The sequence below is a fragment of the Quercus lobata genome, chromosome 1 (assembly GCF_001633185.2).
Source record: "Quercus lobata isolate SW786 chromosome 1, ValleyOak3.0 Primary Assembly, whole genome shotgun sequence".
NCBI classification, from domain to species: Eukaryota; Viridiplantae; Streptophyta; class Magnoliopsida; order Fagales; family Fagaceae; genus Quercus; species Quercus lobata.
Window position 1 is genome coordinate 46,791,205 of NC_044904.1, and position 72,089 is coordinate 46,863,293.

Consider the following 72,089-nt stretch of genomic DNA (forward strand, 5'->3'; position numbering starts at 1 on the left):
CCTATCAAAGAGGGAGGCTTTGGGTTCTAAAAACTAAAGTTCTGAGGTTCTGGAATGGGCCCTGCGTACACAAGCTCGTGCATGCATACGCATGCATCCCTAGAAACCCTAATTCTGATAGCTCTAATGGCCCAACGTCAAATGGTCATAACTCACTCAATTTAAATCCAAATTAGGAAACATTTGTGTTCAAATTGAAGCCCAGGATGTCTACTTTCCAATGAAATAAATTTTACTCAAAATATCTTTATGGATCAAAAGTTATAATCAAAACAATGAGCAAAGGTCATTTTTCAGCATTATTTCCAAAGCAATTTGAGCATTTTTGAGTTGCGATTACTTCCAAACTATCAAAATAACTTCAATTACCTTTTGTAGACATGTCAAACTCATCATTAGGACCAGAGACTAAAGTTTATTAATCGGATACAAAATGAGATGTCTACAACTACTGTTCCCATTTATACTGGGTTAAGCCCATGAGATTTCTCTATTTTGCCCCTATTGTTCACCAACCATTTTTGTCTGCCGTGAACACCTCTTCAAAGTTGCCCACTAACCTATTGGCCACTTGGCCTCTACTACACCTAGGCATGCCCAGAGCTTTCTCTCTCTTGCACTACTCATTCTACAAAAAAATCCTTATTTGATTGCTTCCACCTGAAGCCTTTCCCTCTCATTCTGATGGGTGAAGCATTGGGTCTCTCTCTACCTACCTCTCTAACATGCATCAAGTGGTCTCAACCATTTACTACCTATGTTGGGCAAAGATGCCTTCTCAGTAGAGCACCTCCCAAAAGAGGCCTTGGTTGGATACTGAAAATAGGTCATTTCCTCCCCCCCCCCCCCCCCCCCGGCATCCCCCTCCACCATACCACACCCTTGATTGTGGGCCCACCTCCCTTGCATTGGCTGGGTACAGGTTGGTGGTGCTCCAGCCATAATGTGGTTGTCTTATTGCTTCCTACTTTTGTTTTCTTTCTTTCCCATGCCATTTCTGTCATTGATATCTGGCTCTGTCTCATTCTGCTCTTGCATCCTATCTACTCATGCTCGTCTTTTATGGAGAATGGCATAAGCTTATTGGGCTTGCCCCACTTTTGCCTCTTCTTGGGCTTATGGGCCTGCCTGCTATTATTTTCTATTGGGCCTTATTGTTTTCTCTTCTTTCTTTTGGGCTTTTACAGCCCTTTGTTTCTGTTGTTACTTACTAATCTCTTCTTGCATTTCTTTTTGCTGTTGGGATCTTTTTATCAAAAATGGATATCAACACTATTTTATATCAAAAAATTAAACATGATAAATTTTGATCGGAACCTGGTTTAAGTGGTGGGTTAACCCAGCACACCCAAAAAAAAAACATTCCAAACATCAAACCCAGATATATTTTGGGTGTTTGAAGACTTTGGGTGAGTATGTGGTTCATGCTCAATTGCTGTGCAATTGTTTCATGTTTGCAATTCTTTTATCAATTTTCAGTTATGCTACCTGGTTTGTGAATTGTAATTCCAAATTTTGAGAAGTGGATTGGATATGTATAATATAAACAAACAAAAAAATGAAGGATAGATTTCTGAAATAGAGTTGGGAGATTTTATTTTTCTTTTTGATCTATCAAGATTTATGACCCACTATGCTATTGCTAATTGTTAACTGTTTCTTAAATAAATAAATAAAAGTGATGGAGTATTTAGAAAGGAAAGAGAGGGGTTCGGAACTTTGGAGCCGTTGTGCCATGCCATGCCATGGACTGACAAGGGGAAGAATATTTTATTGTTATGATTCTCATTGTCGGTAATGTATATGCATTTCTCCTTGTGCTTTTAGCATTCCTTGACATACGCATAGTGTTTTATCGGAGCTATCTCTTTCGAGCCGAGCTATGTTGCAGCGCCAGATGGAGGTGGAACCTAGAGAAGTGAAGAATATGAAGATTGAGGCTCAAATCATGTTCTATCTCTCTAATATCAGGTTTGGCGTGTTTGGATTTGAATGTGTTGGACTAGTCCATCACTTAAAACGGGTTCAATTAAAAGTTTACTAATGTATAAGTTTTTAATACAAAATAATGTGCCACCTCATTTTTTCCGTTAAATACATAGGTAAACAAACTAACAAAAGTTTATGAAATGACTACTAGAGCTTAGTTTTAAAACTTTTTAGGAATTATTGCTCTTTTTAAACTTCAAGGACTAATAGTACTAGGTAGGTAAACTTTAAAGACCAACAATATAATTTCGCTTATTTTTAATGTGTTATAGGGAAGAATAGAAGATCTTATTATGTAAAGTGTAACATTAAATGCTATGTTAAAATGACCAAAATGGTCATATACTACTATTTAGAAAAATATGTATGGATCTACCAATGTTTGCTAAATATTTAGCAATCTACTATCTTAAGTTCTTTGAAAAAATAGCCTTCCAATTTGCCATGCTATATTTTATAAAACTTTCAAAAAAAATTTATAAAAAAAAAAAAAATTCATGGATCTCGAGTACCATGGAAAACTCTTTTTTTCAATTAGTGGTAAATCCCTACATATTTTAATAGATTGATTTTCAAAAACAGTATTATTTGGCCATTTTCGCCATATTAAAGTAGATAAAATAAGTTTTGGTGAGTTAAAATAGCATTTGATTTAGCACAACTAATGCTAATACTCTTAGGTGTTCCCAAACACAATGATGTAATGCTTCCTCTTCTTATATTCATGGTGGCACAGATTTTCTCCATTCAATTCCTTTTACTTTCGAAATTCTTTGTACTTATTTCACAGAATACGCTAGAATCATAACCTTGATGGGGAGCTGCTTATCATTTCAAAACACAGCCAAAAACAAAAATTAATTCAACTGAGAGCACAAATGTCACACGGTATCAGGGAAAGGAAAATGTCCCATATGCTATTCACAAAATGGAGAGAATAAAATGCCAAGTTCGGTTCAAATAAATACAATTCCAATCATTCATAAAGACTCATGGTTACTATAAAGTTTATTGTTGCCAGAACTCAAATCCGACACCAGCTGAATGCAGCAAGAATAATTGCGCCCCCCATCTTTATAATATAAATGTTACAGACATCGAACAAGATATATATGTCGAACCCTAGTACAAAATCTGTGGAAATCAGACACAAACCCTATCCACTGAAAGTTAAAACTATGGAGAACTCTTAAAGCCCAAATAAATTGAAAAAGATAGGTAAAAAAATTATCAATCCAGAGCCTGATTGAGAAATATTTAGCATTTTTGTAAATACAAGACACCAAAAATGAACACACTATCTTGAAGCCTAGAAAGCTGCACCCACTGTACACCATCCATGTCCAAACCCACAAATTGCTTCTTTTTCTAAAATCAAATGCTGTCCGGACACAATCAATCCATTTGAAGTTTCGAAGAGGTGCAAATTAGCTCCAAGCTTCAAAGAATTAGGTCAACATAATGCTTTGCCCGAGAAAATGGGGCCGCACTTCATCTGTGGTTAACCATGACTTCAATTAAATATCAGACAGTGCACAGATGACTAACAGTATTGAGGCAGACACACCACTATGAAGAGGCACATATTGCAAACAAGTGCCAGCAGAGAAAAAACATCTGCTGTGAGAAACATATTACACTTGATACTTTGACAGCTTATCCTTCACTGGGGGCTCCAAAGCAGACATACATTGGTCCCATGCTCCATTTCTAAGCATCTGAAAAATTATATATTCATATGAGTAAATCAATATTATAGTCTTATCTATGCCCCCCATTTGTAACCACAGAAAATCTTTAAAAAAAATAATAAATGTATATATACTTTTGAGTCCCTAAAATTTGTCAAGTTCTATTTCAATATCTGAAATTTGAAAAGTTCTTTATTAGTCCTTAACAGATAGTAAACGTACCAGTTAATCTTCTGTAATCTTGCCATTATAACAAAATGCTACATGGCTTTGTCAAATTTTGCCACGTAAGCAAGAATTATAACGGCAAGACAACAGAACGACTAACAAGGTACATTAATTTTAGGGTCCAAACCTTTTTTGCCTAATAAAAACTTCATCCCTGCCTTGCTTAGTTAGTTAACACTACACAGTTTTTTTTCTTTAAAAAAAAGTAATTAGTGACAATCAAACAAGAATTTAACCTACAAACAAAACAAAAAAATAAAAATCTAAAACTAAACAAAAATCTAACAATGTCAAGGGATATATACACAAAACACCCAAAAATAGAACAATTAGGCACTCCAAGTTATTCAGCCAAGCCTATTGAAGAACCAATTGTTATAATACATCAATTTGAAGCTGGAGGCATATAGATAAATCAAATATTTCAATAAGGATGCTGCCAACAAAAGCAATGCGCTAACCTGTTTATAACCGCGCAACACCTCGCAAATATCATTATGTAGATCTTCACTCCTTATTTCCTATAGATGTACAAAATGTGACACCATTGAGTTTTTTTTTTTTTTTTTTTTTTATTAAGTGACACCATTTGGTTTTTTGTTAAAAATACAAAACATCAAAATATATCTTAAAAGGAAGGCCATCCTTACATGCCAACTTGCAATAGCTTTGCACATGAAAACAAGTGAGCTTAATGCCCCTGATGGATTTGCTTTAACCTGACAACATTTAAGGAAACCCATGCAACATTTTAATTACTGATACTTTCTAACTATAAATTCATTAAGAAATTATTGGCATACCATGGCACATAGACCTCGGAAAGCATCCTCCTTTTCAATATCGTCGCGTATCCTGCACAAATTAATTGACCATCAGAAGATGAAGGTACCCCATAGTCGCACTTTCGGGTCATTGTTCTGAGAGCAAAGTAGATAAGTTTGCACAAGCATCAGTCTTGTCTAAGGCTGTTCAACAATCCTAAAAACCAGATGAAACCAACTGACCCAACCAGCCTGATATTAACACAGTTGATTATTAAAAAAAAGGGGGGGCAGTTGATTTTAGGTTTCTGGAGTAAATCATTCAGGTTTTTGTTGGTTTCAGGTTTGAGTTTAAAATTTAGGTTTTCAATTGGTTGTTGAACTTTATGAAAATCCACCCAAGTAACCCAAACCAACTGAAAAAAATTATAAACGAGCCCTTTTTTTCCCCACATGGCTTCGTCTCATTAGTCCAAAGAACTCCCGGAATCCCTCCTCCACCCCCTTTTTCTCTTAACTTCTCCACATCTCAGACTCTCTCTCCAACCCTTGACCATTGATCCAGTTTTGGTAAAAGTGCAAGGCAAGCACTCCCCTTAGAGCCTAGACACAAAGTGCAAGTGCGAGTCCAATTGAAGAGTGAAGCGCACATTTTTAAAAAATATAATGTGATTATTTGAAAATAATTATTAATGAGCAACACAACAATCAAGTGATCAAATAATCATTTAAGCTGAAATATAACATTTTATATCATTCTCTTAATCACTTATTCAATTGATAAGTAATTATCAATATGAGTCTAAGACTCTAAGTACACATTTCATTATATATTCAACAGCAACCACTAAAGTAACTAAACAATTATCACAAATAAATTAAATCATACTTTCTTCTTTCATGTATGAACTTGAAGTTTCAGGAAATAGCAGTTTTGGTAGCAAGAAGAAAATTCAAAGGGACATGTGTAAAGGTGGAGGTGATGGGCTTTAGTGTATAGTAGTTTATATACCAAATCAATGGTTTATTTCAATAGTGTTAAAGATCAGATGGCTACAATTCATATTTGGTTCATTTAAAATATATATATATATATATATACATCCCATAAAATAGAACATTGAGCTGATCGAAAAACTCCAAAAGGCGCACTTCTTCAAATACGCTTCGCTTTAGCACTTTGCACTAAGCACACTTTTACCAACACTGCTTTGATTGCCTCACTTCCTCTAAATACTTAAGCAACTATGTGCTTCAATACAAAGTACCCAGGAGAAAATGGGTTCAAAAGTGAATCTGTCGTTATATCGATGAGGATCATGAGGTGCAGACAGCCAACATGGCCAGGTTACTTCCCCAAATGTTCTGACTGTTGTGAGTTTTGCATTCTTTAAATTTTTGAACCTGGGTTCTTGAAGTATTATTGATTTTTGGTTAAGTGATCTGATTGGTTTGGGTTTAGGTTTTTCTCAAGTTGGTTCGACATCCAAAATGGGCCAACTATCAAGCCCACCCCGATAACCCAACTGGACACAACAGTAAAAAATTGAGGTGCATTCGGTTTCATCTGATGGATCAATTAGCATCAGGTGGGAACTTTCCCAACATGAAAGCTTTTATTTAGATGGTGAGTTGATACTAAACCCGACCAAACCCAACCCATAAGCACTCCTAGTCGTGTCACAGGGTTTTGGTATGAATAAATAAGGCTGAAAGCTGGATTGGATTAACCAAATCTGACTTTTGAAAGATCATTGTCTTTCATAGAGTCTTCTTTCATTGTAAAAGCAGTTCACATAGTTCGTAGAATATGACATAACCCCTTCATTAGTACTTTCTCAACAAGCTAACTCTCCCAAATGTAACACTTACTGCTTATTCACTTGGTCAAGGAGAAGGTTATCTGTTACTGATATTTGGAGGCCTAAAGTAAGAGTTGTGTGTGATTTAAAAATGGCTAATTCACATTCCTTGGGGTCAATTCTGAAAGAGAGAAAAAAATTTTGAGTAAAACAATTTCATTGAAATGAGAAAATTACTCTGGCACACAGTAAAGTGTATTAGAGAAACTCCTAGAGAATTACAATCTAAAATTTAAAAGATTAACAAATTCTAAAAGAAAAGAAGAAATAATTAGGGTAAATAATTTAATATTCTCATCCAATCATGTAAAGTTAAGCAAAATCACCATGAGCTCTACACTCGTTCATTATTCTTTTCTGTCCAAATAATCCACATCATAATTTTACTCCTTGTAGCCATACCAAAGTAATCAATTTGGAATGGCTGGAAAATTCCAAACTAGTTAGTTGACTGGAATGAATTACCCCAACCCCCACCCTGCTTTCCATCTCGGCCTAAATTTTGGTCCATTCCCACCCGTTTTAGTCCATTCCAATAAATTTCAACCGGTATGATGATTACAGCCAGTACATGAACAAAACATTAACATGATTTTTCATAATTTTTTCTTGATTTTGATATTTGAAAGTTGGTGCTATTAGGCTACGTTATTGATTCATCCTATATTATTGGGATCCGTGTTATCTAATGAGATATTATAAACTTTATTGTTACGTAATGATGATGTCTATTATTTGGTTTGAATTGATAGTTTGATATGGTATAAAACTGACAAAAATCTAGGTATATTTATTTTGAATTAAATACATATATATATAATAAAAATAAAAATAAAAATAAAAAATAAAAATTAGCAATAACCCAAAAATGGTATGTCGGAATATACTAGTACCAAAATATTCCATTCCAATAGACAAAATGGAATGGTCATTGGAATGAAATTAACAAATTTGAGCTATACTAGTTCTTTTTCCAACAAACGAAAAGTTCTAACACCATCTTAGGCATCACCTGATTAATCCAAAACAAAAAAAAAAAAAAAAAGACAAATGCCCAATGCTCTCTTGCTACCAAACTACGAAGCAAAAGATTATCTACTATTTCCCCACTTTCCTTGGACAGGCAACAACTACAATAGTCCCTTAAGGAGATTCTCAACTATCAAAGCCTTCCCCAGTGTAGCTGTCCAAACAAAAAGTACTACCTTATGCAGAACTTTTGTCATCCATGAACTTTGCCATGGGAACCCAAGCTCCCAATTACCTCTCAAACTTCAAGAGGTGATCCAAACGAAAATGCCAGTGGAGAGACACAGTAGCCCTCAAAGCTGAGAAGGTGTGGGAGGACTTGAAAAGATATTTGGGTTTGCAATTTCATACTAAGGACTTGGGTTCTCTTTGTTATTTTCTAGGTATTGAAGTTGCTCGTTCCTCTCAAGGTTTTTTTTTTTTTTTTTGGGTCTCAACGGAAGTATGTTCATGATCTTTTGTCTGAAACTGGTCACTTGGGTGCTCATCCTGCTGATACTCCTATGGATTCTACTGTTAAACATGATGGCAAAGTGAACTATTTAGTGATGTTGGTCGATACCGCTGCTTGGTTGGGAAGTTAATTTTTCTTACTCTTAACTCGTGGACATTACTTATGCGGTCGGTGTGGTTAGTTGGTATATGCATGCTCCTCGACAACCTCACTTTAATGCTGTTTGTCATATCGTATGTTATCTGAAGAGGGCACCTGGATGAGGACTTTTGTACAAGCCCTCTCCTTCTGTGTCTATGACAGGTTTTAGTGATGCTGACTAGGCTGGTAGTCGTTCTGATTGGCAGTCCACATCTGGCTATTGCACTTTTGTTGGTGACAATCTTGTTACTCGGCACAGCAAAAAGCAGAATGTTGTTGCTCATTCTAGTGCTGAAGCCGAGTATAGGGCTATGGCTCATACTGCTTCTGAGATGTTATGGGTTCAATTTCTTCTTCGTGACTTGGGTGTTGGTGTTCCTACTCCTATGCAGATGCATTGTAACAATCAGGCTGCTATTTATATTGCTAGCAATCTTGTGTTCCATGAACGTAGCAAACACATTGAGGTCGATTGTCACTTCATTCAGGATTTATTGATGAAGAAACAGATTGTCACCACCCTTTTTTGTTCAGATGATTGGTTGGGTGGTATTTTCACCAAGCCTTTAGCTCATGCCTCCTTTCAACAACTATCTTTCAAGCTGGGCATGTTTAATTTGTATGCTCCAGCTTGAGGGGGAGTGTTAAGAGTTATTTTCTGGTTACTTGTTCTATTAGCAGATTAATAAGGGACTATCAAAAAAAAAATAGCATATTAATAAGGGTATTTGTGTAATTATGCTATAAACCCTAATATAAATATATTCTAAGGTGAAGGCTGACAGATGTTACCTAAACCTTATTTTCTTCACTGTTGCTCTCTCCCTTTTCCCCTTCTTAATTCTCTAACCTAATAAGCCAAAACCTTATTTTCTTCACTATTGCAGAGCCCTTTATTTTCCCCTTCTTCTTAACTCTCTAACCTAAATTTCTATAGTTTACAATTTAACTGGATCAAACATCAAATTTAACAATACATGATAACCTCCAACATATAAAGGGAAAGAATGATTTTTCTCTGGAAAACAAATCAATAAAAAGGAATTACACAGTGGTAATCTCTAATACTTAATTTTTACACACTGCTTTTAACCTATTGTTATCAACAGTCCTTCGACCAAATGCTCCCAAATTTCTGTGGCAGCTTCCCTCACTCCCATTCATGTGTATCAACCCTGATTTGTCAGCCAAGGGCTTGTTTGATTCAGATTACAAGATTGGCACATTTAGGGCTAGTTAGTTACAAGTTAGTTACTAGTTAATGGACTAATCTTAGTTAGAGTTCAAGCACATCTAAAACACTGATCACACATTAATTCTTGGGAGCACATGCTAAATTAGTAAGCCAATAAGATTTAACCATGTGCGGCCAATTGGAACAGGGCAAGTGATGTATAAATAGATGCTTGGAACTCATTTGGATCATTAAAAGAAGAATAGTCATTTTGATCCTTAGTCTTGTTTTCTCTCTTGTTCTCTTGGAATAGAGATTCCCTCGAAGTAATCACATATTGGAGAACTCTCTCAAAGAAGTCACAATCCTTTCCATCACTCATCATATTTATGCAATACACTCTTTATTAACCAACTTCATACTTGCAATCCAAAATCCTAGTTGCAAATTTCTTCCAGAAACCTCATCAATTATCCTCACTCCAATATTCCAATGCTATACCAAAAATTCCCGAGGCCCTAAACACTAACTCTAGTCTTCAATCTACCAAATCTCACATCAAACAACAATCTCATCTCATTTCCAATCTATAACCAAACCATTGAGGCTTCCCAATCCTAAAACCTAGCCTCCAAATCTCTAGAACCCTCTTGAATTCCCTCAAGGAACCAAAATCCCAAGTGTGTTCCTAACATCAAAGGGGTTTGGCCACAGATAGAGAAGAAAGGCAAGGCAAAAGAGTAAGGGGAAAAGGAGGGTGGAAGCAAGCCCCCAAAAGATTTAAGACTTGGTTTTGATTTACATTTGTTTCAACATAAAATAGTTTCCTAGAGAAAATACGCTCTGGTAAAGGAAAAAAAAAAAATAATAAATCTTATTGTTTGGTTGATAGTTGAGAACCTGAAAATAATTTTCTACACTTTGGTTGCACTGAAAATCTATATATTTAAACCAACACTCACAAAAAGACAGTAAGCAGCGGTGGTGGGATTTTTATCTTTCTTTTTTCTTTTATCTTTTTTTCCTTTTTCAAGGGGAGGTGGTGGTGGCAGCAATGCGAAGAGATGTAACGGTGGCAATGCTGCGGGGGGAGTGCGGGGGGGAGGGGAGATGATGGCGGCAACAAGTGAGTGGAGGGTTGGAGGTGATGGTCATGGCAATGCAGGAGGGAGATGGTGGCAATGCAGGAGTGGAGAGAGGTGGTGGCGGCAATCAGGTGCGCAAGGGGGAGGGGGTAATTGCAGGGAAGTAAGGGGGGAAGGGGCTGTGTCAACATGTAACGGAGGAGGGGAGGAAAGTGGTGGCAGCAGCACGAAAGAATGGAGTGGGATGAGGGAGGTGCGGAGAGGGCACAAGATTGGTCTAGAAAAATGGTTTACCCTTTTAAAAGGAATAAACCATTTCTACCATTATGGTATACTTCTCCTTGATAATGAAAATGATTTCCATGTACCTTGGCATAACCCTTTTTCTCTTTGAAATGAAATTACTTACCAAAAAGAAATTAGGTTTATTACTTATTTATTACCAACAAAAAAAAAAAAAAAAAAAAATTTTTACTTAACAATTTTCTGTTGAATCAAACAACAAAAGATATGGAAAACATTTTACATCAAAACAAAGGGAATCTAAGTTTCCCTTTGATTGTCCAGCAAAGGAACCATGTATAAGGTAGTCCAGGACTTGAACTGGAGACTTCATGGGGGTTCCCATGAGGCCAATCAATTGAGCTAACCTGTGCAGGCACCCTCAGACACAATTCACAGGTTGTCCAACAACTTTACAAAGAGCTAATTCAGTGTCAGGATTGGATCATCATTTTTGCCACCTAGAAAGTTACCTGTTACAAAGTAGCATATTTGTATGTGCATGCAGAGACCTACAAGGTTCAAAAAACTTATTGTGCTAGTGTTATGAGTAGAGAATGACTTGAAGAACAAGTCCAATTAATCATCCAGAATATAATTATACGCCCCTAAATTAATTTCAATATGCTTGTTTTACAACCCCTAAAGGAATTCAACTTCCATATAATTATTATGATTTTTGCATCAAGCATATGTAGTAGGAAATGAGCATCTAGAATATTTAGTAGGACGACATATTTGTGTTTGAATTATAAGTCATGTTGATGGTAGTTGAACTAAATTGTAATACCTCCATCAGTAGCTTCAAGAAACAACAGTGATTTGCACAAATAAGTTTCTTTAGTCGGTGCAGACAGAAATACTTACATAGACAAGGCACTGCACCATGCTTGCATAAAATGTTCCATATGTGGTGACACAAGCTCTGGACAAACCCAGGCAAGCCTCCCAAGTGTTATTGCACTATTTTCTATGAGTGACTTGTTGACCTCCTGCTCAGCATCAAGAAATGTGATTAAAGATGACACAATTTGTAGAATACACATGTTCCCAAACAATAATGAAAGAGGATCACCTCCACATGTTGTAGGATTGGAACTAAGCATGAAATAACAGTCATAACAACTGGAGCAATTTCTTGACGAACCTGAAATTAAAAACACATCAAAAGTCAATTACACATAGCAAATGAAGTGGCAGAGTGAATACATTCATGGGCGTTTTTCATCGTAAACAAACATAGAACCAAGAACAAGCACCTGTGTAGTTATAACTACATCTTAAGAACTAAATATATGGGCTACAGGATGCCAGGAAAGCATTACAAACACCAAAATTTGGTGTCGGCATGTACATATAAATGTTAGGATTCCAAACTCTTGCATCTCTGCAATATGGATGCATGTCCATGATCATGCAAACCATCAGAAATATGAAATGAAGGAATTCTAAATGGCACAAATTGCAAAGAACCCAAAGAGCCTAATCAAAGCATGAATACTGTTGATTATAGATGAAGTGTGCCCAACTCAGAAAGATGTGGATTAAATAACAAAGTAGAAATAATATAATCCTCCCAGACCTTACAGAGATGGTTGAAATGCTATTACCCCAGCCCCTTTCTCTTCCCTCACCAAGGCACCAACAGGGGAGGGAAGTGGAGCAGCATTTATCTAACACTAAAACCAGCAAAAGATAAAAATTTTAATGGAGCACAAAGATCTTAACTTACCTTAACTGCTAATTCCCCAATTGACCAACATGCATTATTTGCAACTGAAACAGTTTCCTTAAGCTTAGGACTGGTCTGTACAGAAAATATGTTACATAAATAAGGAGGCTGTCAAGAGTACCGATCAAAAGTCAATACCATTAAATAAGTTTCACTTACCAGTTGCTTTGCTGCAATATCGAGAAACTCAGACAAACGAGGGCGCAAATGAACAGGGCATACCTAATCAAAATCATCAAAGGGCAGTGTATACATTAAAGCTTGAGATAGATAAATTACTTTAAAAGAAAAAATTATAGCTTCAACTTAGCCACTAGCCCTGTTGCCTGTGCTACCTAGCTACTTCATGTTTTTTCAGGAATTCAGTATCTTAAAGTCCTCAGATCCCGCAAGCAGCTCAAGCCAAGGGTTGTGAACCCATCCCAAGGGATGTGCATAAACTTAGGTCATTTAACAGATAAAGATTTTCAACTTACTCTAGCAAGGTCCCCAAGAAGGGCAAAGGCACTCTGACGGACATCAGAAGCATCATCCATGCAACATTGCAGAAGCAGATCTCTTAAATTACTATGTGAAACCTGCAGAGAAGTAACATAAGCACGCATGATCAACCATGTCAATGTACAAGCCATATCATATTTAAGAACTCTAAATACATGAGAAATATCCACATTCCATTCAGATATGCCGTAATTGAAGTCTGCTACAGATGACGCAACTCGCAATCCAACCAAGACAAATATCTAGAGTATTTGGGAAAATTACCAAAAATTATGCCGCAAAATCATCTCTCTCTTCCCAGGAGACAATAAGTTGGCACTATCAAATTTAAAGCAAGAAAATAGGCCACAGTGTTCATACAGGTCCCTATTTGACTATTTTATCCAACAATTACTCATATTTGATGTAATTAGGTGTTTTCGATGCTCGCTCTTATTATATGACCTTACAACCTCCAATCACCTGTCCTTTTCCATGGAAACCTTTGTGGAAATCAAAAGTTCCTATAAAAGTCAGCTTCTTTATTTGGGCAGTGGCGTTAGGGAAAATTTTAACTGCTGATATTTGAGGCGAAAACTGGCAGTGGTGGATTGGTGTTGCATGTGTAAGAGGAGTGGGGAGACTATTGATCACTTACTTCTACATTGCCCAATTGCGCAAGAGCTATGGAATATGGTGTGTTCCCTTTTTGGAGTTCATTGGTTCATTGGGTCATCCCTCATTGTCTTATGTGGGTCATCTGGAGGGAGAGGAATACAAGTACTTTGAAGCTTTTCTTCCTTCAGACTTTGTTAGAATGGGCAAATTCTTCGGGTTTTGTTACCTTCAGGTCTCTACCTGACATGCTTGATTTTTGTACCTTCATTACTGTTTAGTTTTTTCTTTTTTGTCTCTTAGCACACTGCCTGTGTGCACTGTTTTTATCTTTTTTTTCCTTTTTCAATTTTAATGAAGTTTATTACTTATCAGAAAATAAAAATTACTCATATTCGATGGTAAAATCATTTTAAGAAAAATCTAAAAGCCTACGTCAGTATTATATAGAACACCACCAGATAACCCACTAATTAAGGCATAAGTTCTCGTATCATACGTGTTTAACACCCAAGAATCTGATCAATTACTATTTCTGCTTTATTAGACATTTTGGTTATGCATTATTTTCAGATGGAAAACAAAATAGAAAAAAAAAAAAATAACACAATAAAAATCAAAGAACAAAATCAATTAAAACAAGCAGACAGGATGAATTGCACTAAGCTTTATTTCCTATCTTTGCTTGATTAATAAATTTAGGAAAAAGGGGAGTACCAGACTCTCTATCCCACTGCCAAGACCCTCTGCAAGTCCAGAGAGTAGATCAAGACAGCATACAATAAACTCTTTATCATATTGAACCCCCGCCGAAACAGTATCAACCTGCAATAGAAGTTCCAAAAGTCTGGCAAAAATTACAAGACGGACCAGATTTTTGAGGGACTATATAATTCAAGAGAGAAAAAAAACAGATACTATATGGTTTATGTTATGCCATACAGTTTAAAAGTGATGTTAATGCCACAAAAACTTGGAATATTTGCAGTTTCAAAAACTACATGCGTATGATACCAGCATGAATGGTGTACACAGGATTCTGAATAATGAAGATACTGCTGGAATTTATCATACATTCTTTAAGAATTTCACATATTGATTTCTCTAAAGCTACTCTCACCAATTCAAAGGACGCAAATATCTTTGGAGACAAAAGGTATGAATTTTGAAGGTGAGATACACTCAATGTGCTATTTTGGAAGTGATGGTATAGAGTACCTATCTTCCAGTGAATTTTTATTGATAAGATAAACAATAATAGAGCCACCCCAACCAGAATTTTTGAAAATCCAAAATGAAACAAGTTAATGCTGGCTAGGTATCTCAAATTGAAAACAATCATATGCTATCCTTTCTTTCTTCTTTTTTCTTCTTTTTCCCAGTCTAATGTATATAAACCTTATTGATATGTCAATCTGATGTAAATAAACCTTTCTGTCAACATTAAATTCAGACCAAACAATAGGAGGAGGTGGCATTTCCACTAGATATAGTTGGCCAAAAGGTAACAAAGAAAACTAACATTCAACACACAGAGAACTTCAGAGAACTATAAAGTAACAGCAATGATCCAAACAAAAATAAATAAACAAATCAGAACCGCTGATTCATAAACAATCAAGATATCAAATTACTGAAACCTTTGCCAACTGTTGGGTCTGAATGATGTTTATGCACCTCTGAAATACAGGCTCAGCAAATTGAGAGAATCCGGTACCCAATGCCTGGAAAGAAAAAGAAACATATTATTCTTCTGCATTGACACAACTCATAGCTGTAATCCAGATATTTATTTTTGTAGCTCCTGGTTGTAATGTCAATTAAGATAAGATAATATTTTTCAATGAAACAGATATGACAAAGAAAAAGATGAAGTACATGCATGTAAAGCCTAATTTAATCAGATTAGAATGATAGAAGGTTAGGAAAGAGACAGACAGAAAGGAAGGGGAATGGATATTGGTCACTTAAGCAAGACTTTTTCCTAATGACTGGAGCCCACGTAACTGATTCACATTAGAGTTCCAATATTCTCTCTTTTTATTTTCCCTTTTGATTGATAAGTTACACACTCACCCAGTGAGTGTTGATCCCGAGACCTTACACTCCACTTTACTCTTATAAGGAAATGAAGCCCCATTTGAGCTAGAGCTCATTTGCCAATCTTCTCCTTATGTTTAAAAGACCAATAGCTTTATTTGCTGTTATTGATGCATGGAGGAATCGCAAGTGTTCACCCTTTATTTCCACCCAACTGACTGTTACCATGTGAAATTCATACATAAACAGATCAAGTGATTGACATTGATTTACTACAGAATGTTTTTTTTTTTTGGCTGGCCCTAATTTCTAATTAATCTTCAAAGGAGTTTTAGTTGACAGCTGATCCATTTTGAATTAACACTGCTCCATCACAATTTTACATATTTAAACTACTCATTAGCATTCATTCCAAAATGAAAAGAAGGATATCACACTGCAATTCTGCAATTATGATTACAGACAATACTCCAAAATACTGAAGTAGAACATCTAGAAGAATTTTGCATAGCACTGATTTTGTAACAATTCTGCAATCATATGAAATCTCAAAGTCCATTAATTTTGTCCACTAACTACCACAAACAGGTTTTGTAGCAATCAATATCATACGCCTTAAAGCAATCCTTACAGCGCTTAATGGTTTAAAGTAACTGTAGTAGTTAATGGCTACAACAGGGAAGATTAGTACCTTTAACACTCACTTTGCATGGTCACTATCTTTAGATACTTGAGTGATACATTAATGAGCCAATTAAGTAGAGCAAACTCAAAAGAAAATAAAAATACCTGTGCTATAGATGTAAAACACTCCAGAAGTGGAAAAATGTCCTTGTCTGAATTTGAAAGTTGCTGCCACTTTGCAATTAATGGCGGCATCAGAATGTCAAGGTAATTGGGCTGCAAACAACATGATAGTCAATTGGCATAAAACTTTCTTCTAAGGAAATACAGCAAGGAAATAAGCTATAAGTTCAAGTCCTCATTGCATCTATGACATGAAAAACAGAGTGGGGAGGAAAGGGATGGCAAGATTATCTAAACAAAATGATGATACCTGATTTAGCTCCCCTCCAACAGCATCTGCTAAGGTTCCAATAGCATCATATACAATTCTAAGGTTCCGTCTCTGGATATAATGACAAAGATATAATTTAATGCAGACAAAGATTGCACATGATATGATACTAAGCATAAAGCCTAGCGTGAAATTTAATTATGTCATCCTAGCATTACATCTCATCATCGTACCATTAAAACGAAATTGGTTATGGCAAAGGCCAGAAAACAACCTGATATTTTCCAAAAGCACACATAAGGTGCTGCAAAATAATTTCCAAGCGTGGTGCCAACTCCTCTGCAGCCTCCTGCAAATTAACAAACCACCATTGAGATTTAAAGATTTTTTTTATCAATACAATTTATAGATTTTTAAAAGCAATAAAAATATAATATTCAAACTGCATCTATAGAAAGAACTGAACATCATTTATAGCAAAAACCTCTTCCAGTGTTGCAAAAGCTGAACAAGCAGCCTCTTGCACCCGCTTGTTAGTATCCAATATTCTTCGCAATAAACCCATAAGAACCTTGTCAAATTGCTCATATCCTTTTTGATGTCCAATACCCTGAGATAGAAGAAAGACTAGTTGTCAACTTCAAAATCTTCTGCAGCCTTGCACAAAGAAACAGGATAGATTGTAATGGTTCAAACTCTGGGTAAGAGTAATAAGTCATAATCACTTTCACATTAGAAGTGAATCAGAACTCTGTCACATCTATTTTACATAAAAATTAGTGGGATCATACTTCAATGTATTATCAGGTACCAAATTAGCCAAATTGCCTAAGGGTGTGGATACTATGTTAGTTTGGTCAAAATCCCCTGCTTCAAAAGAACTCCATCTGAAGCCTTTACATTGGTCTAGGATATCTCATACAGCAAACCCTTGACAAGATATGATAGGATCCCTCCTTTTTTTAATTTCTAGTCATCAGTGAGAATTAGATTTATTACAGCTAGAACAATTGATGCAATGACATCTAGATCTCACGATTTCTAACCTCCCAATACCCCAATACTCTTACTTTTAGAGCCAATCAGCAACACCAGCAGAGAAGAAAACAATTCTATGGGGTCTGACCCCTATCATTACTCTAATAATTAATCTGAAGTGTCCTGAAAGTTCCGCTGTTTACTAGTCAAAGATTGACAAACAAAATTAAAAATGGTTACTTAAAACTTGATCGACTTCCAGTACATACTATTCTCTGCAGGATTGATATTTAATATCTCCAATAAGTACAGCATTAAAAACTTATTTCTCTGAGACTGAGAAATAAATCCTTCACCCAAATGGTGCCTCCTAAGGGGTGGAGAACAAGGCCTTGTATTCAGTTCAGTACAGTGAATGAGTTTATTTGCCTATCAAAAAGAAAAATCAGGCTCATAGGGATTGCTCAACCTTTCTTGAAAATATAATACTCAGGATGTGCTGTATTTCTAACAGAAAGATCTTTTAGAACATACAGATACTCTTTGCCAGAGGATATCAACTAGAAATAAATCCGTTCTGTTAATCAAGATTTAATTCAAATTTTCCTTGATTCTAAGAATCTTGAAAGCCTTCATACGTCACTCAGTTCAGCAAAAAGCTATTGTAGCCAAATGATGTTGCTGCCTAGCATGAAACACGGCTAACTTTCAGACAGCATATGAATCTTATTTGCAATCACATAGGAAATTGGTTGACAACACAACACCACAGGAGAACTTCACCCTAACTCTACTGGACACACCCTTCAACCATCCATGCAAAAATTGGACCAATTTAACTCATATTGTCAATACTGAGTTTCTCTAACTGACCAATCCCACCTCTGGACCCTAATTCAAAACAATTATATTCTATCATTATGTTCAATCATGCTTCTCTAACTCTTGGCTTCTTTATTCTCTAAAATGTTTTATTCCAAAAAAAAAAAAAAAAAACCCAAACAAACACACTTGAAAGCTTCAACTTGTTATGTATGCCAATCAGCCTACAACAATAACATTTGGAATGCATCAGAAAGAAGACAATAATTATCTCTGACAACAATCAGACAACATAATGGGAACATAATTATACCTCAACAATAAATTTGCTGAAACGAGAAATTGTCCAACATGAAATACTCCGTATCAGCGGAAACTTATCATCTAAAAGAGGGATAAGAAATGTGACAATCTGCAAATGAAAAACATCAATTTGACTTATAAACAAGAACAAAGAATAAGAATTTCTCATATATATCAAGATACACACAATCTTTAAATAGGCACTACACGCATACCAACTGTTGTGATGATCATGATCATGATCATGATATAAAAGTTAAAAAAAAAGACAATTTGACTAAATTCTGTATCACAATTATAGCAAGTCTGTGGTTCCCACGTAGTCGGGAACAAAACAAATAAGCAATTACACAACCAAATAATACCCATGCATAAAACAAAAAGGTTAGTGATGATATAAAAATGATCTCCAAGGAAAACAGGATAGAGAAGCCAGAGAACAGGGAGACCTTTAAATGTATATCACAGCAAAAAGGAACTTCAAAAGCAAGAATAGACAAGCCTAGTAATAAGCACTGAGTGTGTGTGTGTGTGTGCACATGCACACATACGTGCATGTGCACCATATTGGCACCCATCATTATTCTGTAAGTCATAAGCCATCTGCTTCAAACTCACCTAATCAAAATCAGGAAAAAAAAATATATATTACCTCAGACAAATGGGGATAAAGACCATTGATGCAACCTTCAGCGATGGCACCAAGAGCCAAAACAGCAGCTTCCCTTTCTTTCCAAGCTGCATCACCTGTGGTGGACAACTGGGTCTGTAGAAATTTGACAAGTGAAATCATGCATTTGAGGCAGGATTTACTAACTTGAAAGGAAAAACTCTTCTACCACAGGATACTTTTTTATTCAACTTGCACCCAAAACTCACAGATTACATGATTCCTACCTGATGTTACAAATAAAGTAATTTATTCAAGCAATGTTCATTAGTTTAATTGGTCGTATCGGCAGCAATTCAAGCATTTCTCATATTCTTGTATGTATGTGAATGACAATGTTTTCCATGGTACTAGCACATGTTCTGAATTTTATATAAAATTTGGGGGGGGGAGGGGACTTAATGAAGATGCGCAGTAAATCAGTTTCTTAATGACGAAAATAATCTATCAAAACCTAAGAGAATGAAATAGCAGTTTCTTCATTATGGAACCAGGTAATTTTACAATCAAGTACAAGAACCAACTGTACCAACAGTGGCTGAAAATGAATGTGGGATGAGATTAGCACCAAAAAAAAAAAATGAAGATGGGATGGAAGGGAGGGACCGGTGAGAAAAAATAGCTCCTTAGTTCACATCTCTAGTAACGGAGAGGGGGTACCAAAAGGTTGAAGGAAAAGAAAAACATTGCAAGGAAAAGAAGCAATTAAAGCAACATATTCTTTCACAATCAAATCTTTACATCTAATGCCTCACCTGAACTATCGGCATCAATGTTGGAAGAATCTCATCCCCAAACACATTTGAGAGGATATCAAGAGCAGCAGCACTGCATTTCCGTAAATTCCATACATTAACAATGTCATCATCCTGAAATGATTCGAAAGATGTGGTTCAGAAGAATTCACACAGTGATGTCATCTTTTAATCAAGAAAATTTTAGTGAGCTTTATTGAGTCAACTTCACTAGCCAAACAATTTCAATAAGCAAACAGAACAAAGGTGATGTTGCTGCATACATCGTCTTCCACGTCGGATCCATGAAATCGTGAAGAATGGAAACGAGGTTTGAGATCCTGCACAGAAAATTTAGAAGAAAATAAACAATGAATTCAAACTTGAAAATTTTGAGAAGGAAATACCAGTGAAGAAACATATAAACTATAGAAAACCTTAGAACTCAATAATGAAAACATGGTTCTAACCTGATCACGATCTGGGAGAGAACCATCCTCCTGCAACAATAAATTGACGGCGAGTGAATTATGAACTACAGCAACTACCAATTCAAATACACCAAAAACACAAATACCCAAAAAAGTTAACCTCGGCATCCACAAGTGATTCATCATCATCAGCATAAACCATGTTTGACAACAAAATCTGCGAGTGTGATAGATGTGTTAAAAAGATACAGAGAATTGCACCTGACTTCAAAGAAAAATCTCAACATAGCATTAACCATACCGGAATCAGACGTGGCAAGAACTCCCTTAAATTCTCTGGTGGTAACTGAGCATCACAATATGCAGACCTACCAATCACAATCAATATGGAAAAGAAGCTAGTCAATGAACCAAAAAAATAAAAAAATAAAAATTTTACAATGCAAAGGTTAAGGGTTCCAAACAACATAACCCAAAGGCTATAATCTTCCCACATAACAGCTAAGCACCCTTTTTAAGTAACTTAAGTGCTACATGAAAGATGAAACATACGCTTCTTAGCACCCTTTTTAAGTAACTTAAGAGCTACATGAAAGATGAAAAATACACTTCTTTTGCTTTTTACAAGGACACGCACTACAAAAAAACTTTTCAGTTGCTCCACATATATGATATTTACTTATTTAGTAAAGTCCATCAAAGCTGAATGTAGGAACATATAACAGTTAGTCTCTCAGATATAGTTTCCAGATTATTATTTTTTTTATTGCATTTCTGCACTAGGGGAAAAAAAAAAAAAAAAAGCCACAACTCTTACTCCAAACACAACCCTGAAAGTTGATATTGCATATGAATTCCTAGACAGACAACAATAACAATCTTGCACAGTAATTAAGTTCAATACAAGATCATAAGAACATTCTAAAAAACTTGATCCAGAAGAGAGCAATCTTGAACAGGGTTACCTAACTAATTTCAGTTTGAATAATAAGCTAAACTGACGCAGGACAAATAGATGAACTAGTAGTCAACAGCTAGGCTTGCTTGGAGCAGCACTCAGCGATAGAAAGCCACTAGGAGTCGGCACCTAGAGTTGGCTAGAGTCTGTACCAAACCATGGAGACAATTTCAATAGAAATTTTATTCATCAAAATAATCTCTCTAATAGGATAACAAGACTTTACTTTTATAGACTATTAAACCCTAATATCTAACTGAAGTAGGAAACCCTACTTACTGAATTACAAAAAAATAACCTTGCCTCTAGCTTCTAGGAAATAAATTATCAATAACCTAATAAACTACTAGGACCAAAAATAAAAATACAATCAACTTGCAAAATAAAATAGATTTCCCTTTAAGCCTTCCACATAATCCTCTCCTGATTGGAGAAAACTCGAACTCGTGTTTTAAAGTGTGGAAAGATAAGAATTCTGACACTAGATACTTACTTCAACTCAAGATCACTATTGAGAGCACCGAGAATAGAAAAGCCTTACATTCCACCACATCATTAAATTAATCTAGAATTACAAAATTGGTGTGCAGAATGAGCATTGCAAATGAGACCGTCTTTTTTGGAACCATAGGAAGGACCATTATATCAATCTTTGCCACTTCATCAAAAAATTTATCATCATGCACAATGGAGCACTGATCAGTAGCATGTTCATCAAACTTAAATTTCACATCATGCACGCCCTCTAGTGCTTTACTCCCTTGTGGAACCCTCTCTTCATCAAGTCTAATGGAACCATCCTTCTCAACGATAGGCAACATATCTGACTCTTCAAATGGCTGAATTAAATCTACTACACAACTCAAATATCTCACCTTGCAGTTTAGGTTCTACAGTAGGTTCTCACTACACGAACGTTGAAGCAACATTTTTTAGAACTTTCTATCTCAACACACAATTTTGGTGGCTCAATTATATTGTCTCTTGTGTGTAAAGTGTTGCCTTCAAGGTTGTTGGTCTTTCTTTGGAAGTACTTATCTACTTACATAAGTCATGTGTTCATTCATTTGAGCTCTGCAACCATGTCTTCAACGGTGTGTACTAGATTCTTTAGGGCTTGTTCTATAGTAGACTGCACTAGAGTGGGCTTAGGACTAGACATTACACAAACATTCATCTTGTTTCCTTCAAATTATAGAATTGGTTGCCTATCCCACTGCCTCATATTGTCTCTTCAATCTTGAAAAATACCATAAGAAGATTGAAATGGATAATTTTGTTGATAATACTGTGGTGTATATACCATCCTAAGGTCAGCTTTCATTTTTCCCAAGTAACTGGAGAACAATGCTTGTGAAGGTCCCAACAATAATTCTAGTGCTACAAAGCTCTACCAACAACTTGCATTCTGGCAAGAACAACTTTGTTGTGTTCATTTGACACACACAAATGTTCAAAGAAGAATCGGACCAAAACTGGTGTAACTAGACTTTGTTGCACATGTGGGCTAATGGATTGGGTGAGGAGCCTGACCCCTCTCTCTCTCTCTCTCTCTCTCTCTCCAATTATATTGGGTCAGTCTTTTGCCTTGTGGGTTGCGTCGAGATCTAGGTTTCCCTGTGATTCGAGTCTTTGAAAGACCAAGGGCATGTGAGTTGTGATCTCAAAGGATTATTACCCGGAACTTGAACACACCAAGCCAGAGCAACGACTCAGAGGTGACAACGGTGCCATGCAAAATGGTTTAACGTCGACAATTCAAGTGGAAAAAGGTCACAACGACTTGATGAGGTCTCACGCAGGATTGAAGAATTGAGCCACTGATGGTTGAGGCTTGCAACAAGGTGGTGGTTTGAGTCTAGAATGATGATCTTGTTTCAAGTCAAGTTGACGATGTGGTGTTGGGCCATTGAGGACTAGGTACAGATTTTTTTTTTTTGGTTGGGTTGAGATTTGTGGTATTCAGGTGGATGGGACTCAAAGACAGCTTGAATTTTGGTTGTAAATTTTTTGTCAATGGATGGGTTATAGTGGATTGACCACAATGGTTTTACAGATGAGTGACCACAACAGATATTTTTATTACTCTAGGTTGACTGGCAGTGATACTTCAAACGGATCAGAATTTGCTCTAATACCAAATTTGACATGGACAAACTAGAACATTACAACAAGAAAATTAAAGAACAAGAAAAATAAAGATAGATGACCCAAGAATCAACACCTAGACTTGCTTGGAGTCAGTAGCAAGCAATAGAAAACCACTAGAAGTAAACACCTAGGGTTGGCTAGAGTGGCAACTATGGTTGGCTAGAGTCGGCACCAAACCATGGAGACAATACTAATACTATTAACCTAATAATCTACTAGGACATAAAACAAAAATACAATTGACTTGCAAAATAAAATAAACTAAACTAAAATAGATATCCCTTTAAGCCTCCCCATCATAAAACTGACCATATTTACCTTCCAAAGCAAACAATTTTGACTTCACATCCAATAGCAATCTTATGCCCCGCTTGTTTTATTGTAAAATGTTTTCAACTAAAAACATTTTCATTTTCAGTGTTTAGAAGTGTTCTTGAAAATGCTCCGAAAATCATTTTTGTTGTTTGTTTTGTTATAAAAAAAATAAAAAAATCATGATCTCACATCCTACAACTTAGGCACAAACCCAACCAAATCCACACCATCAACCACCCAAAAACCTAGATCTGGAAGAAATAAAAAAAATATAAAAAAAAAGAACCAGATCCATCACAAACCCAGATCAGGGAGCACAAAAAACCAAGAACAAAAACCAGATTGACATCAGCATTATCACAATCCCAGATCGGCATCGAAGTTTGTGTCACGATGTGCGACAGACCAAAGGATCAGTGGTGAATTCACATTCACGGTGGTGGCAGATTGTACGAAGCTTCATCATGTGGAGCAGACTCTCAATCACAGCATGCCCATGAAACTTGATCATGGCCGGCACAGGCACCTGCAGTTCCTCTGCATACAGTGACTCAGCTCTCTCAAATTGAAAAGAGAGAAGGTTAGGGCGGTTGGATTTCAAGTGTGAGACAACCAAAGGGAGGTGTGCGAGCTTAATAATTTGGAAAATGTTTTACCAAAAAATTCCAATAAAACATTCCACAAATTTTTACAAAGGATTTTCTGATCAATGGAAATTTTTTACAATGAAACGAACACCTGAAAATGAGGAAAGTGTTTTCTGGTAAACAGCTTACAAGCAAACAAACGGAGCATTAATTATAAAAATATAAGCATATGGGTGGGTGGGTGTTTAGAGTGGCCATAATATGCTTTATGTGTGTGTTTGGAAGTATACAGTGTGTGGGACAAAGCTAATGGCAAAGTTATCTACCACAAACATTACCACCACTAGATGTTAGTACTCTTCAATAATCAAATCATTTAGGCTCAAGCATAACCTAGGACACTACTAATATAACAAAGAAATTTTTTGATAGGTACTAATATACCAAAGAAATTAAAATCTTAAACAATAAAAAAACTAAATTCAGCATGCATAAAAAATAAATAATAATAATAATAATAATAATTAAAAAAACTCGTGAATCCTATTCCCTAATTGATGGCCACCTTAACACAAATATGTGATGTTGCATAAAATCTATCAACCTAACATCTACTACCAATCTCTCTTACACAAGATCTACAAGCTACATAAATGACTATCTTGCTACTTGTCAAGACGTTCATGTGTAGTTCATAGTTCACGAAGTGTAGGAATACCAGAATTCACAAGCCTCAAGAGCCACTTCATCATCAGTGTCCTTGTTGACTTGCAACATGTATTCAATTACATTCCTCAGATGTGGCTGCATCATAATGAAAAAAAGATTCAGCAATATTAAAAAGAGGAGATGGCATTAAAATAGACAAAAGGCATAGCAAGATAAGACAGCATGACATTAATATGGACAACAGAATAAGTAGACATTTAAATCACCCTAGACACTCAAAGGAAACTAAAAGCAAGCAACATGCAACAAAAATTGATGCATAGAAAATGGTACATAATACAAGCAACGCAAAAAATAATAACCTCCAAGAAATGCTAACCTCCAAGAAAGATGGATGGACTTCAATTAGCTGAACAAATGCTGCACAAACCTATAGGCATACAAAATATAGATGAGATCAAAGACAAGCTTGTAATAAAATAATAGCATTCCAGTTCCAACCTCAGAAACAATACCAATAAGAAACCCAAAGCTGATAAATGTGGAGCCAAAAACATTAATTGGTGTAAGCGCTTTCCACACATCTTAGTACTAAATCAAATGCCAAAGCTCAACAATGTGAAAAATACAAATTAAAATATTCTCTACAAACCAATGGTAAGCATGTATGCCAATACAAATATGATATATTTGAAATTGATTTCATTAGTCATATGCATTATATCACAAACTCAACTACAATATGAATGGGAACAATAAGGCATAGCAAAAGACCTACTATAGACAATTGAAATCTAACAAACTATCGCAAAACCAACTTATTTAAATATAAAACAGGAGCTAAATTTTAAGAGGAAATATTTAGTGTTAAATTAGATGCTATTAGTGCATAACAAGACCAGGGACAATAAGACAGAACAAGTGGTTACCAATTTCCGCACTTCTGATGCAGGGTCATGAGCAAGAACAAACAAACCCTGAAGATATTGATCCATAGAGACATATAAAGCCTGCAAGCAAGTAGCTTAAAAGAGTTACTATCACCCCTGTGCAATTTTATTTCTGATCCTTGTCTGATTTCCTTAACTCTATTAGTCTTTCCTTATGATTTGAATGTATCTGTTTCAAGGGCAGTGTGTTTACAATCGTAAACACATTGTTCTTTTTCATCAATAAAACTCCTATTATCTATCAAAAAAAAAGATCCAGCAGAAACCAATAACGCAATTATTAGAATTATACTTACAGCAGGCAACAACATTATGTATTGATTAACAGAACCCAAGGAGAGCTTTCTTAATGAGGCATGTGGTGACTGGAAAAACTGTTATATAGACCAAAAAAAAAAAACAGGTCAAAAACCCACAAAGAAAGGAAAAAAAAAAAAAAAAAAAAGAGCATGAATAGTTAAAATGTCCCATTAGAAAATCATTAGAGGACAATGTTGAAATTAATTTCAACAGAAGATGTGAAATGAAGATAACTTAAGAATAGAAAATAATTAAGTTACCTTATACAATCTAGGAAGAAATATGTTAATTGGGCGTTCAGCTAAGCCAGGTACATCTGAATCAAGCACTTGCGGGATATCCTCACAAATCTGTCTTGCACCACGTCATCAATGAATCAAAAATTATAATTATACAAAATCAAAATTATAACACTTCTTGATGCAATGAGGAGAGCTTAGATTTGATATAAAAAGGTTAAAGAAATTTCTAGCAACAAAAAATGATTACTTTTTTGAAATTGGAACACTAGAACATCAATATACAGCAAAAGAAATATTCAAATCTGAAATTTCATAGATTAGAGGTCTATTTAGAATCCGCTTATTTTACTAAAACTGAAAACTTCTTGCTGAAAGTACTGTAGATAAAGGTAAAAGTTAGCTAAAATAGTATAGTGGAACCCATGAATAGTACCAAAAAGTGCAGTGAGACTTATGAATAGTAGCAAAAATAAGCTCAATAGTAAAATAAGTTGACAAAATTAATCATGCCAAACGGACACTAGATAAGAAAATGCTGCTACAACAACTCAAAATAGCCTATTTATAGTAGTCTTCAGTAACCCAAAATCCTAACCCTTCATCTTGTATATTACATATAACAATTAAATTTCAACCATCCAGCTTCATTAAAAAGTCGCATCATTAAAAGTCGCATGCTAGTCATATAACCTTGTAAAATATTAAAAACATAATAATGGATCAAACATATCATAGAGAAATAAAAGACAACATACTTTTTCTTTTTCTTTTTTTCCTTAAAGCTCAAATTCTCCAACATGGTTTTTTTCCTATGAAGAGCTAAAGTCAAAAGCCACTATATTGACACAGCATAAATGCTTATAGATGTTACAAACATGATGATGCTAAATAGACATAGAGGAATGATGTAAACAACTTGTCCGCAATGTCTGATGAATGAGAATTTACAACCAGGATAAAAAAACCAGAAGGTTACATGTTCTCTCTTTTTTTTGATAGATAAAGAGAAATTTATTAATAAAGAGAAAAAAGAAAAGAAAAGTACAAGTTGTTCATGATGATGAACAACAAGAAAAAAAAAATGGAAAAAAAAAGAAAAGAACAAACAGCACAACAAAACAAGAAATCAGGAAACTAAGCTAAGGGAAGACATAAACTCAGAGAGAGAAAAACAATCAGTAAAACCCCAACAACAAGACCACTCCCAAAGACTACGTTGGCATAAAACTTTTAACTCGTCCAAAGTCTTCTCATTGTCCTCAAAGGAACGACAAATTTGTTCCAACCACACAATCCACATTAAGCATCTTGGAACCAAATTCCAAATATCTGAATTATGTTTCCCAAGCCACTAATGCCAACAAGATAACAAACCCGCCACTAATCCTGGCATAACCCAATGAATACCAAAGGCCTGAAGCATAAAAGTCCAAAGGGAATGAGTAAAAGGGCAATGAAGAAGGAGATGGTCAACCGACTCCCCATCACAACAACACATACAACACCAAGTAGCCAACGGGCGACCCCTAAGCATTAGATTGTCCAAAGTGAGGATCCGACCATGAGCAGCTGTCCACAAAAAGAACGCCACTCGTCTAGGAATCTTTGGTTTCCAAACACCCTTCCAAGGAAATAAAAAATTCGAAGCACCCCGAATCGCATGGTAATAAGACCGAGTGCCAAAATTACCATCACCCTTTAACCGCCAACAAAGGGTATCTCTCCTATCACCCCGAGGAATACGAGTTTGGATAAGCTGGAGTAGGGAATAAGATCCAGCTAGCTCCCAATCTTCAAAAGCTCTATAGAACCTTAAATCCCATACTCTAACAGTACCCCCTTCTGGCATCCACAAAACCTCAGAGATACAAGCATCCTTGACCGCTGAACATACATAGAGATCAAGAAAGAGATTTTTTAGAGAATTATCACCAATCCACCTATCATGCCAAAAGCGTATACGAGTGCCTTCACCCACTACGAAACATTCATGGTAAGAATAAAGAAGAGAACTTGTGCAGCCAACCCTCACAAACATTCAGGATAAGTTTGGACAAATAATGAAAATGATGATAAAGAATATTGATGAACTAAGCACATGTGACTGGTTTCCTATGCCAATACATATCAAGCTAAAAAACTTTTCTGTCCATCCTCTTCAGCTGCATAGAGAGAATAGTAACCCCGTCTTTCTCCTCTTTAACACACAAGGCTGGAGAACCAAGAGTATTGGGCCAAAGAAAGTTTCAGCTTGGGAGCTTATTCCACCCACAGAGGATCGTTAATAAGACAGGACAGGAAATTTTGTTGAAGATGATAGTAATTAAGCCCTGGTAGCAAAGTTATCAATATTGTATTGGTCACTGTTCTGCTTTGTCTACAGAAACTAAATATTTCGGAACTTGTGTACCGTTTTGGAATAAATTTGATATATATTACATGTGTGTTCGTATTTTTATATATTAATAGTAGTTAGGCTAATGCATGAATATAAACAAATTATGAGGATAAAATATTAAAGATAGATAAGCTAAATTAAATCTTTATTACCCAATAGAAACTAGAAAGACAACCTATGTTTTTGTTTTCTATTAAAAGACTTTATATTTTATATTCTAGCTTATATGATGTGCAAAAACTGAAAAAGAGTTGAATGAAACAAATTAGAAACCTAGAAAAACATTAAGAGTAATTTTTAAATATATATATTAACATAATATTAAGCAACAAAATAACTATTTTTTTATAATTTCAACAAAATAACTATTGATAAGACTTGATTTCATAAAATTTAAATTAAAAAAAAGAAGAAAAATGGTGATTAGGACTTGAACAGTTTATTGGGAAGAGCAATAGATACTCTTGAATCAAAAACAATCAGTCACAACAAAAGGAAATATAGCCTTTGATTTGCCAATAAACTTATATCAATGGAGGTGGCTTCGGAAAGGATAGACCAGCTGCCAATGTCATCGATGCTCACATCCACCCATCGAGATGTTCAGGTATGCAATCTTCTCTCTCCCCTCTCACTCTTTCACTCTTTAAGTCTCTGTTCTCTGCTACCATGAACAGGTAGCTACTAATCAAAACCATTATTGCAAATCACTAAACCTCCTTGATAGACATGTTATCCTCCTCTGCCATTGAGGCCATGAATCCCCCAAGCCCAAAATATTGGTGTCAGCCAAAATGTACCAAATTTGCCAATACTCACCAAAACACCCCAAAATTTTAAGGGCATTTTGAGGGAGTTATATGTACCGGTTTGGTAATCAATATGATATATCTCGGCCATTTCAGCCAGTATGAAAGGGTATTAACAACTTTTCCTAGTTTTCCAAAAAATAAACAACACTTTTATAATATTTCAAGTTTGTTTACCAGGCTTGAAAAAATCAAGGTTTCCAATATATAACAACTAGAAACATATCACATGAGAGCCAAAAAGTAATGTTCCCATCACCTTATAAAGCCCCATAACAAATTCATGTTACACTAACTTCGACCATACTAGTTACTACTGAATCTTTTTTTGTTAGCCCTTACACTATTTTACAGCTGCATGAAAGCATCAAATCAATAGATCACTGAAAAGTTTCCACCCAACCATCCAATACATCTTAAACCCAAAATGCTAACAAGCATGTGTTAATAACGTATGCTATATCAAAGTAGCACAAATTAAACAAATTAACAAATAATATCAATAGTAGAGAAGCATTCAGCATATGTAATTAATTTAAAGCACTATTTTAGATAGAAAAATTAATGTTAATCCATTAACTCAGAATGTTGGATATACCTTGGATAAAGCATCCATAGCACCTTCCATGTGATTTACGTCATTACTGTCTAAGCAATTTACTAAAGCTTGCAACAACTCGGGCCATCCCAAAACACCCCCTAGCTGAACAACAACACTAATAATGGTCCCAACTGTTGATCTAATATGCCTATCTGCTGCTCCCAAGCAAGGCAACAATTCTGATTTAATATATTGCTGGTTTACAGGAGTCATGGACTTGTACACAGTTCTAAGGTTATTTTTTAGAAGAAGGCCCGCAGCTTGTCGAATTTCCACTGATTTACCCTGTTAAAAAGTTCCCAAGAAATCAACTGTTAATATAATCAGATCCAATAATAGAAATGTTATCAGTATGCAGAAAGCCACACATGTCTGTGGTATATCCAAGCAACAAACAGGGAAAAAATCAGTTTTCCTTATAATGGTAAATTAGTCACTGATCAATGGAATGCAAAATATCAGATTAACAGATAAATTTTCCTGATCCATATGCAGACAATACCATTAGGAAAACAAAAGAAAATTATTGATGTATATTATGCAATGAACATGTGAAAATAGGCTAAAACAAATTGTCGTACATCCATGGATAGTTTTAATCAATCTGAATTTTGTATTTTTCTTTTTTTGGATCATTGGCTCTTGCGGTACAAGTGAACTTCTAAGTCACTTTCTTGAATCATGAACTCTAGTTTGGTCATTTTGTTACGCTTGCGATATAATGAACACATCCATCATTGTGAAAAGGGGCAATATACAGAGTCTAGCAATCACTAAAATGATGAAGTACAAGCATTTTGAGGAAATACGCCACTAGCTATGATGATGACTCCAACTCTTTTGAATTGAATACTATTTAAAAATTGAAAGAAGCCAGTCATATTCCTTAGGACAACCAAACAGTCCCTAAACTACTGAACTAAAGCATGCTCCATGCTTCTCAATGAAGAATCAACACAAAGTTCAATAATAAAGTTTAATGAAACTTCAAACAAACCCTAAAATGTTTTTTTTTTTTTTTTGATAAGTAATAAAGATTTATTGAAATCAAAAGGAGAGAGACACCCAAGTACACAAGAAGTATACAAAGGTAAACATATCAAAAACGAATATTACATAAATAAAGTAAATCCAAAATAGAAGAAAAAGGTTGGTTTCTCCACACGGAGAACCAGTCCAATAAGGTTCTGAAGAATAGAAGCTTGAGAACAGGCATGGAACGCTCATTGTCTTCAAAACACCTACTATTTCTCTCCTTCCAAATACACCACGTCAAACAATGAGGAACAACCTTCCATATATCTCCATTACGATGGCGACCAAATCGACCTTGCCAGCAAGCAAATAGCCCAACAACAGACATTGGCATAACCCAACAAACTCCAAAAACCATATCCCACAACTCCAAAGCAACCGGGCAATGAAGGAATAGATGGTCAACAGTTTCACTATTACACTTGCACATATAACACCAATCCAAAATGCAAACCTTTCTTTTCCTTAAATTGTCAATTGTCAGACATTTCCCCAAGGCAGCAGTCCATACAAAGAAAGCCACTCTAGAGGGGATCTTCTGCTTCCAAATGTTTTTCCAAGGGAAAAACTGCTTACTATGACCAACAAGAAGATGGTAGTACGCACTAACCGTGAACCCCTTACTCTTACAAGGCAGCCAACATCTCTTATCCTCCCCAATCCCCCTTACAGGAGTGCTATAAATGGTATTTATGAAACTCCTGAAAGTTTCCAATTCCTGATTATGCACATCCCTAAAAAAAAAAAAAAACCCTAAAATGTACTATTCAAGTGTAGCAATAGCTTCACGAAATACCTCTTTTGGAACAAAAAGGGAATTTTGAAAAGTATATTAAAGCCAATTAAACATTCCACACCACCTCACTGCTCCTTTCTTTGAAGAGTCAATTAAAACCCCAACTTTTTTCCATGATAACGTAAAGAACCTTAAAGAAGAGCCCATTGGACTCGACTGTAGCCCCTTAAACCTACAAGCAATTGACCCACTCAACATTACTAATTGCCGGGTAATCCAGAAGCGTTCACCGTGACAGGCTAAGAAGCATATGCTCGTGCCCAGGAGCCTCAACCAAAATCGAAAAAATCCAACCAAGTCAAACGTGTGATCCACCACAAAACTATCCTTGTGTATAAAACCCAACAAACCCATTATTCACTAATAAGTCCTCTGCTTCCAAAACAACAAAACCACTTTCAATCAAATCCCAAAAAAAAAAAAAAAAAAAAAAAGCAAAACCCATTAAAATACCTTCATAGATACAATACAATCAAAACCCAGTTCCAATCGACACAATCACAACCCATTTTTTCTCGAGAATTCAACCATAAACACACAATCCGCACAATACCCATTTAGCAAAAAAACACAAAACACAATTGCTATAAACAAAAAATCCAGAGAAAACCCAGTAAGCCAAAACAAAAACAAAAAAAAAAAAAACAAAACAAAAAAACACATAGAAAGTAACCTCGGCACGAGCGAGAATGAAAGCGAGGTAATTGTTGAAATCTGGGAACTGAGAGTAGTGTTGGAGTTGATGCCAAATCTGAGACTTGTCCGAAGAATGAGAAATCTGTTGCTCAAGCAAGCCGCAGATCTCTCTGAACCCTTCTTCCTGTGGCTGCCACGAGGCACTATTCACCACCGCCGCCATTATTTTTTTCTGTTTTTGTGGGAATTTGAGAGAGAAAGATGGGTTCGGACTTGGGACAAGTTGTGAGGATTAGATGGGCAGAGAACAAAAAGTTCTAAAATCTTTGTCGAGAGATGAAAGAAATTATAGGAGGTTTTTCGGGTGAGAGATGATTGATAGATGGGAGGGTTTCCACACAGAGAGAGAGAGAGAGAGAAAGAGAGAGAGAGGTGTTATTTTGCGGGAAGAGAGAGAGACTTATTCACTATTATTATTAATTTTTTTTTTTTGATCGGACTATTAATTTTTTTAATATTTCCTTAACCAAAAAAAAATTCATTTAAATGTGTACTTGGATCAATAATCAATATCTATCTCTCTTTGTATATATCTATATATGTATATATATATATATATATCATATTAATTAATTAATTATTAATCTATATTCTATATATTATTATTATCAATATATATAAATATATATATATATATATAAAACCGAAGTCTTGACCTCTCCACAATTTTCCACATCAACATTTTTTTTTAAATTTTTAAATCTGATTTATTTCTTTTAATTAAATATATATACTCTCCTTTCTCAAACCAAATACTCTACCCGATAAAATTCTGAAACCAAACGCAGAATGGCAAAACCTGAAGCAACAGCACAAGGTCAAAACGGCAGAACCTCTCCTTTTGACAAAACCAAACACAGCATCTCTCCTTTCGAAATTACTCACCAAACGCAGAACATCTTCACTCTCTCAAACACAGATCCAAGCTATTTTGCAAAAAACTTGCAAGGGCACGACCATGGGAGCCAACGATTTCAATCTCCGACCCAACCTCCATATCAGAGCATTCTCTCTTGGTATCTCTCAATTAATCTATGAATAAACTCTTTTCCTATTGTCTTTAATTAAGTTTTTCTGTCAATTTAAGGATTTCGTCTTTAATTATTAATATATAATATTCTATATTATTGTTATTGTTATTATTATTATTATTATTATTATTATTATTATCAATATATATATATATAAAACCGAAGCCTCTGACCTCTCCACAATTTTTCACATCAACATTTTTTTTAAAATTTTTAAATCTGATTTATTTCTTTTAATTAAATATATATACTCTCCTTTCTCAAACCAAATACTCTACCCGATAAAATTCTGAAACCAAACGCAGAACGGCAAAACCTGAAGCAACAGCACAAGGTCAAAACGGCAGAACCTCTCCTTTTGACAAAACCAAACCCAGTACCTCTCCTTTCGAAATTACTCACCAAACGCAGAACATCTTCACTCTCTCAAACACAGATCCAAGCTATTTTGCAAAAAGCTTGCAAGGGCACGACCATGGGAGCCAACGATTTCAATCTCCGACCCAACCTCCATATCAGAGCATTCTCTCTTGGTATCTCTCAATTAATCTATGAATAAACTCTTTTCCTATTGTCTTTAATTAGGTTTTTCTGTCAATTTAAGGATTTCGTCTTTAATTATTAATCTATAATATTCTATTATTATTATTATTATTATTATTATTATTATTATCAATATATATATATATATATAAAACCGAAGCCTCTGACCTCTCCACAATTTTCCACATCAACATTTTTTTAAAAATTTTTAAATCTGATTTATTTCTTTTAATTAAATATATATACTCTCCTTTCTCAAACCAAATACTCTACCCGATAAAATTCTGAAACCAAACGCAGAACGGCAAAACCTAAAGCAACAGCACAAGGTCAAAACGGCAAAACCTCTCCTTTCTAAATTACTCACCAAATGCAGAACATCTTCACTCTCTCAAACACGGAACCAAGCTATTTTGCAAAAAGCTTGCAAGGGCACGACCATGGGAGCCAACGATTTCAATCTCCGACCCAACCTCCATATCAGAGCATTCTCTCTTGGTATCTTTCAATTAATCTATGAATAAACTCTTTTCCTATTGTCTTTAATTAGGTTTTTCTGTCAATTTAAGGATTTCGTCTTTAATTATTAATCTATAATATTCTATATTATTGTTATTATTATTATTATTATTATTATTATTATTATCAATATATATATATAAAACCGAAGCCTCTGACCTCTCCACAATTTTCCACATCAACATTTTTTTTAAAATTTTTAAATCTGATTTATTTCTTTTAATTAAATATATATACTCTCCTTTCTCAAACCAAATACTCTACCCGATAAAATTCTGAAACCAAACGCAGAACGGCAAAACTTGAAGCAACAGCACAAGGTCAAAACGGCAGAACCTCTCCTTTTGACAAAACCAAACCCAGCACCTCTCCTTTCGAAATTACTCACCAAACGCAGAACATCTTCACTCTCTCAAACACAGATCCAAGCTATTTTGCAAAAAGCTTGCAAGGGCACGACCATGGGAGCCAACGATTTCAATCTCCGACCCAACCTCCATATCAGAGCATTCTCTCTTGGTATCTCTCAATTAATCTATGAATAAACTCTTTTCCTATTGTCTTTAATTAGGTTTTTTTGTCAATTTAAGGATTTCGTCTTTAATTAGGTTTTTTTTTTTGTCAATTTAGGGATTTCAACTCCTATCCCCTTTTTCTCTATATTCTTTTTTGTTGAAGTTAGGGAAACACTCATAGAACATTAAATTCTACAGGTTTTGTTGGAGATAGTATTGAAGAGCCTCCCAACCTTCAAAATCTAACAACAATCCTACAGGTTTTGCTTCAAGTTTTGCTTTATTTTGCTATCTAGGTTTTTTAGCACATCTAATTTAACTTAGCTTAATCATTTGATTGATTGAATAATTATTTGTGCACCTAAAACGTCAGCCTTCTTTGTCTCCACTCAGTCCCCTATTTTTTTTTTTTTTCAAACCGTCTACCTCTTCTGTACAAGTTCATGTCTTTTTTATTTTGGTCTGTCTCTGATTCTAAAATGTAGGAAGAAATTTTATGTTCTCAGTTGGGTTGTAGCTGTTGTTTTGTTTTATAGTAGAATTGTAGTGAAACTCCAGCAATTATTCTTTTTAAGTTATTCTAGCAGATGTTAAGCTTATTCTTTCACATAGTTGATGTTAAGCTCTTTTGGAATGTAAAAAATCAAAATTTGATGATTTCTAATGCATTCATTCATCTTATGCATTTAATTGTTGGAAAAGGAAACTGAGTAGCTAATTATTTCAAGAAACAACAAAGGATCCTTGAAGGTTTTTTGGGTATCCTCTCTTCTAAACACATAGCAAATATATGGTTAGAAACATGAGAGAGTTTGAATGTTAATGTTTTGATTAGAAATCAGTGTTTTTTTTTTTTTTTTCATTTATTTTTGTAGATAAGTTTTGGTAATGAAATTTGTTTAGAAATCTGTAACTATAAACAAATTTAATTAGGACTCTATAACCATTATCTTATAAATAGTTTTTGTGATAATGTTTATTCTATTTTTTTAATATATATATTTTTTGTGTACCAAACCAATTCACGGCTGTTCAATTTATAATTCTTTGTACATTTGTGTTGTTCCTTCCCTGCAACAGATTTAAAACAGCAGATTTCAATGAATACCAAACAGCAACAGATTTAATTCTTTGTACATTCGTTTGCTGTTTTAAAGCAGGTTTCATTCTTAATTTTTGTTCTTCCATTCACTTTTATTTAGATTTAATATTCCTGATTAATTTCTACTTTTTTATTGCCTTTCTCTCCATTCGAATCAAGGTTAAAGGTATGGTATTCGTTTGCCTCTGTACTATTTCTGAATTTTTTTTTAGTATAGGGTTAACTATCGTAATTATCTATATATATATATATATATATATATATATAAAGATTTACATCAAAGTTAAAAACTTAAAAGAGGCAGCCTAATTCACTAGGGAAGCTACCTAAACAGTGTGTGCTAGGTTGGATAATTGATTGATTGGTGTTATTGTTGCTTTCATATGCCTCTTATATCTACGGCTGAATTCATAGATAGCTTACCTTCTTTTATATTTTTGTCTAATTTATTGGTCTCTGTGATGTTTCTAGCAAGATGGTTTTCCCTTTTTGGTGACTTTCATTGGCTTTACTTACACTAAGTGTTGTTTGTATTCATGTTAATCAAATAGTTCGATGAAAGCGATAGATATAAGTGCAATTTATGAAAGTTAGAATAACAGTTTCTTATCATTTTTCTTTATTAAATGAAGATAGAAGAAAATTTGTTATATATTTTTGAGTTTTCATAGATACATGTTGGAAATGAGTTTGTTTAATTTTATATTTCTGTCTAATTTATTGGTCTTTGTGATGTTTCCGGCAAAATGGTTTTCCTTTTTTGGTAATTTTTATTGGCTTTACTTACACTAAGTGATGTTTGTATGCCTGTTAATCAAATAGTTCGATGAAAGCGATAGACAATTTAAATAGAATTTCATAGTGGGTTTGTGTGTTTGTGTCTGAAATTGTAATTTTAAGATAGATTTGTTTGATTTTGATTGCTTGAATTTATTTGTCCTAAAGTAAATGTATCACAACAATACTTTTTAGGTTATTGATATTGTTGGGATCCTTAGAATAATGGTTAGAACTCTAAGCCATATGGTTGTGGTTGTAAGGAAATGTTTGCTCTACTCTCTGCCCTCTATAACACTCTAATATGTAACATTGGTTACACATTTTTGGATTGAATATTAGCTTTAGGATGTTGATTATAATGACAGAATTTTGTATAACCTTATACACATTCTTATGTAGTGACCACATGACACTTTTTAAAGCTTTTGAAGGATAGACGGATGCAAACTGTAATGAAAAGAGTCCTGTCACTTTGCAAATGACAAAGGATATGAGAATGCAATTTGTAGATCTATTTAGCATTGACTTTGTAAACAAATTGATGAGTGCTAATGTAAGTTCTTTAAGATTTTCAAATTTTAAAACATTGATTTGCTAAAATCTTATAGTTAATAAAAACTTTCCCGTGCATCGCACGGGTTAGCGACTAGTTATTATTATTATAAAACCGAAGCTTTTGAATCTTCCAACCGAAGCTGAGACGTTAAACATCTAAACTAGGTCAAATAAGAGAGTCCCTCTCTAATAAGGTTTTAGAAAATCTGTCTTAATTTCTAGCATGGTGGTGGTTATATCCAAATCTCAACTCACATAGGTTTATGATATATTCCATCTCTTGCACACTGGAGTAGAGGCTCAGCCATTGAACAAAGATTTTCTAAAACCTTATTAGAGAGGGACTCTCTTATTTGACCTGGTTTAGATGTTTAACGTCTCAGCTTGTATACATGGGGATGGAAAAGCCAAGAGATATTGCCAATACTTAGAGGTATATAAGATGGGATTTGAGTCATTTGACCTTTGAGAGGGCTAGCTAGGTTCCTCTTAAATAAGTGAAGGAAGGTTGGTAGAAGAAAGGGTGGTGAAAATGGATTATCTATGTCATTGATTTTTTAAAAAGTTTGTTTAATGATTTATATATGCATCATAATTGTTCATAAGTGATTGTTAAGAAAATTTTAGCTTCACTACTATGACATCTGGGTTTCATAATTAAATTTAGCCGAGCTTATTTTTCTTGAAATCTCATTTGGGTTGCTTTAAATGTTGTTTCTTTATGTGTCTGATATATTGATTTCTTATGCATGTGTCTATGAGGAAAGCTCCTTTAAAAATTGAGCTATGGTGGTCTTTATTTCTTCTTTAATTATTTTGAAGTTGATTCTCATATTGGTTGTCCTTAACTATCCTAAATTGTATTTGGGTAGAGCTTTGGATTATGGTCATTTTGCCTATGGTAGGGGAAAAGCAATTATTTTATTTATTTATTTTTTTCCCTTAAGAAAAGAGAGAAGAAGTTGACAGAATTGCCTGTTAATGATACTTTCTGAGTTTAAAGAACATGTTTTGTTTAGTAATGGTGTTTCCACATTTCGTTATCTGTTATATATGAAAATAACACCAATATGTTGTGGTTATTGCACTTTCTCAAATACTATAATTCTTCTTCTATTCTCAAAGCCCCCAACTTGGGTAAAGCAGCTGTTTTCTAGGAACTATTTCAAGGCAAAGCAAAAGGGTTTGACATGGAGAAGGCTTTATTGGCAAAGTCTATTCATGATTTTGGAAAAGCAATATCTATGGTATCTTTGCACAAGAGATGTGGTTGCGAATGTGAGCAAGCAAAGAAGATTTATAAAACTCAATGATTTATGTTGAATAAATATATGATGTACTCTTCTATATAATGCAGATTTGTTGTATTATGTTCTTTCTCTACTCTTTTTGAGTCATAGCAAAAGAATTTGACATTGGTAACTATATTCTATTTATTTATTATGATTGTGATCATTATTGCAATTTGTTTATTTGTTTATTCATAGTATGTATGTAACTATGAAAATAACTTCATTGCCAATGGACCTATGGTAGTGGTATTAATCTTTTTGGCATGTATGTATTTTTATGGAGATGATATACAGGATTTCATTCTGATTTAGTGCAGCAAATGATAATTGCAATTTTTTTTTTTTAAAGAATCTCGTGCATCGCACGGGTTAGCGACTAGTATATAATAAAAGTTGTGCTTAGAAGCTCTAGTTGTGCCACATGAACTCACAAAATTGTATAAATTTTGTTAGATTTTAAAAAATATATATAATTTTTTTTTTGTTCTTATCTTCTTCTCTTATAATTTCTAAGTTGATAAAAATTTCAATTTGAATACAATCTAAATTCTTCATCAAATCTTTTTATTATTAATTTATCTATAATTTCTAAGAGATTTATTTTATTAACAATAGGAGATCTACTTCATTTATGATTTATAAGTTCTAACATTTTAGGGGATTAGAACTTTGTTTTCACACTAATTGTTCATATCAACATTAATTAAAAAAAAAAAAAACAATCATAGTACACGTATACAACTACTAATATCAACCAACCTTCAATTCTATTTTTTATTTTTTTTAACACCTCATGGATAGACACAAAATTATAATTGTTCTTATTGATTTTTTTCTATACATCTCTATCAATTTTTAGATAAATATAAAAACTTAGTTGTTGTTATCTTTTGTTTAAGTTACATATAATTCTTAATTAAACCGTGCATCGCATGGGTATAAAACTAGTATATATATAATAACTAGTAGCAGAATATTTGACTTTTTGTTGATCGTTCCTCATTATGCCACGTGGCTACATAAATTACAGCCACATTTACATTTTAAAACACCGAACAGTTGTGCTTTTTCAATATATCTAGTGTTAGTTTGCATTGCGTTGAAATGAAATTTCAGCGCATTTGCGTCTTTATCAGTGGGTCCCATGCACTATTTACGAGACCCATATGGTGTCTAATTCAGCAAAATTTTCATTAAATTTGGATCCCATAGTACTATTCACATATTTAAAAATTATTTTGTTACAGTACTTTCAGTTTTCAGTTTTCAGTTTTCAGTTTTCAGCAATAAGCAGTATTCAAACAGACCCCTATTCACAATTACACCCTATTCCAAATCGGTGCCAGTGTGCATAAATAGGCATCCCTCATTTCATTTTTAAAAGTTAGTTTTTTCATTCATTTATAAGAGTCTTTAGAGAGAGAGAGAGAGAGTGAGAGAGACAGTTCTATTCATTGTGCACAGAGATTGTAGTGCTTCTTCTATGAATAGTTCATTACTTTATCTTTAGTTAATTTTATATCAACCATTCTGTATTCATTTGGTCTATAAGTTTTACTTTATTTCTCTTATACATTCACACACAAATTTATACATATATTGTTTATTAATCTTATTCACGAAATCACAAAAGTAATTATTTGTGAGTTTTATTTCTTTGCAATTAAGGCTGTGTTTGTTTCATGTAAGTGATTTTCCGAAAAATACTTATTTTCTGGAAATGCTATTTTTAAGTGTTTGGTTGCATTTTAGAAAATGTTGTGAAAAATATTTTCTGGTGTTTGGTTGTATGGTTGAAAATGCTATTTTCCTACAAATTTTTCACACGGCAATTCAACCCACGGTAGCAAACTCTGGCAATCAAAAGCCACAACCACCAAATCACCACCACCACACCACCACAACAACAACAAAAATCAAAATCACACAGAAATCAAAATCACATAGAGAGAGAGATCGATGGGTCGAAGGCGAGATCGCGCGGAGACGAGATCGAAGGTGCGATCGGTGCGGTGCGATCATTGGACTGGAGCTTGCGAGATCGAGCGGCGCGATGCGATCGTCGGACTGGAGCTCGCGAGATCGACTGGTGCGTGCGATCGGCGTGGATTGGAGCTCGGGGTTCACCGGCGATCTTTGGACTGGACTGGAGCTCGGGGGCCTCTTCTTCCTCTCTCTCTCTCTCTCTCTCTCTCTCTCTCTCTCTCTCTCTCTCTCGGTCTGGAATTCATTTGAAGTGAAAATAGGAACGAAAATTCATTTCCGTGGTCAAAGCCTATTTTTTTCGGTCAACTGAAATTGATTTCCGGAAAATTCTATTTTCCGGACCAACCAAACACCCGCATTTCCAGAAAAGCATTTCCGGAAGTGATTTTCACCCAAAACAAACACACCCTAAGAAGTTACTAGAAACTGATATTACTACATAGCCACTACTTACTCCTTAATAGTGTTGGTCGGCCTCAAGACTCGTTGGCAAACCGTAGTTTCACGTTGGTCAGCCCATTTGTTAGCAGACGGACAGGTGTTGTTTGGGTGGTCCCGCAATGGAGTTTCCTAAGAAGGTGGTCCCGATAGCAAGGATACCAGTGGTTAGTAATAGTTCCACCAATAATTATTAATTGCTTGGAAATAGAATAAATACGTTTATCGGCTCATCATTTGTTTGCTTGTTCACACTTAGACTAGGCACACACTAATTAGAAACATGGACTATGATGATATAGATTATGATAAAGGTTATAGTGTAAGAGATATAGATAATAATTGGTTAAATAGTAATATGGATTATGATGAAACAGATTCTGATTCTGATAGTGATATAGATTATTATAACTATAAAAATAGTACAAATAATTGGAGTACATTAACAATCAACCGACAGACTAATGGACACAATAATAGTTTGTTAGACATGATTAATTAAAAATTAGAATTTTTAGAAACTGTTGAAAGATCCATTACATACACCAAAGTAGAAAGAAAAAAATGATATTTTTTTGAAACTACTTGAAAGAATGAAAACTTTAAATTCAGAAAGAGAATTTGAATCTCATCATAGATCACCTTTAGCAAAAACTGTGATTAATAATTGTCATAATAGACAAAAAATTAACTTGGTAAGTACTGACATATCTATAAATATGACAGATATTAAAAATAGTAAAAAAGATAACCTAATAGAGACAATTGATAAAAGAAAGACACTAAAACAACTCTGGCAAATAGTAAAAAAGATAGTTACATAGTGCAAAAGAAGTCGGGAATGATAGAAGTAGAGAAAGAAAGAAGTCCTATAGAAATAATGCAAGAAGAAGATGACATAGAAATGCAAGAGAATAATAATAAGAAAGACTGCATAGTAATGGAAAGAACAACACGGATAGAAGCCAAAGGAAAGAGTCCTAGTGCTATAGAAATAATACAAAAGAAGAACCTAGACATAATTGATAAAGACAAAGAAAAATGAATGATAAGAAAAGGCATAGTAAAAGAGATGTTAGAGAAAATTGAAAGACAAAATGATGTAAAGATAGAAGCTACACGTAGGAAATTAGATATAAAAGAAGAGATAAAAAAAGAAAGATAAAATAGTACTTTATTAGAACTAGTCAACAAAGGATAGACAAATAATAGTCCTAGGAATAATAATAGTTTAAAAGAAAAAATTGATGAAAGACTAAAATTAATTGAAACATCCATAATATATACCTAAAATGATAGTTTGGTAGAATTAACTAAAAAGATAGAAATTTTAAATTCACCTTTAGATATAGCCAGAAAAAGAGACATAACAGTTTTAAATACTGCTGAATCATTAGATAATGAGAAAAATGACAAACACACTGGAAATACTATTTATCATAAATGTAAACAATATGGACATACTAAGAAACAATGTAATAAACATAATAAAATTGTTAAACAAAACAGTAAATTAGAGTTTGAGAAAGATGTAGTAAATGAATTAATGGAAATATTTTACCTTAAGCAAAAAGAGATAGACCAAGTAAAGAAAAAGGAAGAACTAAAATCAACCAACCCACTTAAAGTAAATAAAAGAAAAAATAAACAAAAAGACATAATAATAAAATTGATAGATAATATACCCAATCACCTAAAAGATTAAAAATAAAATAAAAAAGGCTATTTACTAAATTTGAAAGATTCTATAGATATACCTATTGCTTGTATTAAGTGTGGGAAATATGGACATCATGTTACGGATTGTGGAAAAGGGAAAAAAGATAAGAAAGAAAAAGATAAGAAAGAAAGGAAAAAAATGAAACAAGATGGAACAAACATAAAATTAGTAACCCTACAAGATTTAATGACAAAGCAAAAATAGTAAAACAAAAGATTAAAGAAATTAAAGAAGATAATTCGACAGATATAGATGAACAAAATATTCTAGAAATTATAAATTTGAAAGAATTGTCTAAACCCATGATAGATCCCCACTTCATTAGAAAAAGATGCTCCCAATAGACAGAATTTCTTGAGTTTAATTGATAGAGTAATTTTTCAAAAATGGCATATAGAAATCACTTTAGTGATTAATTAAGAGTTTTGTTTGATAGAAATTGCTTTAATAGACTTAGGTATTGACATGAATTGTATACAAAATACCTAATGTTCACATATGTAATGATGGAATATGTTTTGAAACTATTTTTGTTTTAGTTAAAGAGCTTTCTTCTAAAATTATTTAGGGAAATCCCTTTATGGCCTTACGTTATCCTTTTTTAACAACAGACAAAGGAATTAAAACTAATGTGTTAGGAAAAGGCATACTTTTTAATTTCATTTTACCACTAATCCTGAAAGAAATCTATTTACTAGATAATACTTCCATAATAAAAGAAATTGATAAAGAAAGAATTTACACGAAAAACAGACATTGTTATCTTTAAAGTCAGAAATAATATATGAAAGAATTGCTGATCAATTGACAGATCCCGTATTAAATCATAAAATAAAAGTATTCAAACAACAGACTGAGACAAAAATTTGTTCTAATCTCCCTACTGCTTTTTGGTGTAGGCACTGACATATAGTATAATTACCTTATGAAAATGACTTTAATGAAAAACAAATACCTATTAAAGCTAGACCAATACAAATGAACAATGAATTATTAGAACACTATAAAAAAGAAATTGAAGATCTTTTAATTAAAGGTTTAATCAGAAAAAGTAAGTCTCCTTGAAGCTGTGCTGCTTTTTATGTTAATAAACAGGCAGAATTGGAATGAGGAGTTCCAAGATTAGTTATAAATTATAAACCTTTAAATAAAGCATTACAATGGATAAGATATTTTATTCCCCATAAGAAAGATTTACTTGACAGACTTCATGAAGCAACCATATTTTCCAAATTTGATATGAAAAGTGGATTTTGGCAAATATAGATAGATGAGAAAGATAGATATAAAACTACCTTTACAGTTCCTTTTGGTCATTATGAGTGGAATGTCATGCCTTTTGGTTTAAAAAATGCACCTAGTGAATTTTAAAACACAATGAATGATATATTTACACTCTTTACATATTTTTCAATTGTTTATATAGATGATGTCTTAATTTTTTCTAAATCAATCGATGACCATTGGAAACATTTAGATATATTTGTCAAAGTAATTAAATATAACGGATTAGTTGTCTTAGCCACTAAGATAAATTTATTTCAAGATAAAATCCGATTTTTAGGTCATAATATTTATAAGGGAACCTTAAACCCCATTGATAGAGCCATTCAAATTGCAAATAAATTCCCAGATGAAATAAAAGATCAAAACTAGTTGCAAAGAATCCTCCTCCATGGACAGACAGACATACTATGATAATCAGACAGATAAAAAAATATGTTAAGCAACTCCCTTGTATTGTTATTCCTTCTCCCAATACTTTTAAAATTGTTGAGATAAATGCTTCTGACATAGGTTATGGTGGAATTCTAAAAGAGGTAACAAAAAATGATGCTAAAAAACAAATTGTTAGATTCCATTTTGGCTCCTAGTTAGCTACTCAGTAGAATTACAACACTATTAAGAAAGAAATTTTATCTATTATATTATGTGTTTCAAAATTTCAAAAACGATCTTTTTAATCAAAAGTTTTTATTTCGAGTTGATTGTAAAAGAGCTAAAAAAGTTTTACAGAAAGATGTTCAAAATCTTATTTCAAAACAGATTTTGCTAGATGACAAGCTATTTTAAGTGTTTTTGACTTTGATATCAAATATATTAAAGGAGAAACTAATTCAATTCCTGATTTCCTAACCCATGAATTCCTACAGGGAAGATGAATTCCCTTGTAGATAAGAGTAACTCCCTGAAACCCAGAACCAGACAGTCTTATGCTGCTCCTCCGATTCCCCCTAGCAGATTTCTCCCTTGTCCCTCTTTCACCTCACCTACTTTCTCTTCGAACAAACCCCAAGAAAGATCCCTATTAACATGTAGTCCAAACCCCTTTGAACCACTCTCCCTAAGCCCCACTCCAACAACCAAACAGACATATGCCTTGCCCTCAACTCCCTCAACTCCTCCCTTAAAAAAACCTTTTAACATAGTTGCATCCTCTTTTCCCCCTTTAGCCTTTCCTTCTAACCAACCAAAGTACAGATCCTCTACCTCTCAGGAAGCCCAAGCCTCAAAAGAAGACCATAGTATTGAACTCCCAAAAGATTCCTGGAATTTTATTCTATGGATTGAACTAGAATATCAATACATAACAGATACCCTCTCCCTAGTCAGACAGCTTATACCCCCAAGATGGGAACACCCTAAGACAGAAACTTTAAAGATCCAGAAATTTTATAAGTTTATTTTAGTTGATACAGACTCAATCTTGGTAACACATATGCCTTGCTCCTAAGACCCAAATAAAATTGGCTACTTTAAAGTAGTCATAAAGCATATCCTCACCCCCTACCAATGGAAAGCACAACCTTAGATCTCTAAGAACTTTTCCCAACTCTTTGACCTTTAGTTTTATAATTATTATGATTATATAGAAGCTTGGGATAGGTTTCTTCTACTCCAAAATAATATTTACAGACATACTTGATTTTTTCATTTTGATATGTATAGAAAGAAAGACATAATGATTCCAAGATGGTCTATGATTCTCCCTCCTGATCTCTTAAAAGCCTATGAGACTTTCAAGAAAGAACCAGACATACCGCATCTTAAGAATTTCCCACATCTTTTGCAGTTCTTTTACAAGTTTCTAGATCTCCCATGGATCATTAGATAGGAATACAGGATAAAGACATCCCCAGTATTCTTTCCCTATGCTTACCAGAAAATTAAAATTAAAATGGTGGAATAAGTTTAATTTTGATCATATTTGCTAAGAATTATAGAAAAAGACCTTTTCCTCCCAAACAGAAAGTTCTAATTTCCTTTTAGAAAAAAGTCAAGTCTAGTGCCAGCTTGCCTTCGTCTCAAACAGAAAACAGCTTAAGAAACAACTACTTTAAGTTGCATCACAAATTTCAGACGATGAAGATGACACAATAATGGAATCTTCCTCTCCAAACTACAGGACTCACCCAGAAGTATTTCAAGACTCTTAAGATCCTTTTGACATATGATGAACAAAACAGAATGACAGATCAATAGCTCACTCTCTTCAAAGATAATTATGACAGATAACTATTCACCAAGCATGTGTGAATAACTTTCAGACAGACCACCCAGACAGATATTTTTGACAAATCACTATTCATCTACACGCATGAATAATACTATGATATATTCCTAGACAGATTCATCAAAAGTCACTTTATGAAAAGACTATTGTTCATCAATAGTACTTTACAAGTTTCCACCGATAGATTAACTTGAGTTAACTTTACTAACTCAGGTTACTTTTGAAGACTTACCATGGTTCATTCCATCTATAAAAAGACAGACTCTGGAGACAGAAGATAAGGTCCAAAATTAAGATTCAAAATTAGAGGTTCAAGTTCTAGGTTCTAAGTCCAGAAATAAGATAGCCCTCTCCCTCCCTTAGAAAGACTATTGTAATCCTTCCTCTCTTGTAATCCTATAACCATTCCCTTCAGACAGAATCTTATAACCTTTCTGTTTCTGATAGGTCAAGAATGTATTGATCCCTTATGATGAATTAACCAATTAATTAGCCAAGTTAATTAATTAATTCAATTAGCATGCAATATGCGTGGTAGCACAAACAAATTACCAACTAAGTTAATATGTAGTGGAAAATAAAATTGATATGGTGATTTGTTTACGAATGGAGAAAACCTCCAAGTTAAAAACCCCACGGAGTGATTTTAAAGTCACCACTCTCGAGAATCCACTATTATCACAACAAACGATTACAAGTAAAGGAATCTTATTACCTTATACCTACTTACAGTTGAACCCTTACCTCAATACCCAATTAGACTTGTTCTGTAGTGACAATCTCTCATTTTCAATGCACGACTTCCAATACGTGACTAACTAATCGATGCACGGATCCAAGTATGTGACTAACCACCAACTTGAGAAGGATGTTGCCTGCAAAGTTCTTCAATTCATCAACACGATGAAGATCACGAAACTCCTTGGTTACAAAACCTTACGACATACAAACGTAGTAATTTTTTCAAAAGAAAGATGAACTAGGGCAAATTTGTCTATGGTCACAATTTGCTTGAACAAAACTTTTACATCAAGTTTCATCCATTTGCATCATCTATGACGGGCCTTAAAATAATCATTGTATATGTTTAGGGTTGTGAGAAAAGAAAACCTAAACAAGTATACACGGATATGTGTGAAATTAGATTTGGAAAACTGATTTTCGTAAATCTCAATAGATAGATTATGTATCGAGTAGTTGTCGAGCATTGGGCAAAAACTGCCTTTTAAACCTCAATAGATCCCATCTGTAGAGCTAGATGTCGAGCTTTAAAATATAATACTTTTTCACTTGATTCTTGAACAGATTTGCATGGCTTTAACACTTGGATTTGAACTCTTGTTTCTTGGAGTATTAAATACATCTTAGATCTACCCAATTACAAGTAAAGTGCATTTTGTCAAAGGATTAACTAATTCTAAATGACATATGTTCCTAACATAATTCACACATGTCCTAACAATCTCCCCATTTGGCAATCCGTGACAAAACCACAACAAACAAATGAACATATGAAAGAAGTTATAAATCACTCAACTTATACTTATTTATTGAATACAATAAAATCTAATCTTAACACAAACTCTTGAAAAACTTTGCAAAAAGAGAGTTCATGGCAAGAAAGACTTTAACAACCTATATTTCTGAAACACTTTAAACAAAACTCTTCATGGCATCTTAGTATGAAATAGAAATGTAAAAAATTGCATACAATAAATAAGAAGCATGTGCATAAAGAGAAAAAAGAAACAACACATGAAGAGATAGGTGAAAGAATGTAATAACATCCTTAAAATATATATTGATGGCGAACTAAAAATTGAATCAACTCCAATTCGTCCATGAGAGTGATCTAGGTTAGAAAGATAGGAATTGTCATCCCTTGTAGGACGGTCGTCCATAGGCAAAAGGGTCGTCCATCAGGAAAGCGCCTGGATGACCCCTAACACTTGGTAAATTTTGAGAAAGATTTACCTACAAAAGCTAGTGAATCGAATCACGTGTTACTATTTTGAAACATGAGCAAGATCTTAATTCATCGCTATAACTTCCTGCTAAGTTCTCAACTTTCAATGATAGTTATAAAAGATAAGATTGAACATTCTAACTTCTATAGCGATTGTGGAAGTTAAGTTTGAACCTTCTAATTTCCTCAAATATTGGTGGAGTTATGAGATAAGTAACCACTCCAAAGCATACTATATAAGCACTCATCCATATCAAATGGAAGTAAGTTCTCACTACTTTTAAAGTTTCTAACGTTCTAGAGAAAAAACTAACTTAAGCATCGGAGGGTTCTTAGTCAGTTCATCCCGATTACCTTTGATCTTGTGTCTTTTTCTTTTTAGGCCTCCTAAACAATCATTAATCCATTGAAGCCTAGAACATTCAGCCTACTGATTTTCTTTGCATCATCAGTTGGCGCCGTCTGTGAGAAAGATTAAATTTGCATTTTGCAATTTATCTTTCTTTGACAAAAGGCAGCATGATTCGAACAAGATCAATGGCCACTAGTCCAGGCCACCAAGAGAGTGGGAACGCTTCTAGTCATCCTAATTATGATCGCCAATCAGCACCTGTCATGCAACCGCCTTCCATACAACAAGTGCAATCCATGGCGGTTGCCATGGTCGAATTAACCCGTCAAAATCAAGAGTTGACTAGGGAGATTACTTTAAAGAGACAGCGTCATGAAAGATATGTGGAAGGACAAGCCTAGAGTTAAGAAGTTAGAGAAGGAGAAAACGCTGAGCTTAAGAACCAGTCAAGGGTACCACTTCATGAAGATTGCCACACTTGGAGAGGGAGATGGATCAAATGAGGAAGGTCATGGATGAGATGAGGGAGAACGTTAGAAGGGCAAATCCTGTAGATGATTTAGTTCGTCAAACTGATTCCCCTTTCGTGCCTTCCATCAACAGTTATCCCTTGCCTTCTAAGTTCCAGATGCCTTCCTTGGACTCGTATGATGGAACGCACAACTCGTGTGATCATATTGCAACCTTCAAGACTACAATGCACCTTTAACGGATTCCAGACAAGATTATGTGTAGGGCCATCCCTACCACCCTTAAGGGCTAGTACGAGTGTGGTTTAGTAAGATACCTCCAAACACTGTGAGTTCTTTCGAAGAATTGAGTAAGTTGTTTGTCAACAATTTTATCGAAGGACAAAGGCATAAGCACTCCTCATCTAGCCTGTTAACCATAGAGCAAGGGAAAAATGAAAGCTTGCGGTCCTTCATTACTTATTTTAATAGGGAAACCCTAACAGTAGATGAGATAGACGACAAGTTGTTATTGGAAACCTTCCACAATGGAGTTAATTTCGATTTATTCATCCATAAATTCTATGAGCAAGAGCCTTAAACCATGGTTGAACTTGTCCTTTCAGCCTAAAGTTTCATGAATGCAGAGGATGTAATCATAGACAAGAAGAGGAAGAAAGTTGAGCGAATAGAAGCAGATCTCCCGCATCATCCAGAACAAGGTCCTCGTCCAAAGAAGGCTCGGACAGGAGGGAAGAAGGATCGAGACAACAGGAAGGCAAGTTTGTCCTCAGGAAGGAGTCAGCACTACACGCCCTTGAATGCTCCACTTCATCAAGTACTTATGTAAATCAAGGATGACCCATCCTTGAAATGGCCAGAAAAGATGAAGGGAGATCCCAATAAGCGCAATAAGAACAAATATTGTTGCTTCCATAGAGACCATAGGCATGACACAAACGAGTGCTATGATTTAAAGCAGCAAATAGAGAATCTTATCAGACAAGGAAAGTTTAGGCATTTCATTGGAAGAGATCATAAAGACGAGAAGTTGAAAGGAAAGGTAAAAGAGTCATCACAGCTCCCACTTAGAGAAATAAGGGTTATTATAGGAGGTACTTCAACAAGGCAGTCTTCTAAGTCAAGAAAGACGTATCTCAAGATGGTATAATAAAATGTCCAGCTCTCTGGATGATCACCAAGGATGAAGGGGACAGACGAGCCAGCCATTACATTCACGGACGAGGATGCTAAAAGAATCCATTACCCACATGATGATGCAATGGTCATCACTTTACTCATCATAGATTATACAACTAGAAGGGTGTTGGTGGATAATGGAAGTTCAGCAGACATCTTGTATTACCCCGCCTTCCAACAAATGAGGCTCGGATGAGATCAATTTCGTTTGGTATGTTCACCCTTGGTGGGATTTGGAGGAATGAAAATGCAACATGTAGGCACCATTACATTAACTGTGGTGGTGGAATCATACCCACAGTAAATAACCAAGGAAGTAAATTTCGCCGGAAGGCGGAAACATTTACCTACCACCTATCAGTCAAATTCCTTACAGAGTACGGGATAGGACAAGTATAAGGAGATCAGTTAGCAGCAAGAGAGTGTTATTTAACCATGTTGGTTATGGACGAGCACATGCAGACAATGAGCATTGATGAGAGAAGAATTGTTGCAGACCCCACCGAAGTACTGGAAGATGTTCCTTTGGATGAGAATAAACCTAAAAATCTTACAACAATTGGAGTGAGCATGGAAAAGAAGACGAAGCAAGACCTTACCCAGTTCTTAAAGAAAAGCACTGATGTATTCACATAGAGTCAAGAAGACGTGCCAGGTATTGACCCAAGTGTCACTACCCACCGTCTAAATATGTATTCTTCCTCCAAGCCCGTATGTCAAAAGAAAAGAGTGTTTGCTCTTGAACGAGATAATGCCATTAAAGAAGAAGTTTAGAAGTTGACCACAACAAAATTTATCTAGGAGGTTTATTACCCGGACTATCCGTTGTCACGCATTGACCATCTGGTGGACTCAACTGCGGGTCATAAATTGCTAAGTTTCATGGATGCATTCTCAGGTTACAATCAAATAAAGATGGACGAGGTGGATCAAGAGAAGACATCCTTCATCACCAGTCAAGGCCTGTTTTGCTACAAAGTGATGTCCTTCGGTTTGAAAAATGTGGGGCCAACTTATCAAAGGCTGGTTAACCATATGTTTCGTCCATAGATTGGATGCAATGTGGAAGTTTATATAGATGATATGTTGGTAAAGAGTTTGGACAAGGAAAAGCACCTGGATGACCTTCAAGAAACCTTTAATATGCTTAGATGATACAACATGAAGTTAAATCTGAGCAAGTGTGCTTTTAGAGTTTCATCAGGAAAATTCCTTGGGTTTGTGGTTTCATATAGGGGAATTGAAGCAAATCCTGATAAGATTTAGACGATACTGGATATGGAGCCACCAAGGAATATCAAAGAAATCTAGTCTCTCGCTAGACGAGTTGTTGCCCTTAACATATTCGTCTTTAAAACTACTGACAAGTTTTTACCATTTTTTAAGGTTCTTAAGAAGGCATTTGAATGGATGGGTAAGTGTCAAAAGGCCTTCTAAGACCTCAAGGCCTACCTCACAATGGCTCCTCTGCTAAGCCCGTCAATACTAGTGAAGAATTATACTTGTATTTGGTAGTGTCTCCACATGCAGTAAGCTCAGCGTTAATTAGAGAAGAAAGGAAGATACATAAGTCAATTTATTATACAAGCCGAGCACTAATAGGAGTAGAAGGACGATATCCTATGATGGACAAGTTAGTCTTTGCTTTGGTCATAGCTTTTAGAAAGTTAAGACATTATTTTCAAGCTTATGTCATCAACGTCCTGACAGATCATCCACTCAAGAAAGCGATGAACAAGTTGGAAGCCGCAGGACGACTAATCCAATGGGTTATAGAACTTAGTGAGTTTAATGTCAGGTACCAACCAAGAAGCGCGATAAAAGCTCAAGTATTAGCAGATTTCATTGCAGAGTTCACTCCCAACCAAGGTGATTTAGACGAGGAAGATAAAGCTCAGAAGTGGGTCGTTTATGTGGATGGTTCATCTACATTATATGCAGGAGGAATTGGAGTTATGCTAAAATCCCCTGAAGGTTCAAGTTGAAATATGCATCTTGTCTACAATATCAAACAACCAACAATGAAGCTGAATATGAAGCACTTCTTAAAGGGTTGGAATTGGCTAAGTCCTTAGGGGCAGAGTCAATAGTCGTCCAAGGAGATTCTTAGTTGATCATAAACCAAGTGAATGGAATATGTGAAGCTAAGGAAGATTGTATGAAAAAGGTATCTTGATAAGGTGAAGTGGCTTGTCAAAAAGTTTAAAGAAGCCGACTTTGTTCAAGTTCCAATGGAGGAAAACATGAAAGCAGATGCTTTGGTGAAAGCAGCTTCAGCAGAGGGGGCTATGGTAAAGTATGACAGAGTCCAATATATACCAAGCATAGATCTTCCAAAAGTACAGCAAATTGAAGGAGAAGAAAATTGGATGACTCCAATAGTAGTTTACCTCAAAGATGAAAGGCTTCTGGAGGGCAAGGACAAGGCTAGAAAATTGAGAATCAAAGCTGTCAAGTATGTCCTCATAGACGAGAGGTATTATACAAAAGAGGCTTCTCTCAGCCTTACTTAAGATGCTTAGCTCTGGACGAGTCAAACTATGTGTTAAGGGAAGTTCATGAAGGAGCATGTGGAAACCACTCAAGAGTAAGAGCACTAGTCCATAAAGTCATTCGTGTAGGTTACTATTGGCCAACTATTCAAGTAGATGCTAAGGCTTATGTTAAGGTGTGTAACCAATGTCAGCGCTTCAGTAATGTCCCTAGACAACTATTCATCCATACAATAATATGTTCAATAGTAAATGAAAAATGATGGAAATAAACATTCATTTATAAAAGTTTAGAAAAAGGGTAGACGATCACCATCCAAAAACCCTTATAAAGTAAAGCCTAAAAGGCAAGTGTTTGGAAGCTCGTTACAAAGATTATAAACGAGAAAAATGTACTTAGATAAATTCAAATGGTCCAAAACAATGGACCTCATATATTAAAAAAAAGGAAAAAAGAAAAGGAAAATGACAAGATAATATTTCAAACGTTTTTCACTGAGGGTTATCTCTAGAAGTGGGATCGTCCTAAGCAGGCTAGGTAGTGGCATCATCCTCAATGTTGACATCTTCAGAGATCATTTGAAGGAGAGAGCTTACAGCACCAATATTGAGCTTGATGAAACTTGTAAGGTTGAATTTTATCAACCATCTTGTTGGCTTTATTCCGTGCCAAATTTGCTTATATTTTAGCAATTAATAACCCTGTATTTAGGTGGGAATCATGTAAGGGTAGTGTGTGAGAGAGTCTGAAGAAATGCTCAAGATTGTGCAAAGAAGTAGGGGCTCGCGACTGGATCTTGTGGGTAGCTCGCGGTTTGCAAGCCGCCAAAAAGGTGCACACGTGTCAAGCATGCCAGAAGTTGAAGAGTCACACCAGCTGTTGTACAATAGGATAAAAGTCCCAGGCTGGCCAGGTCGTTAGCTCGCGGCTTGAACTCGTGACTCAACCTAGTCGCGAGGTCAAGTCGCCAAAACACCCTGTTTGGGAAAAACTAACTTTTCACATTCCTTCTCACTGTACTATATATATACCCTTATACCCACGATATTGAGAGAGCTTCCAGAGAGAATTTTGAGAGAGAAACCCTAGAGAAAAATAAGATTGATTCATCCACAATCTTCACATAGAGACTCTTCAAATTCCTCTACTTTCTTCCTCTCCATTGTCAAATTCTTAAGAGGTACATTACTAAACATTTTCTCACCATACCCATATCTGTGAGGAGGCCATTTAGTATTTGAGAAGCAGTTAAGAAGGGACCAATTTCATATTGGTAGATGCTATGGTCTAGTAGTGGAATCGGGCAAGCTAAAGAAGAAATAGGTTTGGTGTAACCTCGTTGGAGAAGGAGCTTGGAGGGCTTAGGTACATTGGGTAGATTAAACTTGGAGGGTCTTCTGCTGTTCATGTATCCCAATTACATTTTTTAGTGGATTGTTTACACTTTGGAGGGTGGCGGAGAGGTTTTACGCGGGCTTCGGTTTCCTCTTCGATAACACATCGAGTGTTGTCCTTGTATTTGCATCTCTCTTCCCTTAATCTTTTCCATTTAATTTCTGCTGTGGATGTGAATTTAATTGGTTTAGATTCTTTATCAATTCTGTATTAAGCTTATGTTCATTTTCCGCACATTAATTGTTTGATATTAAGTTTGAATTGGTAATTTGTAAATTGGAGGTCTAAATGTTCAAGGTATTTTATACACTTATTGAACTTTTAATTGGTATCATAGCAGGTACACCTTTATTGGTTTCATTACCATAGTGTGATCCTTGACCCCATATTGAGATGGATCAATCTCAATCTTTAAATGCTCTACCATATTTTGATGGTAGCAACTATGCCTTTTGGAAGGTAAGGATGAGAGCATTTCTGTGTTCTATTGATGAGGCTATTTGGGATGCTGTTGAAATAGGTTGGACAAAGCCAGAGGCAGCCAAATCCACTTGGGATAAGGCAGCTCTCGCGGCGTGAAATGCTAATAGTAAAACACTTAATTCAATTTTTTTGTGGTGTGTCCCTAGATAAATTCCATCGGATTTCTCATATCACCGTTGCCCAGGAAGCATGGCAAATTTTGGAAACCACTTATGAGGGTACAAAGAAAGTGAAAAACATAAAGCTACAAATGCTGACTACCCGGTTTGAGGAGCTCAGGATGAGCGAGGATGAGTCCTTTGACTCTTTCTATAGTAAGCTAAATGAAGTGGTCATCGGCAAGTTTAACCTGGGAGAGAAAACGGAGGACTCGAAAATTGTAAGAAAAATTCTTCGTTCATTGCCGGAGAGCTTCCGTGCAAAGGTGACTGCAATAGAGGAGAGCAAAGACCTTGATGAAATCAAAGTCTAAAAGCTGATCGGTTCTCTCCAAACGTATGAACTTTCATTACCAAATCAAAGAAAGAGCAAATCACTGGCTCTTAAGACAATAAATGAAAAGGTAGAAGGTCATGGTTCATCGGATGAAGATGCAGTAGAAAAGGGTGTTGCCTACCTTGCAAAGAATTTCAGCAAATTTCTAAAATTCAAAAACAGTGAGAAATTTGGTGATAAAGGGAAATTTATGAGTTCCGGAAAAGAGAAGAAAGACTTCAAAAAGAGAGAAGGGAAGGAGTCTCAATCTACACAAGGAGTCACTTGCTTTGAGTGTAACAGACAGGGTCATTTAAAAAAGGAATGTCCTAATTATCTGAGATCGAAGGGCAAAGTGTATGCCACCACTCTCAGTGACTCAGATTCCTCCACCTCTGATTCGGAGGATAGTTGTGATGAAGAAGGGAATTTCTCAACATTCATGACTGTTGCTCATGTTGAGTCTTCGGAGGACTTGAATTTGCTTGTGGAAGAACTTGGGGAGCATAGTGATGAAGAATCATGGGAATTGTAGAAGAATCAAATGCTGAAGAAGATGAAGATACAGCTGGTTTGAAAGAGAACTACAATTCTCTACTTGAGAAGTCAGGAGAATATGCTAGGGTGGCCAAAGCAGCTGTGAAAAAGATGAAGAAAGTTGAAGAGGACTATAAAAGTCTTCTAGTGAGATATAAAGAGGCCAAGTGTGAGATAGAGATGCTAAATGGCGAGCTAACTGAGGCTTACACCAAGGTAAAATTCCTTGAGCTTGAGGTGATTCAAGCAAATGCCAAGGTGGAGCGAGTTTCTACAAAGAAGCTTGATGATGTCCTTTCTTCTCAAAAGACCTTCTTTGACAAAACTGGATTAGGATACACTGGTGAAAGTAGTTTAGTTGTGAACATCTCCAAAGAAGTGAAGTTTATGAAGGCCAAAGAGCCGGTTGTAGTTGTCTCTACTGTTGAAAAGACAAATATTGAGAAGGAGAAGAATGTAACTGACTAGCAAGTGTTGAACAAGCCTCGTAATCAATCTGTGATCAGGTTTGAAGGTAGATCAAAATCTCTTCCTCGATCACAAAGAGGTCCTAGAACGAATCATGTGTGCCATCACTGCGGACTTCAAGGGCACATTTGACCCAATTGTCATAAGCTAAGAGCATTGAGAAATGCTGGTGACCAAAGATCAAGAAGGCCAAGAAATGACAAGAGGACTTGGGCTGTTGAGTCATCAAGAGATCGAAATGTTGATCCCGGAATGATGGACGTGATGAAGATGATTGGTGCATTCACCAATTACTTGGAAAGCTTCACTAGAAGGTTTGAAAGTCCTAACTCTCGTACCCAATCCTATGTGGATATTACCCCAAACGCACGTGACGTGTGGGTGATGAAGGGTACTCATGCATAAGCATTACCACATGTCTATGCATTAATTCTTCTTATGTTGTATGACTATTGGTTTGCTTATTGATTATGAAATTTGAAAATTGTGTGTTTGTTTAATTTTTGTTGTTTGTGTTTACATTATTGCCTCTTATCAATCTTTTATTTCTTGTGTGTCAAAAATCCAAAAACCACATAAAAAGTAGAAAATCCAAAAAGATTGGTCGACATTGTTGAGTTTTGTCTCAAAATATGTTTTACTTTGTACCTTTGTGCAAATGGCTTTGTGCATCTACAAGCATAGCTTGTTCCCTCTGCACTTATATCATTGTGGGAGAAATTTTGAAATCTTTGTGACTGTTGTAAATAGATCTTCAACCTTGACATGAATGATTAGTGAATGGTTTTGTTGATCTTGAGACATGCATAGACTTGTGTCTATATATCTTTCCACATTTTATTTTATTGTTTTTGCTAAAAGAGCTCACAAAATGTAAATCTCCAAATGAAAAGAGATATTGAGCTATAAAAGCCTGTTGCACATACTAGTATTTGACTAGGAAAAAGGGAAAGCGACCAAAATATTAAAAGTTTATGATGCCCAAAAAGCCAAAAGGCTTACTCATCAAAATGAAATATTAAAAATTTCAGGCATCGATCTCAAAATGAGATGTGTTGATACAAATAGATCAAATATTATGTCAAACATGAAGCCAAATGAAAAGTTTCAAAGATATTGTACTCAAGCCTTTGTGGGAGGTCATATAAGCATATTTCTATAATTGAGATGGATCACATTATCTAGTGCTAGTTGTGTATGTCTTGATTGAATTGATCATTGAAACTTCACATTAGACTATGAACTATCTCATCTTTGATATTCACACACAACACACATGTCTATGTTTAATGAATGCCATATTCATTCGTGTGATTATACTTAATTAAATGTGTTTTCACATGCTCTATCAGTGTTGATCTATCACAAAAATATTTTTGAGTGTTTTAGTTGTTTTTAGAATGTACTTTGTTTTTGCAAAAATTGTCAAAAATTGTTTTGCCTTGTCCTGGCGACTTAGTCACGGGTAGAACCAGTCACATGCCCCAGTCGCAAGTCCATCACAGAGATTTTTCGCAACTCACTGGCGACTCATTGGCGGGTAAATGCTTCAGTCGCAAAAAAGACTTAAAATATTTTTCAAAATTTGGATTTTCATGCTTTTCGCGGCTCAGGTTAGCGACTTGTTCGTGAGTGGAAGGTCCAGTCGTGAGGGGTACATAGAGATTTTCGTAGCTCAGTTCGCAACTCTCTCACGAGTGGAACTTCCAGTTGCGAAAAACAGTTAGAAAATTTTCCAAATTTTTCTTCTTAGTGTTCTGGCGGCTGGTTCTGGCGACTTGCACGCGACTTGTCTCAGTCGCGAAAATCGTGTGTTTTAGGCAAACTTGGTCAGTTTTTAAACCTTTTCAGTTTTCCCTCGAACATTTCTGACTGTTCATCTTCTTCCTTTTCTGAAAAACTCTCAATCTCACTGTGTCTCTCTCAAACGAACTTGCATTTTGCTTCATTTCTCTTTCAAATCCCCAAGAAAAAAGGTATGGGTTTCTATTTCCTCACTCTATTCTACATATTTATCTGTGCATTTCCTCATTTTGAAAAATTTTATTTGAGTTTGTGTGTTTTGCAATGTTCGTTCATGGGTTTACTCTATTGGGTTAACTAAAGGGGTTTTGTTGTCTCTAGTGATTTGATGCTTGCTTCACTTGTATCTTGACTGTGTTGCTCTGTGCATATCATTCTCATGGTAGAATGTCACAATGACAGATATTTGTGACTTTGTGATTGACCATAGTTTACAGTGAACTGAACTGTGACTGCTTATTCATCATTGCTACACATCTGTTACTTGTTCTAGTTTACATTGCTTTAGTATTGCTCATTCTCACATACTACTGACAGGGTTCTTGTACTATGTTTAAGTGATATCTCGGTCTGTATTTCAATGAGTCTCCAATTTTTGACTATCTTGAATCTAATCAAGTTGCTATTCGTGTCTTATGTCTGTGCACTTGGATCTTTGCTGTGTGTTTGTTATTTTACAGATGTCTCACCGATCGTCCAAAGAAAAAGAGATTGTAACTGATGTTTCATCATCCCCTATTGCTAAACGAACTCGTCTTTCGTCTCAATCGTCTAAAGACTCGAACTGTGAGAGGTTCAAAACTCCTCTTGATTCTCAGACTCACTCAAGCATTTTTGAAGATGCTACTCTCATTGTGGAACGAGTGGTACAGTTTGACACTTTGGGGATAACTTTTATCCCCAGAATCTTTGTATCTAAAGATTGGGCCAATCTGTTCGGAAATTTCATAGACCCAATGGAAGAGTTGGTTAAGAAATTCTTCTCAAATGCAAGATACATTGGTGTTGAGTTAAAATGCTGGGTAAGAGGGAAAGAGTTTTCCATCAATCCAAACTACATAGCCAAGGTTCTTCGCATTACTAGGCCTGAGAATGTAGACCTCACCCCTTATGATGATCGAACTCCTAAGGTTCAAGACATTCTGCAAATTCTTGGGCCTGATCATGAAATCTTGAGTAAAGGCACATCTATAAACACTGCAAAGTTTGCTCCTGAATTGACCACACTGAAGCTGATCATGTTCTCCAATCTCTACCCGTTGTCCAATACTGCTTTCATCAATCTTGGAAAAGCTCAATTCCTATGTGATCTTATTACTGGGGCCCTAATTGATATTTGTGCCCATATCTTCCAAACCATTGGGAAGACCACGACTCGAATAGCAACATGAGCATGTATTCCATTTTGTAGTCTCATCATGAAGATCATACTCCTTGAAGGTGTCAATCCCCCATCAGATGGAAAAATAATCAACTGTCCTCGACCAGTATCCATGGTAACTCTTCAAGCTAGCAAGAGTCACTCCTCTCAGAAACTAAAGAGTGAACACATGTCTCCTGCTACAACATCTGCTCATGGGACAGATACACCTATGCATACCGCGACTATCTCTCCTATCACCCCTGAGTTACAGCCGACTAGTAATCAGCCAGACCAGTTTGGTCCTCAAGTTGACAGGTTCGGTCTTTTGTTTGAAAATCTTTAAATGGGCATTGCCGGAATTGAAAGACTTATCTATTCCACCAACAATCAAGTTCAATTGCGTCTCACGATCATGGAAGAATTAGTTAGATGCTATTCAGCAAAATTTAGAGGACAGCCTTTAACTATTCGTGCCAAAAAGGGGGGGAGAGCCTATTGAAAGGGGGAGAGCAACACAAAGGGAGGTGTGTATAAGAAAAGAGGGAGTTGTGTGTGCTCAAGAGGAGAAAGTTGTCATATACACTCACACATACCTTTGGACATATTACCTAACTTTAGCTAGCCTAGTTCATTAGTTATTTACTTATAATATTCTATTATAAACTCTTGGTTTTGTTTGGCTGTGTTTCTTAGGTTATTGTTTTGGCTTCAAAAACTCATGGTTCTGTTTGAAAACACCTTTGTTACTTTGGTTTGTTAATACTTAAAGTTGTTATTCAGTTTTTTTTTGGAGCTTGTTTATGATAGTGTGTGCCCATGTTGCTTCTGTAAGCTTTTAGGGTTTGTTTCCATGAACTTGTAGGCTTTTATGGTCTATACCTTACTTTGCAGCCTTTACGTTTTGTTGCCAATACTTCTAGCTAAATGTTATGCATTTTCTTTAAGTATTCTCACTCTTGTGCCTTTGTAGGATTTGTTCCTAGATGCATATACTTTTAGTATTGTGCATTGGTCGGGTGTTGGGCACACAAATGATTTGCATTGAGCTTATTAACTTGTATGTTCGGATGTTCATTCCAAGTGTGAATGAGCATTGTGGTCACTACTTTATAGTGATTGCCTGTTTGGTCAAGCCATGGTTTATTTCTCGTTCTATTTTGCTTGATCGTATTGTGCTTGCCTCATATGTCTTACAAGTTTTCTGCATACAATGATCAAATTGTGTTGTTGTGTTTCAGGAGTGACTTGTTTATATGATTCAAGAGCTTATCAGATTCTAGAGTTAGGTGTGAGTGAGTTTTGTTTAACTATTCCCAACTCACATTTTAAGTCTAGAGTTTGTTTTAGGGTTTTGTCACGGAATAGCCAAAGGGGGAGATTGTAAGGTTGAATTTTATCAACCATCTTGTTGGCTTTATTCTGTGCCAAATTTGCTTGTATTTTAGCAATTAGTAACCCTGTATTTAGGTAGAAATCATGTAAGGGTAGTGTGTGAGAGAGTGTGAAGAAATGCTCAAGATTGTGCAAAGAAGTAGGGGCTCGCGACTAGATCTCGCAGGTGGCTCACGGCTTGCAAGCCGCCAAAAAAGTGCACACGTGTCAAGCATGCCAGAAGCTGAAGAGTCACGCCAGCTGTTGCACTACAGGACAAAAATCCTAGGCTGGCCAAGCCGTTAGCTCGTGGCTTGAACTCGCGACTCAACCCTGTCGCGAGGTCAAGTCGCCAAAACACCCTGTTTGGGAAAAACTGACTTTTCACATTCCTTCTCACCCTACTATATATATACCCTTATACCCATGATATTGAGAGAGCTTCCAGAGAGAATTTTGAGAGAGAAACCTTAGAGAAAAATAAGATTGATTCATTCACAATCTTCACATAGAGACTCTTCAAATTTCTCTACTCTCTTCCTCTTTATTATCAAATCCTTGAGAGGTACATTACCAAACCTTTTCTCACCATACCCATATCTATGGGGAGGCCATTTGGTGTTTGAGAAGCAGTTAAGAAGGGACCAATTTCATATTGGTAGACTATGGTCTAGTAGAGGAATCTGGCAAGTTAAAGAAGAAATAGGTTCGGCGTAACCTCGTTGGAGAAGGAGCTTGGAGGGCTTAGGTACATTAGGTAGATTAGGCTTAGAGGGTCTTCTACTGTTCATGGATCCCAACTACATTCTTTAGTGGATTGTTTACCGCTTGGAGGGCGGCGAAGAGGTTTTACGCAGAAGGCTTCGGTGTCATCTTCGATAACACATCGAATGTTGTCCTTGTGTTTACATCTCTCTTCCCTTAAGCTTATGTTCATTTTTCGCACATTAATTGTTTGATATTAAGCTTGAATTGGTAATTTGTAAATTAGGGGTCTAAACGTTCAAGGTGTTTTATACACTTATTGAACTTTCAGAACTAAATTCAACTTTTGGGAAGCATTCTTTAGCATCCATACGAAAATCTTCGAAACCAGCAGCATAGTTTGCATCCAAAAGGTCAGTAAATTGTTTGGAAGCTTTGAACTCCACAACAACATCCTTTTTGGCTTTCTTAAGAAGGGTGCTCAGCTCGTCATTCTTTTTCTGAAGATAGTCAAGACGGGTGTCCTTTTTGATGATGACAGCCTTGAGCTCTTCGACGAGGTTTTGCAGTTCTTTAGCCTCGTCTGTAGCCTTGGCTGCCACTTCAGCCTAGCCCTTGCAGTCATCTTTAACCTCCTGAATCCTCGTCTCAAGTTGTATCCTCGTCTTGTCCATCTCTGTGGCCTACTTGGACGTTGTGATGAACTTTGACATTGCCTAAAGTTAAAAAAAAAAAAAAACTTTGTTAGATGAGAAAAATGTAAAGTGACAAAACGAGGCAAAAGTGAAATCACATACCTTGAAGAGATCATGAACAGCAGAATGTTCAAATTCCTTCAAGGACATGTTATAGCATGCAGCCACATCCTCACCAGTCATAGCCTTTTGAAACCGTTCCCAAGCCAAATCTTTATTTTCAACAAGATTCATAGGAACCAATTGAGAAGGTTGAGACGAGGTAGGCGTAGTAGGCTTGGACGGGGTGACTTCAATGGCATAGACGTCTTCATCATGGACTTGGATGGACGGCTGAGATGTAGGAGTAGGAAGGCCAGGCTTAACAAACCCAAGCTTGGACGACCCATGCTTCGCCTTCTTATTTCCTAGACGATTGGGAAGATTTCCCAAATCAAGTGTCTTAGATAAACTTTTCCTTTTATCTTCAACAGAAGGATGAGGCTGAGATTGAGCTTCTGGCCTAGGTTACATCGTCTACTACCTCATTCCCCTTGTTTTCTTTAATGGTTGCTACACCTGAAAAGAAAAATATTAAAATTTAGCTAAGGGTAAAAATCAAATAAACTCTTTAAGTAAAAACTCATGTCTACGAGTTGTAAGTTCGTGGGCTAAAGCTTCAAGAGATGGCTCAGGACCAAGTCTCAGAGTCATAAGATGATGAAGGGTGAGCAATGAATGAAAACTCCTGTCAGCGTATAGACGAGCTCTCTAGATGTGTTCAATAGAGAATCTACTTAAAGATGGTCATCTAACAGCTATAAAAGAAAAAGAGAAAAGGGTTAGATGATTATAAACAAATATATATATATATATATATTTTAAAAACATACCTTTAGGACAAAGGTTCCCTAACTCTCTAGTGTAAGGGGCAAATGGATCCCTGCCAACCTCAACAGGGTGTCCAGCCCAAAAACCAGAAATGAAGAAAAACTCCATCTTCTAGTTTCTATCAGATGTTACAAGTGATTTTATTAGTCTACAATCTTTGCCCCTGGCTGTGAATTGATAAAAACCAAGGGACTAGTTAATCTCTAAGGGTTTGTAGCAGTAGAGGAACTCGTCCACAGTGAGAGGACGATCCCCTTCAAACACTTCCCTCCACAAAACTTGCATAGAGATGACTAGCCTCCATGCGTTAGGGTTAAATTGACATACTCCTAAACCTAACCTGGTAAGTAACTCCCTAGCAAAGGCATTAAGGGGTAGCCTAAGTCCCCTTAAGAGGTAAGCTTCATAAACACCTACGCCAAAACGAGGTTGACAACACCATTCCCCACTAACGGCTAACCTAAGGTTAAGGTTGTCTGGAATTTGGTTCCAACTCCTAAAGGAAGTAAGTCTCTTTTCATCCATCTTGGAATGGACTCCTACAGCACAAATGTAGACCGTCTCAACCTCATCTAAAGGAATGGACGGAGGAACACTTGTCAAGGTACCAGCTTGAGACCTAGAAGTTGCCCTTATCCTAAATTATTCCTAAAAAACTTCTAAAGGAATCCTAGGAACACCAGACATGTATTGCTTGTCAGTGGTGTTCCCCCCACTACTACCGTTACTACTACTACCACTGCTGGAACCATAGTTCTCAGAATCGGATCGGATCGGATCGGGAGGTCGGACTGTGAAAACCGGGAACCGGGATGAAAACCAATTTTTTAAGCATAAAGAACCGGGCATATGTGGCAATTCCGTGAACCCCTAAAACCGGGGTTGGACCACTCGAACCGGTGGCAAGAACCGTGCGGTCCAACCCTTTATCAATTTTTTATTTTTTTTAATAAAAACAACTTAACACAATTTTATTCTACTTAATTAAATTATCCATCTCTTATAAGGAATTAAAAAAAAATATAATTAAAATCCTTCAAAGATATTCAACTTTACTTCAAAAATTAATCATAAATTTTAAAGTTTTCATGGTTATTATTTTATTTTATTAACTTTCTTATTTAATTATTAAATATATGCTTGAAAATAATTAAATTTCCCTCACATATATAGATATATTAGTCAATTTTGCTAGTTTTATAAATTTAATAACTAAATTCAGGCTTTAATTAATTATTAAATTAATTATGATGTCATCACGGTTCGACTTCGGTTCGACCTCGGTTCGATCTCAAAAACCTTGAACCTCTCCCTTTTACGGTTCAATGAACGGTCCGGGTCTGAAAACCTTGGCTGGAACCACTATAAGTAGTAGTGTCATGGTACTCGTCTATCGCCTTATCAACACTATTACTAGACGAAGAAACAACAATCTCAGACATCTTGAAAAAATTTGAGGGAAAACCTAAGAATGAGGATGAAGAGAAGACCTGGCTCTAGATGAAGGAAGACTAAAGACGTGGAAATACTTCTAGATGAGGGACTGGGCGACGAATGTCAAGGGAGAAAATTTAGGAAATGTGAAGGGTAGGAGAGGAATTCTACTATATATAGACAGTGAAATTTGGCATCTGAAACGGCGTGACCAACCGGAGAATGCCACATGGCATATTCCTTGAAAAGTTAAATCGATGCAACCAATCACCAATGAGGTCATGACACGTGGCATATCATCTAACCACTGACATAAAGACACACGTCCAAAGAACAGCACTAAATTCTACAGTGCTCTAGACGACCCTTGGACAAGGGGGCAACTGATGGTGAACTAAAAATTGAATCAACTCCAATTCATCCATGAGAGTTATCCAGGTCAGAAAGTTAGGAATTGTCATCCCTAGTAGGATAGTCATCCATGGGCATAAGGGTCGTCCATCAGGAAAACGCCTAGACGACCCCCAACACTTGGTAAATTTCTAGAAAGATTTACCTACAAAAGCTAGTGAATCGAACCACGTGTTACTATTTTGAAACATAAACAAGATCCTGATTCATTGCAATAACTTCCTACTAAGTACTTAACTTCCAATGACAATTGTAGAAGATAAGATTGAATATTCTAACTCCTATAGCGGTTGTAGAAGTTCAGTATGAACCTTCTAATTTCCTCAAATATTGGGGAAGTTACGAGACAAGTAAACACTCCAAAGCATACTATATAAGCACTCATCCACATCAAATAGAAGTAAGTTCTCACCACTCTTAAAGTTGGAATTGTAACGTTCCAGAGAAAAAAATAACTTAAGCATCGGAGGGTTCTTGGCCGATTCATCTCAGTCACATTTGATCTTGTATCTTTTTCTTTTCAGGCCTTCCAAACAATCATTAGTCCATAGCAGCCTGGAACATTCAGCCTACTGATTTTCTTTACATCATCATATATCAATAAGAGTATAAGGTTTGCTATCACAATGTAAGAGCAATGTATCTAAAAAGAAAATAAAAGATACAAAAAGTCCTCACTATATCCCTCATAAACAAAAACACTATCCCTAACAAAAATATCTCCTATAATAACTTTCCCCCTAAGTACATGACTACTCTTATACCTAAAACTACTCCTCATTTTTTGTCACAAATGACAAAGGGTAAGTCATTGAGAAGCAGTCATCTCCTCGTCACTAGAAAAGTGAGCGCCATCATCCTCATCAGCATCATCACCACCAGAGCCAACATCATTACTCTCATCCTCTGAAGCCTGTGAAGATGGAGATGAAGATGCAATGAAACCACCCATAACAGCTTGTGTCATGCGATTCGGCCAACACGGGTGTTCACCTGACATAACTTATCACTGAGAGTGTCAAGGCGAGCATCCATGCGCAGCTGTGCCATGATAGCCTCGAGAGTCACTCCACCCATAAAAGAACAAGGAGCGGAGGTGGATGGAGCAGAAGAAGCTAGAGGAGTCGTCGTCTCGGTTCGTGGCCGTTTCGGTCGAAGCTGGGCCTCGCTCCATCTAACAGTTGCTGCGTCTATGACACATATAATAGAGAAGTGTGGAGACTTAGGATAGGAGATGGATGCATGGCGAAGAATCCACGTGATAGCAGAAGGGAAAATGAGCTTATCACAGCTCGCTATATTCTTATAGACATCTATAAGGGAGAGTATGAAGTGAGAGGGAAAGTCAATAGTAAGTCCCTCAAGTAGGGATTGTAAAAATCAAACACGAGGGTCAGTAATCGAATTATAGTGAGACAATGGATGCAAAACAAATATCATCACCATATTCAGGAATTTCGGACCTTTTGTAAAGCCCGACCAATGGGTGTTTTGACGATCACCCTAAGATGAGGGTGTCTCACAGAATGGAGACATGAGTTCGTCTTTGGACATAGTCCTAAGACGATCACAACTGGGGTAGTCAACAAACTCTACCCTCAGAACGTGTAGCACCTTGGATATAAGATCCGGAGTGATTACAATGCGCATACCTTGAACACGAGTGATGAAATGAGGTACAGAGTAATCAAATCCGTGCATATTGGAGTAAAAATCCTATATGATCAAGGAGGGACAAGTGACCAGGATGCCACAAAGGGACTCCTAACCCCTACTGCAGATGACAGTGGGAAGGTCAGTGTCAGAAAAATCTGATAAGATGACTTGGCGTTCTAAATGAATGCCTCATCGAGAAAAGTTCTTTGAGAAGTCTTGACGCGCTTTCTCATCACGGAATCGAATGTGAGAAGGCGTAGAATCAGAAGTAGATGCCCCGAAACGAAAAGGGTTTCGGGACAGAGTAGACTTGCTCTTTTTAGGTGCCATAGAGCAAACTAACCGAATAGAAAGAGAGAGAGAGAGGGACAAGTAGAAAAGTACCAAGCAATCAATATCAATAAGATAGGGAAAAAAAAGTACGTATGCATGAAAAATGCATGAGCATGTGACATGTAATAATGAAAACACCATAGGCTCAACCCAATCCAATCCTACCAACACACATGATTTCAACATAGTAAACACACATCTAAAATGCATGAATTATTGTTAAAATGCAAATGCGATGCAATGCATAAACATTGAAGATCATTTAAACAAAACCCAACCCAAAAATTTTGCAAAAACCTCATTAATTTTGAAAAACCCCAAAAACTTTTCAAAAACCTAAAACTTAGGTAAAAAATGAATGACATGCATGATTAATGTGAGAAGGAAGATCATACCAGAGGAAGAAAACATGATTGAGGCAAAAGATTGAGTGGGAGAGAAGTTTAGAGAGAGAGAAGAAATTTTTGGGGAGGTGAAGAGTCAGAAACTGTTGAGAGAGATCGGGGAAAAATTGCGTTGAGGCTTTATATAGGAAACCACGATTCTCGATGGATCAAAACGTGTTGAAAGGTGTCGAACACTAAATCTTGACAGATGCAGTTATCGAGGTGCTATCGAGAGGTGTCCATAGCAAAGTGACCTTGATGGATGGAGAAGATATCAAGCATCTATTGAGCATACATAAACTTTCTCGATGGATTGAGAAGCTGTCGAGAAGCTATCAAGACAAATTCTCAAAAACTTCGATTGATCGAAATTGCGATAACAGCTGTCGAGAAAGGAAGATCAAGAGGCTCGATAGATAGCCTATCTGTCAAGAGGTATTGAGAAGCTGTCAAGATTGCTCAAAAACAGTTTTTCAAAGAAGAGAAAAGCATAGATATGAATGCAATTAAGCATGCTATTCATCCAAAGATCCAAACAACATTTTAAGCTCTCAAGAACATCTCTGAACAAAAAAAATGTCAAGTATTTAGATCCAAAACACACATATATACTAAACAATTCTAACCAATTTTATATTTCAAAGACAAGTCAAGACAGTTTAATGAGCATACATTAACACATGTATTCCTTATGATGACCAAATCTCATTATACCTACTACACATGTGTCAAGAGTAGCAAAGAATACTGCGTGTTGTGTGCGAAAAATATCGCAAGATAGTATAAGTGTCTATATGTTATGACGATTTGAGATATAAGAAAATCACTTTAATTCGCACACAATCATAACTGCTTGATGGAGACTATCACCTTCGAGGTATATCTATAACTTCCACATCTCCTAGAAGACACGCTTGCAATCATATATAAAGTATTTTGATTCTTTTTACTTTTATTTTTCTTTGCATATTTTCTTTTGTAAAGCATATTATGCAAGGGCATATAAGAGAGAGAAAAGAAATACCCAATGATGTTAAGCTTTTGACATTGCACTTTTGCTATGCCGAAACATGCAGATGTCATTTCATGATTGGCGGGTAACAGTGGTGGGATGATTATTTATGCCTTTCTCTTAGGATTTTCTAGTCCTTCCTGTCAAAAAGAGTTTTCCCATCAAAAAGAGTTTTCCCGTCAAAAAGAGTGATATGAGTGTTAAGTATAAGAGATCACTTAATTTTACTCATTACAAACACGAGCCACAAAACTCACTTGCTTAGTTGTGCATAGAGATGCTCATTTAAGCTACAAAGGATATAAAATTTAGAGAACTTTGTTTCAATGGTCATCCAAGGTACATAAGTACCAATGTACACAAAACACATGTTGTTTTTGTATTTTTCTGATTTTTCAATTTTTATTTTTTATTTTTATGAAAAAAAATAAAGCAAAACTGAAAACAAACAAACAAAAACATGTTAACCAAAGCAAAGCATAAAACTAGACTGACTCAAATCTAGAAAGCAAAACACACAAGTAATGCAAGCAAACAATAAAGGGAGAGAGAGAAAAGTGACAAAATTTCACCAGAATATGTCCAGTTAAGCAAAATTTCACCACTAAAAACACATCACTTTTATTCCATGATTCTTATTGAGGGCAATGTAACTAGATGTGTGTTGGCCACTATGGGCAGTACTGACCTGTCATTAAGGTTCCTTATTGATAGATAAAAGATGAAGCCAATACCAATTATTTGAAGGTTTCCAAGGATTTAGTCTTTTCACGTGTAAAGCATCTTTGCCTTGTTGTCTCTGTGGTGTTGGATGGCATTGAGATTTGAGATCCAAGGATCTAAGTGACAAACTTGTTTGGAGTAAATTCTTTATTTAGTTTGCTAAAAGGTTTACATTGGATTGGTCTTGGGAAACTGCAAGGATTTTTGAATAGGCTTTAGATTAAGGTAAGTAACCTTATATTTTAACTACTGAAAATTGTTTATAGTTGTTACAATTTTATTTCTATTGTATTACTGATTTCAAGTAAAGAATTATCACAAATATATCTGATTACTACATATATGACGTATTTTATTTAATTGTTTTTAGCTATATTGATTTAAAGTAAAGAATATAGAAATATCACAAATAGATTTGAATATTGAATATTGAATATATGATTATATATATATATATATGTATGTATTTGAATAAGATATATTTTTGGTAGAAACTATGATTTCTTATATATGATTATGGATAATCTGACTATGAATTAATTCTGATACCCAGCCAATGAGGGTTATTCATTGGTAATTTGATACCCAAACCAATGGGGGTTATTCATTGGTACTCTGATACCCAGCCAATGGAGGTTATTCATTGGTATTTTGATACCCAAACCAATGGGGGTTATTCATTGGTACTCTGATACCCAGTCATGGGGATATAGCGTGACCATAGTCATAAGATTGTTAAGAATATGAATTACGTTTGAACATTTGAACTATTTTGAGACCTTAAAACTACATATGTGATTTTGAAAATGTTTGAGTATTTGAACTATTTTGAGTCATTAAAACTGCTTATGTATTTTTAGAACTTATTGTAAGTTATAGTTTTTGATATTTGAAAAAAACTGACTACTTTCTAAACTATCTATGATATTAAAGTATGTGATCTATTTGTAACTTATTATTTTAAGACTATAAAACTTCTTTAGTTATTTTTGAAAACCCATAGCATATTATAACTTTTGAAGGCTCATATTACATCTTATTACTTTGTAGATCTATTGCTTGATAGAACTTATTAGGATTTTGGGTTACTTATTAAGTTGTCAGCTCACCCCCCCCCCCTCTTTTCCCTTCCAATTTCAGATTATGAAGAATAACAAGTTTTGGGAGTTTTGATGATTGTGTTGTGAGCAAGAAAAGAAGCTTAGTGATTTTGGGATTGGATGGTCTTCTAATAGTTTTATATTTATTGGCCAATTGGCATTATGTACGTAAGGTTTGGATTTTTATTCCTATTAAATTATTGGAGATCTATTCATAAAGAAATTGTTGAGGTATTTTGGATTTAATTGATTTAATTTTTGAGGATAAATTTTAGTTGCTAAGAAGGCCTTGCACACTTGTAGGGTGCTTACATTATAAGCGTGTGGTAGTTGTCACATGCCTATCTTTATAGTTGGGTTCAGGGCGTGACATTGTCAAAGATTGTATCTCTATTTCACTCCCAATCCGCTTCACTCCTATAAACCAAAGAGTAGGGGGTTACCCTTGTTGACGCACCGATAGAAATCCTATAACCCCATAAAGCAAATGGAAGTTTCTTGGCCCAATCCTTATGTGTCACTACCATCTTGGCCAGGATGTTCTTGATATTCTTATTGATTGCTTCTATGGCCCCATTAGTTTGCAGTCGGTATGGTAAAGACATGAGATGCTCAAGTGTATATAACTCCATAATCCTTCAGACTTCTCCCTCAAAGTGGGAACCATTGTTAAAGATGATTTCTTGGGTACTCCAAACCGGCAAATGATGTTGTTTTCTATGAATCGAGCCAAGCGGCTTTTAATATGGACTAGGAGTCTGCCTCCACCCATTTAGTGAAATAGTCAATTGTAACTAGAATGTACTCGTTCCAATTCTCTATGCCCCACACAGAGAAAGGCTAAGATGAGGTTATGATGTATAGCTCACTAGGTGATACATGGTTTAAGGTTTGCATGGGTTTGGTAGTCATAGCAACTTTTCATAAAAATTATGCAATCAGTTCATCATGATAGGCCAAGAATGTATTGACCCCTAGTGATGAATTAACCAATTAATTAGCCAAGTTAATTAATTAATTCAATTTGCATGCAATAAGTATGGTAGCACAAACAAATCACCAACTAAGTTAAAGTGCAGCAGAAAATAAATTGACACGGTGATTTGTTTACGAATAGGGAAAACCTACATGGCAAAAACCCCACCGAGTGATTTTAAGGTCATCACTCCTGAGAATTTACTATTATCACAACAAGCGGTTACAAGTAAAGGAATCCCAGTACCTTATACCAACTTACAGTTGAACCCTTACCCCAATTCCTAATTGGACTTGTTTTGTAGTGACAATCTCTCATTTTCAATGCATAGCTCCCAGTACATGACTAACCAATTCGATGCGCAGATCCTAGTACGCAGCTTTCTCACCAACTTGAGAAAGATGTTGGTT

At 35.5% G+C, this 72,089-nt stretch overlaps 2 protein-coding genes across 2 annotated transcripts; one reads left to right on the top strand and one right to left on the bottom strand.

Annotated features, from left to right (window-relative positions):
• Positions 1-2,885: 2,885 nt before the first annotated feature.
• On the bottom strand, positions 2,886-33,419 carry LOC115991218 (transportin-1). The gene is made up of 29 exons (XM_031114959.1): positions 33,007-33,419; positions 30,500-30,787; positions 26,713-26,802; positions 26,449-26,526; positions 26,132-26,212; positions 25,582-25,632; positions 25,252-25,337; positions 20,824-20,890; positions 20,683-20,739; positions 20,562-20,591; positions 20,376-20,432; positions 20,113-20,226; positions 19,340-19,453; positions 18,698-18,796; positions 17,069-17,194; positions 16,859-16,933; positions 16,624-16,695; positions 16,356-16,466; positions 15,167-15,250; positions 14,244-14,351; positions 12,908-13,009; positions 12,591-12,653; positions 12,432-12,506; positions 11,775-11,846; positions 11,567-11,691; positions 4,712-4,763; positions 4,559-4,627; positions 4,370-4,429; positions 2,886-3,707 (listed from the first exon to the last, which is right to left on the bottom strand). The coding sequence occupies exons 1-29, from the start codon at positions 33,190-33,192 to the stop codon at positions 3,624-3,626; spliced, it is 2,676 nt and encodes an 891-aa protein (XP_030970819.1). The 5' UTR covers positions 33,193-33,419; the 3' UTR covers positions 2,886-3,623.
• A 1,598-nt stretch (positions 33,420-35,017) lies between these two features.
• Positions 35,018-36,871, top strand: LOC115963872. The gene is made up of 4 exons (XM_031083123.1): positions 35,018-35,101; positions 35,414-35,641; positions 35,836-35,897; positions 36,718-36,871. Exons 1-4 carry the CDS (start codon positions 35,044-35,046, stop codon positions 36,721-36,723), a joined length of 354 nt encoding a protein of 117 aa, XP_030938983.1. The 5' UTR covers positions 35,018-35,043; the 3' UTR covers positions 36,724-36,871.
• Positions 36,872-72,089: the final 35,218 nt, after the last annotated feature.

Coding starts and splice junctions, on each gene's coding strand:
- LOC115991218 (XM_031114959.1), bottom strand. CDS start 33,192: ATGGCGGCGGTGGTGAATAGTGCCTCGTGGCAGCCACAGGAAGAAGGG. Junction 20,227..20,375: donor GATCCGACGTGGAAGACGAT/GTATGCAGCAAC, acceptor GAATCATTTCAG/GATGATGACATTGTTAATGT. Junction 3,708..4,369: donor TGTTGCGCGGTTATAAACAG/GTTAGCGCATTG, acceptor ATAATTTTTCAG/ATGCTTAGAAATGGAGCATG.
- LOC115963872 (XM_031083123.1), top strand. CDS start 35,044: ATGGGAGCCAACGATTTCAATCTCCGACCCAACCTCCATATCAGAGCA. Junction 35,102..35,413: donor TATCAGAGCATTCTCTCTTG/GTATCTTTCAAT, acceptor AACCAAACGCAG/AACGGCAAAACTTGAAGCAA. Junction 35,642..35,835: donor TATCAGAGCATTCTCTCTTG/GTATCTCTCAAT, acceptor TAAATTCTACAG/GTTTTGTTGGAGATAGTATT.